Source organism: Emydura macquarii, unplaced genomic scaffold (assembly GCF_026122565.2).
Source record: "Emydura macquarii macquarii isolate MOO-44397 ecotype Brisbane River unplaced genomic scaffold, CSIRO-AGI_Emac_v2 contig_1790, whole genome shotgun sequence".
Taxonomy (NCBI): domain Eukaryota; kingdom Metazoa; phylum Chordata; order Testudines; family Chelidae; genus Emydura; species Emydura macquarii.
The window spans coordinates 2,769,779-2,839,016 of NW_027131927.1; the positions used below are offsets into that span (position 1 = coordinate 2,769,779).

A 69,238-nucleotide genomic window follows, 5' to 3' on the forward strand; every position below is an offset into this window, starting at 1 on the left:
TGGGTTCTGTTCTGGGCTCTGTCCAGCACTGGTATTCCCACGGTGTGGCATTTTGCAGATGTGGTGCCTTGGCTTCTGCCCGGCTGCGAATGACTCCACAAGGGAAAGTGCAATTCGCCTCCGGCCCGGCAGCCTCACGCCAAATAACCTTCGCTGAGGGTCTGGCCCAGGAAGTGCTGAATTCATTGGCCGAACCAAAAGCTTTAGAGCAAATACTCTTGACGATCACGGCATCTTTATTTCCTGAACTATTTTCTTCCTCCTTTCTAAGCCCCATGGCCGCCCTCAGCACGGTTCCCACCCGTTCCCCTTTTTTCCAGCATCAGCCCTATTTGGACATAGCTATCCCAGGAAAGCTGACCAAGTACTCGGTGCACATGTCCCGCTGGCCAGAGCTATGGGTGCAGGATCGTCCCGGATGCCCCGGTTTTTTGTACCTCCCCAGGGGCTGCCATGAGGCCCAGCACAAGGTGGCATCGGCCCCACTTCGGCCTGAAAGCCAAGCACTTGTGTAGCACCAAAGCCCTGGGCTCAGTTTCAGGGCTACAGGGGTGGCTGGACCTGGCGCTGGCTTCTGTCCAGGATGTGAATTTCTCCCCATGGTAAACAGGGATTGAATTCAGGCATTGCATAACAGTGAGCTCACTGAATCTCTCTTTGCTCTGGTGGTGAACTCCCCTGTTAACTCTGGCCTGTTTACCGATCAAACACTCGCTGCAGACCTTCACCGAGTTCAACGGCAGAGGAATGGTGAACGTCCATGATCCAGAACCAGGCACTGCACTGCCGAGAGCTTGCCAGTGCTTGCAGGGGGAGCCGGTTTAAGAGCGGCTGAGGAAAGCCCGTCGAGAGCCGCCCGCTCCCCTGGCAGGGTTTGCCCTCTCCTCGGCCAGCGTTGGATCAGCACGCAGGACTTTGTGTACAGAGCTCAAAGCCACTCTTCTTCTGCAACACTCCCAAATTCCTCGCATCGCTGCTCTCCCAGCCCCGCACTCGAGAGGTTTCAAGAATAATCAACAGTTTCACAGGGAGATGGCAAGAGGTCGGGCACTGCCAGGACTTGGGCAGCCTTTCATAAGGGGTATCCTTGTCCCCGAAGAAACATTATCCCAACTGAGATCAGGGCCCCGTTGGGCCAGGCACTGCAGAGATCCCGCCCCAGATCAAGGCCCCTGTTGTGCCAGGTGCTGCACAGACCCGGACCAAGATCAAGGCCCCTGCTGTGCTGGGTGCTGCATAGATCCCGCCTGAGATCAAGGCCCCCGTTGTGCCGGGTGCTGCACAGACTCCAACCAAGCTCAGGGCCCTGTCGTGCCAGGCGCTGCACAGACACAGTGAGAGACAGTCCTTGCCCCCAAGAATTCACCCTCTAAACACACAAGACGGACTCATTATCCCCATTTTACAGATGGGGACCTGGGGCCTGGCAAGATTAACTAACTCTCCCAAGGTCACACAGAGAGTCTGTGGCAGAGACTGGGAATTGCTAGTCCAGCCCAGCACCTTAACTCTCCCTCTCTAAAACAGCAGGGGAAAGTGATTTGTTCAAGCCCATGCAGCGGGTCGGTGGCACAGCCTGAAAACCCAGGAGTCCGAGCTGTCACTCCACTACATCACGCTCTCCAGAGCAGCCATTGGTAACACCCCACTAAGTTGGCTGTTTGAAGATGTTTCCCACCCAGCCTTTTGGAGAGGTTGGAAAATTCCACCTGCCGGCTCCCAGCATGACTCCGCGGGTTGCACAGGTGCGTAAGACACTTCTGTTTACCTAGCACTGAGCAGGGAGTTTGTGTGTGGCCAGCCAAGCCTTGGGACCCACAATAGAAAAGTAAGAAACCAGGGAAAATATGAAAAATAAAAGCCACTGAGGATTTGGATTAGCTTTCTGTAAACAAACACTAAGCCAGGTAAATCTAAACCATTGGAGAGGATGAGGCTAATGAAAAGACAAATATTTAAGGAGATTATCCAAACATTTATTGTTTCCTGGAGAAAGGGCCAGTTTTTATAGGTACATAGGCGTTGCTGCATGCCTAAGTCCCTTTTGAAAATGAGCTTCAGAATCCTAAATCTGTTAGGTCTTGCAACACTGAGTGTGGCAATGCCTGAAATCCTTTTAAAATCTGTGTTTTGTAGCTATCTGAAAACATGACAGGCAGGGAGACACAGATAGGTAGATGGGTGTGTCTGAGGATGGATGGATAGATTGTGAAAATGAAGGAAAACTAACCAATAAATGAATGGTGTTCCACACAATTTTAGTAAGTGGTCTTCTACAAACACATCATGTTTTTATTGTCTTTAATAAGCTGGGGGCTGAAATAGCTCCAAAGAGTGGGATAGGAAAAAAACCAAACCAATTAATACAAGATAACATAGCATACAATCAAATCCCGACTTTCCTTCTCTTGGCAGACGTAGGAAGGGTGCCAGACATTATAAACCCAGCACGTCTGGGACAATGTCCAGTGACAGCAGAGGGCCTCACCACAGAAACATCTGCCTACGCAAGTGGCCAGTGGACATGGAGTTAAAATTGCAGGTCAAGGGACCCCCACCGGGGCTCTCTGTTTTCCAGCAGCTTCATTGCGAGTATAAATCATGACACACAAACCCTGGCGGGAGCAGTTTAAGTGGTTCGGTTCACATCAGCTGCTAAGAACCCGCTGCGCTATTCTGACAGTGAGGGATCACCGCAGCACCCCTGGGCCAGGAGGGGGCGGCCTAGGAGTCAATGGGCACGTGCTGTCCGCCATATGGGCATCCTCTGACTGCCCCCAACGTGCAGCACACACCAGCCTTGGTGCTTTGGCCGTCTGGGATCTTGTCCCTAGTTACTGAGAACCGATGATTTCATGCACCCAGGCAGGTGTTGCTGCGGGCTTGCCTACACTTGAAATGCTTCAGCGTAGATGCTCCAGCAACGGGACAGCTGGGGGAGGGTCTCTTGTTGACGTATTTAATCCACCTCCCGGAGACGCAGAGCTAGGTCGGGGGAAGATTCTTCCTTCCACCTAGCACTGTCTGCATCGCCCCGCGCTGCGTTGCTCGGAGGGGTGGGGTTCACACACACACACCCCACCGAGCAACGTAACTCTTGGGAGCAGCCTTGGCCTGTGTCGGAGCAAGATCTCGGCTCCTTTGGCGGAAGGAGATCCTGGCCCTGCATTCTGTTCTCGCTCATGCTGGTGTAAATAAGGATTCGCTCCAAGGAAGTCAGGGCAGTTAAATCAGTGCCAGCCAGGCTCCCTCTCGCCCGGGGGCCTTCCTGGCCAACATGGATCTGGTGTGAGGGCCCTGCACCCACACTACTCACAGCCCTGGGTGTAGAGTATATAGCTCCCTGGCCCATAGGGGTGGATGAGGGGTGCAGTCAAGACACACTGCTCTGTGGCTATTCTCTGCCCCCCAGGGCCCATAAGGGGCAGAGCATGAGTCAGAGCAGCCCCAAGGCTGCTGTAACTGAACCCAGGGAGCTTAAAGCTACTTTAACTCCAGGAGCAGGAAGGGGGTAATGGAGAATCCATCCTATTCTGTTGCTGGTGGCCCCCGTCAGCCATGGTTTCTCAGACAGACGGGGGCCCTGCGCCTTGTCTCCCTCAACGAGGGACTATGCAGAGCTGGTAGAAGGGGGGGATGTTGGCAAAGCCGGTCTCCAGCGGAGTGGTGTCAATGTCCTTGGGGGCCATCAGGGGCTTCAGAGTGAAGCTCTGCAGGATGGTGGTGAAGAAAAGGAAGAGCTCCATGCGGGCCAGCGCCTCTCCCAGGCAGATCCGCTTCCCTACGAGTGACAAGAGGGAGGGGCACCGGGGTGAGCAAATTGTCGGCCGCATGGAGGCACCGGGGTGGGCAGGGAGGGGTCGGCTCACTCTCGGAGCAGGAGTGAAAATCTGCAACAGCCGGATGCAAACGCAGAGGGGATTCTTAGCACTAGAAAGGAAAAAGTCCAGCTCTGCAGAGGGGGGAACTGAACTTTGTGATTGTTATTCAGATTCCACCGTGCTTAGGTGCAGAGAGAGAGAGTGGGTGTGTGTTATGATAGATGGAGTGTGTACAGGGATAGATAGACAGACAGATGAGTGTGTATTAGAATAGACGGAGTGTGTAGGGGATAGACAGACAGACAGACAGACAGACAGAGTGTGGATTAGGATAGATGGAGTGTGTAGGGGATGGATGAATAGATAGATAATGTATGGGGGTGGATGGATGGACAGATAGATGCAGACACAGATGAGTGCGTATGGGGCGGATAGAGAGATTACCTGAGGAAAATGGCACGAACGCGTCATTCTTCTGGAAGCGACCATTCTCCTCCAGGAAATTCCCGGGGTTGAAGCTTTCTGGGTTTTTAAACTTTTTGGGGTCGTGCAGGACGGTGCTGAGCATGGGGTAGATCTCGGTGCCCTGGGAAGCAAAGCACGACGCGGTCAGAATGCACGCTGGCATTACGCAGGAGCAGCACCACTCAGCGGGAAGGTCTCAGGTAACCGAGAACGGGGCCAGATCCCCCGCTGCTGTACATGGCCCAGCTCCCCTGAGCCCATTTACACCAGCTGAGAATTGGACCCTGAATCTCCCCGACTTTGCCGCCTGCGCCCCTGCCTGCTCTCTCCCCACCTTGGGGATGGTGTAGCCTCTGAACTGGGTGTCCCGGATCACGGTGTGTGGCACATCCATGGGAATCAGGTCGCTGACCCGCTGGATCTCGTGGATAACGGCGTCCGTGTAGGGCATCTGGCTCCGGTCCTCGATGGCCGGGACACGATTCTGGCCGATCACCCGGTCGATCTCCTCGTGCAACTTTTCTGCCAACGACACCAACAGAGTTTACACCATGGTCTGGTGGATCCCATAAGCCGCTCAGGGGTGAGGAGTGTGGTGTTGAGCGGAATTCACCCCTGCACAGAGCGGTGGGCCCAAGGCACTGTTGCCTAATGGGCAGAGCACTGGACTGGACATAGAAGACCCAGATTTTCTTTCTGGTTCTGCAGCTGGCCTTGGGCTAGTTGGTGCCCTGCCCTGTGCCTCAGTTTCCATATAACAAGACTGACCTCCATTGCAAAGCCCTTTGAGATCTACTGATGAAAGTGATGTATAAGAGACAGGTGTGGTTAGCCCCACTGCCCGGCATATCTCCCATGAGAGCCTGGGAGACTGGCTCTCAGCACTACGGGAAGGCCTTGGGGTTAAAATGTTAGGCTGGGACCCGAGCACTCTGGGTTTGATTCCTGCCTCTGGGTGACCTCAGGTAAATGTCTTACCCTCTCCTTTCCCGCTCGGTAATAACTCTTCCTTGGGCTGCTTGGTGTGTCAGCTCACCGGCCTCCGTCTAAGGCTATGTCTACACTGCACACTCCGCTCAGGCTATGACTCAGGTTTGAGACCAACCCCCCTTTGTGTCCACACGCAAATCAGCCTGACTCGGGTCAGCGAGCACTCAGGGCCTGGGTCCTAGGAACCTGCTGGGTGGGTCAGAGTCTGACTCCCTCTGTGACTCAGGTCCAGCTCTGTCATTTTGCAGTGTGGCTGCAGCCCTGGCCACAGACCCGAGTCAGGATGGTGCAGTGCAGTACAGGGAGGCTAGCTGTGAGATCCGGGTCCAGCAAACCCAGGTGGATGCTCAAGCACAGGCTTGGAAACTCCAAGTCCAGAAGCCCAACCCACACCTGGGCTTAGTGCGCAGTGGAGACATATCCTAACTGCTACCGTAATGAGGATGTAAGCGGTGGCCAGGTCATTTGCTGACTCTTTGCACAGGAGCAAATTTCACCCTGTTTTTTAACCTTGTAATTCAGTTAACAAATTATTAGCTTTCCTTAGTTACCTAGGACCTCCGGGTGTTTCATTAGGAACAGGAAGCCATATCTCAGGGTGGAGCTGACAGTCTCCGTCCCGGCGAAGAACAAGTTGAGCGTGGTCAGCTCCAAGTTCTTGATGTTAAATTCACTGGCAGGGTTTTGCTTTTCCTTGGGAAAAATAAACATACGATAAAACATCGGCATGAGAATTTCCCCAGCCACAGGAAAAGCTGGTCTTAAAAATAGAGATTTGCAAAAATATTCCTATAGGAACTTTGCAAAATCAGTGTGCTGCTATTTTGTGGGGGGGAATCCTGGTATTTGTTGTTAGTGAATACACATGACTCTGGTCCTTTGTGACAATATCTGGTGGCCCTAGCATTGGGTTTACTCAAAGATCATCCCTGCCAGTCACTCAGTTCCCGCAGTTCACAGTTCTGTACCTTTTCCATTTGGACCAGGAAACAGTCAATAAAGTCCCGGGGAGAACTGGGATCCAGTGTTGCTTGGTTCTCCTTCACTCTCCTCTCAATAAACTTTCTCATGTCTTCAAGTATGTAGTAGATTTTAGTGTGAGGGCCAGGGAAATATTTGAGGAAACTCGCATACATGTCATAGAACTGAAAAGAGAAGGGACACACACAGAATAGCTTTTGGTCCACCCCCAGATGCAGACTGTCAGTTACGTCAATGTGAATTTGGACTCCCCTCAATAGAATTACTCTGGATTTGCTCTGGTGCCCCAGCACATGGTTATCTGCCGTAACCCAAGTGCAACAAAAACACCAACCGTTTAATTGCAAGCAGGACATACCTGTGACCAACGGGAGCTTATCTCCCGAAAGCTTTCGTTCATCATCTTCAGCAAGGAGAGAAATTCTTTGTCTTCATAGTCAAAGCGGTTGCCAAAGACGATGGAACAGATGACGTTGGAGACAGCCCGGCTCAGGAAGTAGGTTGGGTCAAAAGGTTCCGCTAGCGTATGTGGGGAGAGAAGGGAAAAGGGGTCGTGTGGTCAGAAGGGTAAGAGGAGCAGCTAACATTAAGTGAGCTTAGGAGCTGACTTGGATACTTCATAACTGTTCTAACAGGAATTGTTTTGGAGAACTTCCCTGGACTGTATTATGCACGAGGTCAGACTAGATCTTCAGAGTGACCTTGGACCCTTCTGACCTTGGAATCCATGATGCAATACGGAGAAGTGCCAAGTGGTTCAAAAGTGGGAAGTTTGCTACATGACTTTTTAAGCTATATCTATCTAGCCGAGTAGTTTCAGCCCAACATTTCTATGATTCTGTGGTGCAAGGGATCTCAAGAAACCATCTAGGCCAGCTCCCCCCATGCTGAGGTAGAAACAACTAAATCTAGACCATCCCTGGACAGCTGTTTGTCCAACCTGTTCTTCAAAACCTCCAGTGATGGGAATTCCACAGCTTCCCTAAACCACCTGTTCCATGGCTTAGCGATCCTTAGAGTTAGAACATTTTTCCTAATATCAAACTTAGATCTCCCTTGTTGCAGATTAAGCCCATTGTTTCTTGTTTTATGTCTTAGAGACATGGACAACAATTGATCACCATCCTCTTTGTAACAGCCCTCCACAGATCTGAAGACTGTTCTCAGGTTTCCTCCCTCTTCAATCTTCTTTTCTCAAGTCTAAACATGCCCAGATTTTTGTTTCTTGGGGTTCTTTTAATATCCCTCTGTGTGTGGATGAAATTCAAAATGGGTGAAATTCACCCCCGGTGCAGAGAAACAGCCCAGACCACACAAGTCCTCAAACCAGGGCTTACGGGGGATTTGAAAGGTACGTAGGCTGGACCCATCCCCCCTGGGTGGGGTAAGTGCTACTAATTTGAGTCACCTTTTGTGTTTCTAAAGGTCTCCAGCAGAAACTGGGCCTCTTCCTGGATCCGCTCCTCGATGCTTTTCTTCCCCATCCCAAAATTCCGCAGGACAGTGAGGGAGAATCGGCGCAGCTGCCGCCACCGCTCCCCATTGGCAAAAACCACCCCTAGAGGAAGAAAACAGTTTTCAACTCAGGAAGCAAAACTGCAATTGAAATTAGCAAGGGGCAGCACCCAGGCTGGCTCTGCCTGAGTGGGAGGGTGGTTAAGGGACAAAACAGGGATGCAGAAGTCAGGGATTCAAGTCCCACCAATGGGCCAGTGATGCAACATTGCACTAACCCAGCCCGACTGCATGGTTTAAATTGAGCTTAGGGTTAGTTTGCCTTGGCTGGCGGATGCAAAGCTTGCAGTGAATCTGGACATGTGAGGGTGTGAGAGAAAAGGGAAACCCACATGGTTATTGGGAATACTTTAGTATTGTGGTTCTCCTGATACCCTGAGAAGTTCTTCAGCATGTCAAGTTGTGAAATCCTGTTAGCAAAAGCTGAAACTGGTTCAGATCTGGAGCTGGTGTCATTCCACGCAAATCAGTGGAAGTTACATCAGTTTAGACCAGCCGGGGATCTGGCCCTTTAAGTCTGTTGACTATCGCATGTTGACTGCTCCTCACCAAAGTCGTGAAAGTTCTTCTCTACAGTTGGCACGAGTGCTCTCCCGCTGAACTCCTCGGCTTGGTCCACCAGTGCTTCCTTCACCGCCTCGTGCCCGCACAGAACCACGATGGGTTTGGATCCGAAATAGACCGTGAACACCGGCCCGTACTTTTCACTCAGCTGTATAGGAAATCAACAGAACAGGGGACTGTTCCGCACCTTTGGCCTAGAGAGTCTGACTGCCCAGGGGAATGATCAGAGGTGGTCGGGAAATGGGAACTGTTTCCAAGGAAAAAGTCGACTTTGTTTCAAAAAAACAAAAAGCAAAACCTTTTTAGTTTTGTTTTTGACTACCGAAAATTCCATTCCCCTTCCCCCTGAAAAAAACCTGCCCAAACCAGAACCAATCACAGCTGAAAACAGAAACATTTTTGGGTTGAAATGGAATTTTTTGGGGCCCAAAACCTGGAAAAAAAGTTTGCACTGAAAACTGACAAAAACTGAAAAATTCTTGGCTGAAAACTGCCAGAAGTCACCTACTACAGGACAGACCCAACAAGGAAAACAACAGAATGCCACTGGTGAGCACCTACAGCCCCCTACAGCAAAGTGCCTATGGCGATTGTTTCATCACTAGACAGATAGAGGGGCAGGTGAATTAGTTTAGATTAGATTAGATAAAATAGATAGGTAGGTAGATAGATAGATAGATAGATGTGCATGGAGCTGGCTAGCTGGCTAGCTAGAGGGGCATGCATGGGGCTGGCTAGCTAGATGGTGTGTACGGGGCCGGACAAAGAGTTAGATGGAAGGGTGTATGGGGATGGATAGAGGGATAGCTAGACGTGTATATAAGGATAGACAGACAGATTTTCAAAGAAAATTGCCTTTCTAGAAGCTGGCTCCTGGCATGTTCTTCATTCAGAGTCACAACTGGTCAGTAGTGGTGACTCTTTCCGTGACTCACCTTCTCGAATGATTTTAGAGTTTCTCCAATCTTCATTTGCAGGAAGTTCCCAATCAGCGGGAGGGGAGTGGGACCGGGGGGGAGGTTTTTATAGCGAGACGGCTTTTTCCAGGCTGCGACGACAATGAGGCAACACACATAGATGCCCAGGAAGATGGCAATGGCTCCAGCCAGCTCCATGGTGTGTGGCGTCACTTGATCTGTCGCTGCTCTTCTGAAGTGTGGTTTGCCACTGCCAGCCCAGAATATATTTACTCCAGGTCAAGTCTGATCCTGCCTTCTGCATTACATAACAGCCCTGGGCAAACACTTCTCTAATCCACCAGTCACATGCCCAATCATTATTGTCTTGTTTGTCAACGTTGTGAAAGCCTCTGGAGCCAGGGGCGTGTGTGTTGACAGATACCCCGGGCCAATGCATGCCTACCCATAACCAGTTGGGCTGCAACGGTGCCAACGCACCAGCTATGTTTTCTTTCCAGTGGGAACAGGATGGATGCCTTGCGCTCTGCATCTTTCATGCTGCTCTGAATGAAAAGCGATGCCAGGGGGCCAAGGATGTTGGGGAGGGTACAGGGGCCGGTGCACGGAGCTGGGAGGGGTTGGAGGATGCTTAGTCATCCTGTGGGAATGGGGCCAAGTCATTCACTCAGGCCAGTGCACAGGACCAGCGGTGCCCCTTCCTCCCCTCTCTCCAAACGCACAAAAGTCCAACTCAGCCTGGGACACAAAAATGTCGATAAAAGTCAGTGAAAGCTGAGGCCAGCTCGGCTGGTACCAAGTGGGATGTTTTAGGGTAAAAATGCAATGCTAAGGGCTCCTAGGGGAGTCACAGGTTCCCGTGGCGAGGGCCCAAGCACCTACAGAATTGGGACAAAAAGTTTGCGGCTGAAAACACTGAAACGTCTTGGAATTAGCCGAGCAGGTTGAGGCTCAGATTTGGGATCTACAGATTTCAGCTTGTTTAGTATCACGGCCAACGTCCTGTTCAAAAGCCTTTAAATCAGTGGTTCCCAACCTGTGGCCTGGGGGTCAAAAGGGCTTTCAAAGTGGCCCTTGACTCCCCTCCTGCTCGCTACAGAAGGGAGCCGCTGCCTAAGGACCCAGGCGGAGTGCGTTTCCCTGGGGCCAAAAGACCAGTGCAGGCTCCTTGCTGCAGCCAAGGGGACGGGAGATCAGCGCTTCCCTCCCCCCGGCTGTAGCAGGGAGCACGGCAAAGCGCTCCACCTGGGTCCCTAGGTGCTGGGGCTCCTGCTGTGTTAGGCAGATGTTTCATGTACCCTTCCTCGATTGTAAATAAAGAAATGACAACGTTAAACTCCATCTTGGATTTAGAAGCCATTTTGGAATTGGCCTCAGGCAGGCAGGATGCTAACACTTGGCAGGCTGCCAGCAGGTGAAGTCTGCCCGGTGACAGCAAAAGGCGGGAAAATCCCAGCAGCGGATTGGCTAAGATCAGCCCCTGGGAAGCTATTTAAGGCAGGGAGTGCCAGGGCAAGGGGCTGCCCATCTGAGTGGGAGCCTGGTGAGGTAACGGTACTGTGCACGGCTACGGACCGAGGAGGAGAAGCAGACGGGGCTAGGAGGAGAAGCAGACGAAGCCGACTTACCTGGAGAGAGCCGGTTCCAGCAAAGGAGACCGTGACCAGCACAACCTGGGTGGGAGAGAAAAGAAACAGTAAATACCAGCGCGGGCTGAGGGGACCAGAGGGGGGTTGTGTTCTAAGGTACTGGGCCTGGGGTTCACTCCCCATCCCTATTCTCGACAGCAGTGTTAATTGTGATTGTTGTGTTAAGTGGGAGCGTGGATTTCAACACGCCCCCAGTTAAAGCTGTTTGTTCGCACTTCACTGGCTGTCAGTCTCTGTCAGTTCGCCCGGTGACAGCTCCGGTCATCAGGTCAAACGAATGAGGGAACCACATTTGGACTCACAATTTGGTGACCACGAAGGGACCCTGAAGTGAATTGACTAACACTGGATTGGATTTTTGGGCGGATTGTTGTGTTACACTGGGGAGTTGAGAGCAGACACCAGCTGCGCAGGAGGGTCCCTAAGGCTAAGGAAAGCTGTCGACTCAGCAGTCGGGCTGAGGCAGACCTTTGAGGACAGCGTCCTATGGCAAGGGTTGTCCCGGGAAGGTACCGTGCTGAGGTGTCAGCCAAAGGGAACCACCCGACCCGCTGGTCGAGAAGGCTGGTCTGGGCCTTGCAGAAAGCAGACCTCGAGGAGGGGTGCCACAACCTGAGAAGGGAACCTCAGCCGCGTTTTGACTGGGGAGGCAAGCAGGTTGCTTGAAGGGAAACAGGCAACAACCATCGTTTGGGCCAGCCTAGCTGCTGGCAGAGCTGCAAGTGGAGCAGCTGCAGCAGCAAGAGGAGCAGGGACGCTCCGTGAGCGAGGAGCAGAGCGCTCAGAGCCTACGCTAGCCAGGAAGGTAGGTAGTGCAGGGAGATAGTGCGGTGAAAGCCGCCGAAGAACCGACCGGTACCATGAGTGGAACTCGCAAGTTCGGAGCGAGCGGCTGGAACCAGCCAATAAAGAAAGTCTGGACTCCTGTCTCCATGTTTTAGGGAAGGGGAAAAATCCCTGGGAGGCGGGGTTGTTCAGAGGGGCCACAGCATAGGAGGATCTGTGCAGCCATTGGGAGGACTTTATGGCGGGAAGGCCGCGTCCTTCAAAAAAAAGAAAAGAAAAGGGCTCTGTGGTACGGGTTGGATGTGGTTGCTCACAAGCTAGCCACCGTAGTGAACGAGCTGACGTGCCGAGTGGCCCAGCTCTTGGGGGAGGTTGGTTTACATGAAGCTCGTATTACCAAGCTGCTGAAAGAGCAGGAATTACAAGCAGCCGAGCTGGCAAGACGAGAAGAATGGTCCAGGGTAAAGGACCTGACACAGGCTACCCAGCTGAACAAGCTGGAGGTGCAGGTCACGGGTTTGACAGACTCTCAGCAAGAGAGAAAGAAGTCAGGAGACTGACTGCAAACTTGGAAGAGTCAGGGGCGGCAGTAAAGTGGCTCCTGAGAGATCAAGGAGGGGCACAGGGCAGGGGCAGGTCACTCCTTGTGTGAAAGGAGAATCGCAGCCCTGTCACTTGAATTGAAGAAAACTAAGGGGATAATTAGGAGCAAACGGAGGCATCCTAAGTCGACCACCAGCCCCAGGTCAAGCAGTGAGCTTAGCTCCAGCTTATTAGAGGAAGTTCCTGTGAGAAGGAACAGTGATTTAGTGGTGCCATCAGCCCCAAGGGAGAGCCCCCGAGAGGAGGCAGATGTGGAGAGGGTGCGGCCCAGTAGCCTGAAAGTGATCCCCATGAATCCAGATGAAGGGAGCCACTGCCTAAGGACCCAGGTGGAGCATGTTTCCCTGGGGCTAAAAGACCGGTACAGGCTCCTTGCTGCAGCCAAGGGGACAGGAGATCAGCCCTTCCCTCCCCCTGGCTGTAGCAGGGAGCACAGCAAAGTGCTCCGCCTGGGTCCCTAAGTGCTGGGGCTCCTGCTGGAGCCAGAGGGAGGGGAACACTGATCTCCTGTCCCTGGCTGCAGAAGGGAGCCACTGCCTAGGGAGCCAGGTGGAGCGTACAGGGCTACAGGACACATGTGGTTTCCCTGCTGCAGCCAGGGAGACAGGAGATCAGCGAGGGGGCAGCCTCCTCACTGAATTCCTTCCATCTGACTGCAGTGGGGTGGGAGGGGGGCTGCATGCAGAGACTGGTGGCCCTTCAGGGTTGTAAACATGACATCTGTGGCCCTTGAGCTGAAAAGGTTGGGAACCACTGCTTTAAATATACATGGCAGAGGTGCGGGGGGGGGGGGAAGGGGGGGGAGGGTTCAAACACTGGAAATGTAATGTAGCAAGTAAGGCTTGTGTTTTAACAACATCTCTTGTTCCCTTTCCCTTTAGCTGGACAGAACCCATTCGCTGGCAGGCCTTTAGACAAGGTGGGGCAGGTGATATCTGTTATTGGACCGGCATTTGCTGCTGGAGGATGGGACACGTTTCCAGCTGCACAGAGCTCTTCCTTGGCTCTGGTGAAGGTAGCCTGTGCCCCGCCTTGTATTGAGTTCAGATGTTCGGGTTACCTTTCTCCGTGCCCCAGAAAAGCTCTGTGTAGCTCAAAACGTGTCTCATCTGCTGGCAGACGCTGGTGCAATAACAAATGTCACATGACCTGCCTTAGCTGTCAGTCAGTCATATTTTAGTGCATCTATCTATCTATCCATTAACCGTTGTTCACTATCTATCCCCGTATACTCTTCTTTATCTATCTATTCATCCATCTTCCCTATAAACACTCGTCTGTTTGTCCAGCCTCATATACACCCCTCTATCTATCCATCCGTCCTTTCATCTTTTCCCATATACACCCCTTTCTCTCTGTCCATCCATCCATCCCCATATATATGCCTCTATCCATCCTGTAGAAAGGCAATGTGGCCTTCCTCAGAGCCTGGGCCCGATGAAGGGTCGTGACACCGCTACTGGACAGAACCAGGCCCTTCAGGCCAAGTCACCAGGAAGCAGAGGGGCAGAGCCAGGACCGGGGAGGGAAATATAAAAGGCCGGCCGAGCAGCTCAGTCAGGGGGAAGCTGCTGCTGTAGGCAGACAGGTCTTTCCAGAGGCTGCAGTCTGGGCCTGACCGAGGCCCTGTGGTGGTTTGGAACAACCACCCACCGACCGGAGCCTGCCCAGGCTGCCAGGCCCTAGTAGCTGGGAGCCTGTAAGGCCGGGGGCCTTAGACTATTTTGCCTGCCCTGCCCGCTTGAGGACCAAGGGCTATTGACTCCTTCACCAGTCCTGCACGGCTTAAGGGCCGGGGGCTGTACACTGCTTTGCTCGCACCGCCTGTGGGAAGGCCGAGGGGCTATCGACTGTTTTGTCTGCTCTGCCCCTCAGACTGTTTACCAGCCCCGCCCGATTTGAGGGCCGGGGGCTATAGAACACTGGTACTTGCCTGCCCCGCTTGAGTGCTGGAGGCCACACTTTGCCTGCCCGCCCTGCCTGAGGGCCAGGGCAATAGACTGCTCTCCCGCCCCACCTTCTGGAAGGCGGGGTCAGGGACTCATTGTCAGCCCTGCCGTACGTGAGGGCCAGGGGGCTACTGACTACAAAGTAAGTCCACCTCGCCAGAGGCCGGGGCTACAGACTCATAATCTGCTGGACTTATTCCCCTAGACCAAGGCGCTGGGGTCTTCCTTGGAGCCTGGGCCCAAGGAAGGGTCACGACGCCCAGCTGGACCATGCCACCAACCTACACATCCCCATATATATGCCTCTATCTATGCACCCATCCTTCCTTTCCCATATACACCCCTCTTTCTCTCTGTCTGTCCGTCCTTCTGTCCCCACATGCCCCTATCTGTCAGAAGCAGTTATACCACCACTCAGGGTGTAGATGAAATTCAAAATGGGTGAGCTTCACCCTCTCTGTTGGCAAATACCACCCCCAGAGGACGAAAATGGGTTTTTAACTCAGGATGAAAAATGACAACAGACATTTGCAAAGAACAGCAGCCTGGCCAGCTCTGCTGGGGAGGGCAGGTGGGCTAGAAAGGGGTTAAAATCCCAGCTCTGTCCAGTGACGCAAAGTGATCGGATGATTGAATTGGGTGTAGGGCTGGTTTTGCATTGGTCCCTGGTGTACTGCAGGTTGAATTCTCCTCACCAAAGCCCTTAACAGTCCGCAGCTGTCCTCAACTGCTGAACATCTTGGCATGGGCCATCAGGGCTTCCTTCATTGCCTCGTGCCCGCATAGAATCACAATGGCTTGGGATCTGAAATAGACCATGATCACTGGACCATACTTTTCACTCCACTCTTCAGGAAACTTTTCACTCAGCTCTGTTGCATCCTTGGATGGGGCGTGAGCAAAGGTGGTCAGAAAATGGGAACTTTTCCCATGGAAAATGTCGAGTTTTTGTCAAAACACTGGGATACCAACCTTTTTTGTTTGTTTGTCTGTTTTCGGCAACTGGCTGAAAAATGAAAGATTTGGCTGAAAACAGAATTTTTTTTGGCCGAGACCTGACATTTTTTTTTTGTACCCAAACCTGCAGAAAACAGGGGTGATGCCAGATTGTCTTTATGAACTCGCTAGACAGACCCATAATGAATAATGGCTCTAAAAAGTCACAGCTAACTCTCCAGCAACTAACATCATCTCTGCCTTGCCTAGCGCATGCTTGAGATTGTTACTGTTACTTTAACTGCTTGGAGATGCCCAGACTTTATTGCTGAGGGTCATATGAAACTCATTAGCCCAGTGAGAGAACTGCACATCTGGACTGAGAAATACAGATCTGTGTGGCGATTTGACAAATACACAGATATGTATGGCAATTGATATAAACATAGGCTGCCAGTCGGGTGTGCTTGGGTACAGCCAGTCAGACACCAGGCAGATGGGTGTGCCTGATGTCAGACATTCCAAAAACAGTCTCCTCCGCAGAAGCCGGTGCTTGCCCCATTCTTTATCAGTCACAGCCGGACGGTCGTAGCAACCCTCTTCAGCAGACCTCAGCTCATCTTCTTCAGTAACTGGAGGGTTTCTCCCTATTTCATCTGCAGGAAGTTCCTGATCAGCCAGGGGGGGGGGAGGGGGGGGGGGGAGTGGACCCTGAGGGCAGGTTTCCCTGGTGAGACCTCTTTTTCCCCCGGCAGAGGTGACAACGAGGCAAGACACATAGATGGCCAGGCCGAGAGCGATGGTGGATGCGGTGACTCGTTCAGCTGCTGTTCTCTTGGAGGGTTGTTTGCCAGCCCCGAATGCCCAGATATCAATTTGTACCAGGTAGGCACTGCCCTCCACATTGCTTAACCCACCCGTCGCACCCGCACAATCTCCTCTTTGGTCATCAACCTTGGGAAAACCTCCTGGTGCAGGGGACACGGGTGTTTGCAGATCTCCGCGACCAAAGCACCCCTCATCAGCCAGCCACATTGCAATGGGGTCACAAGACCACCTTTTTCTTTCCCGTTTTGAACATGGCGGTTGCTTTGCTCTTTGTTCTGCTCCCAATTCAAATTGATGCCGTGGGGCAGACGGTGTCTAGCTCCCTCCCACCCCTCCTGCAGATTCAGCAGGACACCCAAGGCAGTGGTAACGTGGATGGGGAATGCTGGCCCAAAAGGAGAGAGACGGGCTGGGAAATGGCCTTGTCCTGTCCTAAACCAGCTGGTGGAATTGCCCAAGGCCTGTGGCACGTTCATCCATGTTGGGAAAGGTCAGAGCTGCAGCATGATGCAAGCCCATGTCCCCTCTGCTTTGGCTGGATCCCTGCCCAGTGCTAAAGAGTGCATCCTGCTCCTTCCAAAGGAGTGTTCAGATCCGTGCCTTCTTGCTGCCCCGGGGCTATGCTACAATGCTTGGGCAGCCACCTCTGCAACCCTCCCCAGCACTGCACTGACCCGTCCAACACGAAAGGTGTTTCAGAGGCGCAGCATGGTCGTAGCAACCATGGACGGATGTCCCTGGGGGTTGTGTGCACGCGGCACTTATGAAATTCAGTCAGGCTTTCGTTTTCAGGGTGTCGGTCTAATGGCTACGGCGCTGCCCCCAGAGTTGAAGGATCTGGGTTTTCTTCCTGGGTTTGCCACTGACCTGGGGTGAGTCATTTATCACCTCTTTCCCTGCCCCCCTTTTGTCCATATGGACAGCAAGCTCTCCGCGGTGGGGAGTGTCTCTTCCATGTGCATACGCTGTGCCCAGCAGCCCAGAGCCAAGGTTTTGTGAGCTCTTCTAGATGCAAGGAACAAATGTAGCACAAAAGAAAGATTAGAATCGTCACCGTTTAGCTCAAGGGGCCACAAGTTGGGGATCCGGCCATTAAATTCTGCCTAGTCACCCTTGTAACTTCAGGATTACAGCAACCTGCTTTTCCCTTTTCTTGTTAATCGGTTCACCTTTAATCTCCTTCTTATCAACGATCTGATTGCACGTTAAATTCATCGGTTAATAAATGACTGAAGGACGAGAGTGAACTTTAGCAAGTACTGAACTGCGTTGACACCTATGGAGCTTGGAACACCATCGCCAGGTCATGCTCAATTCAATCTTCAACAAGCTACTTCTGCTTCAATCTGGCAGGAGCCCATTGGATGCAGCAGTGGGATTCTGTCTAGGGAGGCCAGCACATTGGGCTAGGTACTCTGTTGGTGTAAAGTGCAGTTACACCGAGTCACACCAGCTGGGGAATCAGGCCCTGAGAGTTGTTATCAGTTTAGCTACTTGGCTGGTTATGAAATCAACTGGGAACTGTCACCAGGTTTGCTGCTAAGCTGTTTGTAGCTTGTAAACATCCAGTCAGTGTTCTGATAGGACAACGGGTCCTCTCGTGAAAGGGAGGCCAGCCAATCACAAAAAGGAACAAGTTTACAGAATGCAGCGGCCCTCGTGCTAAAATTCATGGGGCTTGCAAACATTTTCACTAGTAGCCAGCGACGGTCCGCTGGCAACTAGGGCAACCCATAGCATTCAATCTAAGCATGGTTGCATCTAACCCGTGGATAGTTATGAATTGTTATCAGTATTGTAGTGTCTATAGCAGTGTTTCTCAATTAAATTTGACCACGGAACCCTTTTGAACTCAATAAATAATTGCAGAACCCCCCAAACTCTTAACAGTATTTTTACATATGGGGCCAAAAAAAATGTCGAAATAAGCAAATTATATACAAACAACTAGGTCAGCGTTTCTCTATTAAATATAAATTAAATTACACTTACACTCGATATCCTCCGCCGAAAAATCCGGGACATCTTCCCTTTCTCGGCAGCGCGGAGAACAGCTGCTTGCGGCGGCGCAGAGAACAGCTGCTCGCGGAACCCCAACAGTGTTCCCGCAGAACCCCAGGGTTCCACGGAACACCAATTGAGAAACACTGGTCTATAGGCTTCAACTGAGACTGGGCACAGTACAGTCAGGGAATGAGAAACTGCCCGTGTCCAGAAGAGCCTACAGCCTAAATGTAGGGTGTGAGAGGAAACTGAGGCACAGAGCAGGGAACTGACACAAATTGCACCTCCAACTGCCTCTTCCCCCTGGCTTTTTCTGCACCAGCTCAGTAATAAGATCCAGTCAGGGAGGCGGAATTGACTGAAAACATACTGCATCGCCAACAAAACCAACGGGGGGGAGGGAGTGGGAGAGTTACATATCTGTATTGCTATGATGATCAATACCCCTCGCCCGGCAACATACAATTCAAGAGGCATGGGTCCTACACATGCCTATCACAATGTGGAAAGTACCTCATCCACCACACTACATGGCCCAACTCCACCCCTGCAGGTGAAACCAGACACTCATTGCACTCCGGAATGAAATCCCACAGAAAAACGAGAAAAGACAGAAACACCCCAGCACCTGTGGGCGTGCATTTGTACCGAAGCACTCACTTCAGATCTGACCTCTCAGGCCTTGTCCTCCAAGGGAACCTGCATGACACCCTCAAAAGACGAGTCTAGGAGCTTCATTTCAGAATTGTGCTAGCCACCATATCTGAATAGACACACTGGATTTACGGGTCTTTACCACAATCTGTAACCCACCAACTCTGCTTCCTCCAGTTACCTGCACTTTACCCTGAGTGGTCTCTTGCAACATGTTAACTCCGTATCTATCCCACCCTTGCGAAGGACTTGCTGAAGCCCTGGGCATAACTAGCCATGGGAACCAAAGGCTGTGAATCAGAGCAGAATTGGCTTTGGCAGAATAGCAAGCTCCTGGCCAGAGAAGAGGATGCAAAACCACAAGTTACTATGTAAACACATTATTAAGAGATGGTGCAAGAGCAACCTGACCCCTTGTAAGATAAGCAGGGGATGACAGGATAATGGATGAGGATGTTTTGTTTGAACTAGCAGGTCCCAGGAGAAGGGTGGTAACCAACAACACCTGGATTGTGTTACATATCTTATTTGTTCCAGTGCATAAAAGGAGAAGTCCTAGAAAGGGCATCTTTGTACCGGCCAGTGGGACAGGACACTGGTGTCGTGACTGAACCTTTACCTCTATCACAGGCATACCTGGGCAGTGTCCCTGTGACCGAGAGCAAACCAGGGCCATCAGATGCCTCAAGAATTGGCCCTACCCCATGCATTTGTCACACCAGACTGGTGACCATACCAGGGGGTTCTAGGCCAGTGTAACAGCACATCAGAGCACACCCACTTTGCACTCTCACAGCCCACCCGGTGCAAACAGACAGGGTAGCTGGTTGCATGGCTGCCACTACACAAAGAGCCTTGCGGTGACCTGGGCTGGGACGATGTTAGCCCCTGGAGCGGGGGGATCGGGTTCTGTCACTTTGCTGCTTCTCGTCTGTCTCAGGGACTTGGTGGATTCTTCTCTGCCCTTGGCTGAGGAAACCTCACCTAGTCCTTCCCCAACCGCTGCTCGTTAGTGCCCATCGACATGAGCAAGGGCAGAATCTATCCTGGGTCCCGACCTCAGCAGCTGGCTCCAGAAAGTGGGGGAATGACGCCAGCTGGCCTCATCCATCGTGCACAACTAGCAACAGAACCCAGGAGTCCTGGCCCACCCTGCTCTAACCACTAGCCCCCACTCCATTCCCAGGGCCAGGGATAGAATCCACAAGCCCTGGATCCCAGCCCCCTCCACCCCGCACTAAGGACTAGGTCCCACTCTCCTCCAGAGCCTGGGATAGAACCCAGATTCCTGGCTCTCAGCCCATCCCTGCTCTAACCACTAGCCCCCACTCCATTTCCAGAGCCAGGGATAAAACCCAGGAGTCTTGGCTCCCAACCTCCCCTGCTCTAACCACTAGACACCACTCCCCTCCCAGAGCTGGGGATGGAACCCAGGCATCCTAAAGCCAGATGGCCATCATTCAGAGACAATGAAGAGGGCCCAGTGACACTTCATCTCTCAGTTCCCTGGCTTGAGGCTGTCACTTTTTAACTGGCACCCATGCGTAGGATATAGCATAACAACAACAAGTTGCCGGTGTTTGCCCAGAGCCCCCTGCCCCGGAGGGTTCTGACTAGTTCGACGTCATTAAAAAACAAAAAACGGGCCCACTCCCCAGCTGGCGGCAATCCCCATTGTTCCATTGGCATCGAGGCATCTAGGCTGGGGGTCTGGCTGGGGCTGTCAGGAGCATCACAATCCATGAAGCACAGGTGTAATACGCCACTTGGACACAGTGCTTGGCTACCAAGCTCTGCGCTGACCTGTTTTAGCACAGATTTCAGCCGCGGTGCAGAGAGCCTGGCAGAGACCTGGGGGTCAGAAGCTCAGATGACAGTGGCCCATTGTGCACGTAAACAGGGTCTGAACGAGCTCTCCCTAGCCATCTAGTGAGGGAAAACGGTTCAGGAGCAGGCCGCGTTTGCATAGACACACCTTCTCTGCCCAAGCTGCCCAAAATGATCAGTTCTGGCTGGTTTGGGATGACAAATCATCGAGGGTTTGAATGCACAGGGTGACGACACTATCATACGAGGAAAGGGCAACAGAACGGAATGCGGCAGGCCCTGCTTGCGGGGGTCACCCTAAACTGCACCTCACTTGCTAAGCAGGAAGAAGGGATGCCAGAGGGTGAGTGTTTCTACCTGGAGGTGCAAACTCTGCGTAAATTTCCTAGGCACCATTGGACCTGCCCCTTGCCAGCATTTAAGGACAGAGCTGATCAATGGAGAGTCCTTGTTTCTGGTTGGTCTCCCCTAGAGCTGCCTTCAGCACTGAGCAAGTCTAGGGGCAAAGTCTTAGGCCTTGTGTTGGGACATTGATTAAGACAACCCAGATTGCACTGACTGTGCAGCTCCCCCCTAGGTGCTGAATCACCCAGGGCTGGGTTAAGCGCATCTGAACGTGATGTCCTGGGAGCAGCAAGTAGCAGTGGCTAGCGGCGACAGAGAGACAGTGACCAGCCCAGTTGCATTGCTCGATGCCCCCCCAGGGGTGGGAGGGGAACCCTCATGAACACACCTTTGAACTCTGGGTCTTCGCTAACCGACTGTGACCTGGGCGCAGGGGAGGGAGAGGTGAGTAGCGCATTAAAGGGACTGTCGTTTGTTGGACTGCTCCCCCCTCCCCTCCGCAAGGTGAGAAACAGAAGCAAAAGACACCTGCCCAACGCACTGTGGGGTCGGATTTCTCAGGATCACATGCTTTCGAATCATGGTTGTGGCGTTTTCCCGAATGAACGCTGGGTTCCTTTCCCCTTTTTATTAAAAGTTTTCTTTGCTGCGCAGACTCAGTGTGTGCGAGAGAGGAAGTATCCCCAGATGTAAAAACTCAGCCCTTGTTGCCAACTCCACCTGGCGGAAGGGTTACACATGTAAGAATGAAACAGACGCAGACCCCTGAGAAAAGCAGCCCTGGACGCAGCTGGTACTTGAACTTGAGTTCACCCCTCCACCGCTCCCACACTGCTCCTCCTTGGGAGAAGATGAGAGAAAGAAAGAACCATATCGGACAGGTGTCAGTCATGTTGCTTAATGCACAGTTTGTGACGAGGCTGCTATAAGAACAACCTGGCTTCGTATGGCTATTATTACAGGTATTAGGGTCGCATCCTGAGACCCCGACTGAGATCAGGGGCCCCCGATTTGCCAAATGCTGCCCAGGCCCTGAACGAAATCAGGGCCCCCAACCAGCCACCATCGCTTTGGTCTTATCCAAACCAGCGCTCAGCTGCTCCCATGTTTAAACAATGCCAGAGGCCCCAGATAAGAACCGTATCCACCCCATACACGTTACAATCCTTGCTGGGTAAATACAGCCCAGCCGTCCTGAAATGAGCGAGTATAAAGCAGGGTACTGCCGGGCAGAGCGACTCAGGTGTTGAGACAGGTCTCGAGACAGGTCTCATAGATCCGAAGGCTAGAACAGGACTATTTTGATCATCTAGTCTGAGTTCCTGCAGAACGCAGGCCAGAGACCCTTTCCGAGCCGAGGTCCGAGAGATACAACCGCAGTGCACGATGGAGTGTGGGGATGCAACAGCTCTTTTGCTGGTGGTCTGTATTTCAGGACTGATCTTCATCTTAATGTGGAGACCAGCGTCCCGAAGAAGCCACCTTCCCCCTGGACCCGCTCCCTTGCCTTTCTTGGGCAACTTGCTGCAGCTGAAAAGCGAGGAGATGCTGAATTCGCTCAAGGAGGTACGTCACGCCATTTGCTCTTCCCAGTGAGAGGTTAAGAGCCTGCTACTGTTCCGGGCAGATGTGAAAAATATCCTGGCATCCTTCACTGCCAACAGGAATCTTGCCTGCATGAGGATGAGTGTTTTCTGGGGTATCCTTGGCTAAAAAAATCTCTCCCCTCCACTGCTGGGCATTATGGTATCTTGATTTATTGTCCCCCTTATTAAGTAGGACCTGGAGCCCCAAACAAAGATTAGGACCCTGGTGTATTAGGCACTGCATGTCCATATAGTGCGACGTATCAGGCGACTGATACACTCCGCCCCAGAGGTAGCCACATCTCACCGGTGCGTTCAGGCACTGGCTGGAAGGTGCGACAGGCACATGACTGCTCAGCACGCCTGAAAATCAACCCATTAATGATTAATAATAAATCTAATGGTGCAGTCAAGCACGGTGCACAGTGATCGTCTAGTGAGGCCTCCTCAAAAACACAGGCCGTAGGAGCGCCCGACAGTAATTCCTGTTAACTCTAGAAGAGCTAGAGATGATGATGATGATGATTGCATAATGGAATAGAGCTATAAAGGATAAAAAAAAAAATCAGAATTCTCTGCTGCAACCAACCTTTCATTCCTTAGGCAGCAGGGCGTGTGCATGGGTGGGGCTGGATATTTGGGGCCGAAAAGAGATTAGGGTTTGGGTGGGGAGAGCAGGCGCGGAGGAGGACACGAGGCGTTTGCTTTTCTAGATCCTAAAAGAAAAAGAAAAAGAAAAACAAGATTGGATTTTTGCACGGTTCACTGGCCTAGCTGGGCGGTGGCTGTACAATCCAGAAAGCCAATTGACACGCTGAGCTGTTGCAAACGGGGGGTGTCATTTCAGAAAAATCCAGGGGTGGGAGGCCAATTAGTGTTGGTGTGTAGAACATTACCTGTGGTTATATTATATCCAGCAAAGTCAGGTGGGGGAAGAGGGAAAAAGGTGGAGCAAACAGAACTATGAAAAGCCGGGCATGGGGGCAAAGCAAGATCTGGGAGTGGGGGGCAACTGCCCTTCATGCCCCAGAGCAAATCACGCCCCTGCTGCAGACTAGCACACAGGGATGCAATCTGTTCTCCATTTCTCCCCGACCCCCATTTCTACTGCAGCTCAGGGAAAAGTACGGCCCAGTCTTCACAATCCATCTGGGGCCCCGGCGGGTCGTGGTCCTGTGGGGGTACGAGGCGGTGAAGGAGGCTCTGGAGGATCGAGCCAACGAGTTCAGCGGGAGAGGGAAGCTGGCAGCCTTCGAGGAGGTTGTCCAGGGGTTTGGTGAGTCCTGAAGGCCATGCACTCTGGTGTGTTTAGTTTAAATGTTAGGGGTGTATATAAGGCACATGGTCTAATGGCTGGGAGCCAGGTCGCCTGGGTTCCTTTCCCAGGAGGGGAGTGGGATCTAGTGCTTAAAGTGAAGGGGGTTGGGATCAAGACTCCTGGGTTCCATTCCCAGGAGGGGAGTGGGGTCTAGTGGTTAGACCCGGGGAGGACTGGGAGTCGGGACTCCTGGGCTCCTTCCCAGCTCAGAGAAGGGAGTGGGGTCTAGTGGTTAAAGCGAGGGGGGGTTGGGAGCCAAAACTCCTGGGTTCTGTTCTGGTTCTGCCACTGGCTCAGTGAGTCATCTTGGGCAAGTCCATCTCTGTCTCCTATTACCCAGCTACAAAACCACCAGAGGTTGTTGTGAGGTTACCGTATTCATGTTTCTAATATGCACAGAGAATCTTGGCACGACAGAAATGCCAGACATCAGCAGCAGCACTTTCCAAACCAGCAGCAATGCCTATTTATTGCCGCACCTGCCACTCCAGTCTAGTGGACTGGCCAGTCACTGCGCTACCCGGGCACTGTATTTTGCTTCCCAGTTGCCTTTCGTGTGCACTTTAAAGGGCAGCTTGCACAATAATCCAATCCCTAGGGCTGATCTTTTCCAATGGGGAGCGGTGGCAGCAGCTGCGGCAGTTCTCCCTCGCCACACTGCAGAACTTCGACCTGGGGAAGCAGAGCATGGAGAAGCGAGTCCAGGAGGAGGCCCGGTGCCTGGTGGAAGAATTCAGGAAAACCAAAGGTTGGTGTATTTCTGGGTTTTTCTGTATGGCGGGGCCAAGGTCTGGGGAGCAGCTGCAGGCATTGCCCTTCCTGCACTGCTCTGTGACCCTCCCTGCTAGAAGCCGGCTCCTATCACCGGCAGACATTATGGTACCAAAGTCACTGGACGGGGTGAATGTCCCATCCCCTTTTCTCCTTCCAGGATCACCCTTCGACCCCACGTTCTTCCTGAGCCGCTCGGTCTCCAACGTCATCTGCTCCATCGTCTTTGGCAGGCGCTTCGATTACGCGGACGAGAGGTTCCTCAACTTGCTGGCCAAGATCAACCAGGTCTTGGTGCGGCTGAGCTCCACCTGGAGCTGGGTGAGCAGTCCAGGGAGCTGAGATGTGGATAGGACTCAGAACTCCCATACACCCCCCTCCTCAGGGGGCCACCCCTGCCCCCTTTATCCTGCTGGAGTGGAACAGGGAAGCTTGAGTGTCAGCCCCATAGACCATAAGGCTAGAAGGGAAGATCATAGAAATGTCAGGCTGGAAGGGACCTCAGATGTCAACTAGTCCATCCCCCTCTGCTAGGCAGGACCAAGTAAACCTAGCTCAACCCTGATGGGTGTTTGTCCAATTGACAAGGATTCCACAACCTCCTCAGGTCACTTGTTCCACGGCTTAACTATGCTTAGAGTTAGAAAGTTTTTCCTAATATCGAACCTAAATCTTTTTTGCTGCAGATGACTTCTTCACCTCATGAGCATCTAAACAAGATTAAGAAAGGGACTATTACACTGATAACAAGAATATCCAGAGTTGTCATAATTAGAACTGGTTGGAAATTTTCCAGCAGAAGGTTTTCCTGTCGGAAAATGCTGAATCAACTGAAAGCTAAATGTTTCACGGAGAAGTGTCAATTTGGGTGAAATTTCATTTCGAGGGGAAAAAATTATTTTGCTAAGATCAGATCATTTTGCTTCTACATTTTCTGGGATAGAATGTTTTGATTTCTCATTTTGAAATGACATTTCATTTCAAAACGTACTGTAGATTATGCAAAGCTTTTGAAAAAAATGTTGAAATCAAAACAAACATTTTCACTGAGCCAAAACTGATTTTTTAATTTTTTTTCCAGAATTTTGTGTCCCAGAAAATTTCTAATTCTTTTATTTTCATTCAGTTTTGAAAATCTGAAAGTAAAATGTTCGGAAAAAATTCCTACCACATAGTGAAGCTGACCAAGAAACATCACACATGCGTCCTCCTGGGTTTTCTCTGCCCTATATATTATGTTTATGGCACACAAACAAAGAAGTTAAATAAAAGCATCAAATACTTTTGCTGGAAGGTAGCAATGTAACACTGTTTCTGAGAATTCGGAATGATAACACACAAGAACCCAGAAACAGAGACACAAAGCAGGCTGCTCTTGAAGCACAGAAGCTAGGCTATCTGTCTGCAGATCGACCGTGATCATATGCTTCCCTGTTGAGCCCCCTGCCGGTAAGCAGGAATAGGAAACCTCTGAGCATTTAAAATGATTGCTCTACAATTTTAACACTGTTTTCCATACACCACTCTACAGCTCTATGAGATGTTTTCGTGGGTCATGCGCTTCTTTCCGGGAGCCCACAAACAAGTCTTCCAAGACATGGAGGACATCACCAACTTCATCCTGGAGAGGATTAAAGCAAACCAGGCGTCTCTGGACCGTGATAGCCCACGGGATTTCATCGACTGTTTCCTTATCCAAATGGAAAAGGTATGAAAAGAAAGAAGCTGAGAAGGATGGACAAGGCCTCAGTGGCTTTTATTTCACACATAGGGTTCAGGTATCGCCACTTACTTCATGGAATCAACCAAGTCTTTAAACTCCCCTTTGTCATGATGTCCATAAAAAACTTGACAACTGTTCAGCCACTTGTGTGCTGAAACCACGGCCTACCACACTGACTAGCATTGCTTTGTTGTCTCCTTGTGTTCCCTGGAGTGTCTCTTGCCTTATACATAGAACCAAAGCTCTTTGGGGGACCATCTTTTTGTTCTGTGTTTGTACAGCACCTAGCACAATGGAGGCCTGGGCCATGACCGGGGCTTATTGGCACTACAGTAATACAAATAAAAAATTAGAATAATAATTAATAAATATCTGAGTCCAGCCAAGCACCGCCATGATCTCTGAGTGCCTCCATGATAACCTAGAAACTCCATGGAAACCTGGTCCTGCTTGGAGCAGAGGGTTGGACTAGATGATCTCCTGAGGTCCCTTCCAACCCTCATCTTCTGTGACTATGATTCTAGCATCTCCCTGGAAACCTAGAATCTCCATGGTCTCTGAGAGCTGTTGTGTGTACTGTAACCCACATGGGCTCAGACACTCAGATTTATAAATGCAAACTTTTATTTGAACCAAAAGCATTTCATGCAGTTAACAGCTACTATTAAAGCAGTAGTTAGGCAAAGAAAGATAATGATCAGCTACCTTCTCCTGGGGCGTAGCTGGGTTGTGATGGATTGTTCATATGGGTGTATTGGAGCATTGTAGATTTTAGCCTGTATACCCACATCCATGTTACGTATTCATTATCCTTCTCCCAATCGACATGAAGCATTATGTATCTTTCAATTAACATCAAACATGGCTATCACTATGCTGTATGCATCCAATACATATACAATATTAGCCATTTCATTGGTTAATCATCAAACGTACATAACCCATACATGGTGACCACTTCATGGGTTGGCTGCTTAGCTCAGGATTATTTTTCATAGAACCATCAGGTCAGAAGAGACCGCCAGGGTCATCTAGTCCAGCCCCCTGCCAAGATGCAGGATTTGTTCTGTCTAAACCATCCAAGACAGATGGTTACCCAGCCTCCTTTTGGAAACCTCCCATGATGGAGCTTCCCCGACCTCCCTAAGTCGTCTGTGTCATTATCCTACCGTTCTTACAGTTAGGAAGTTTTTCCTGAGATTTAATCTAAAGCTGCTGTCCTGTAGTTTGAACCCATCACCTCGTCCTGCCCCCTGTGGCAAGAGAGAACACCTATTCTCCATCTTTTTTATGGCTGCCTTTCCAGTATTTGAAGACCGCTATCATGTCCCCCCTTGATCTCCTCTTTTCCAAACTAAACACACCCGGTTTCTTCAGCCTTTGCCCATCTGACTTGCATTCCAGCCCTTTGATCGTCTTTGTCACTTGCCTCTGCATCCTTTCCAGTTTCTCTACGTCCTTTCTATACATTGGTGACCAAAACTGGACACAGTACTCCAGCTGAGACCTAACCAGCGCTGAGCAGAGCGGTACTGTCACCTCCCATAACATGCTATGCCTCTATTAATGCAACCCAAAATTGCATTTGCTTTTTTTTTTTTCTTCCCCCAACAGCATCGCATGGCTGACTCATGTGGAGGTTGTGATCCACCGTAACTCCCAGATCCTTCTCAGCTGTGCTGCTGCCAAGCCAGTTATCCCCTGTTCTCTATTTGTGCATTTGGCTTTTCTTCCTGAAGTGTAGCACCTTACATTTGTCTCTTCTATGCTTTCCTGTTTGTGTCCTCAATGGTACTTTCTTGTTTATCTCAACTTGTTCTTCAAGTCATCGGCGTGGGTGGGGATCCTCCCATAAACCCACTACCATCAGTTCTTTAGCAAGCAACTTACCCAGTTTTTAGCTCGGGTACATTTTGTGGGTTTAAACAGACATTTTCCATCCTTGTCTATAAACAAGTTCATGTGGAAATACTCCTCAGACCTTAAAACACACTTTGACCTCCCGCAACCATTATCGTTTCTACATAATCCTTGTATGTATCTCCAGCAGTGCCTCCATGGTAACCTAGAGTCTCCTGGGTCCTTAAAGTCTCCATGGAAACCTGGCAACTCCATGGTAACCTGGCACCTTGTGGTATGCGAGGGGCTGAGGGCATCCGCTCAGCCCGTCTGCTCCTGATGCATTTTCAAATGACTGTTCCAAAAGGGCAGCTGCCTACAGGATTGGGGTTTGATCCAAAGCCTACTGAACTCCATGAGTCTATTCTGGTTTGCACTAGCTGAGGATCTGTCCCTATCCCGGTGATAACCCAAGTATCCATCTGTGCTTTCCAAGGAAATTCTGAACCCCTCCACGGAATTCCACGTCAGAAACTTGGTCATGACCGTGTTCAACCTCTTCTTCGCTGGGACAGAGACCGTCAGCTCCACCCTGCGCTACGGACTCCTGATCCTGCTGAAATACCCAGAGGTTGAAGGTAATTTAGTGGGCAGGAAGCACAGTGAGCTGGCATTTAGGTTGCAAGCTTGGAATAAATGGGCCAGATGCCCAGCTGGTGTCCATAGGTATAGCTCACTGGACTCCAATGGAGCTGAGGATGCGGCCTGAATAGGTGGTCACTTTTTGCCCTCATCTGGAGCATTCAGACGTGGAATGAGTTTGATGGATCTCAGCCCAGTTCCTAGCATCACTAGCCCATATGTTATCATCCTCCCAATGGGTCTGGCCTTCCTTCTCAAGGGTTCCCTCCGGGGCACACCCCGACTGGGAGCTAGAGAGGCAGAGAGAACGGCAGGGTCTGTCTGCATCCAGCAGCCTCAGTAGAGAAACCTCCATGGAGTCGCCCCAGCAGAGCTCTCCCCTTCTCCACAGTGAGGGACCCAGTGGGCGTCATTGGTGACTGACACCAGGGAACCCCACGAGGGACACACAACCACCCTCCCAAGAGCTGGACTGTGTTATCCTTGGATTTTTGGTCCCAGGGGCCATGCCCCTGATCCTAGCTGGCCTTCTCTGCGGCATGTCACTGCCCTAGGAGAGCATCAGATCTGCAGATGGTGAACATCATCTCCACGGACTTCCCTGCTCTGGCCCTAACATCCTCTCTGGGCCATTGCGGTGACCCACGGGACCACCCCGCAGATCCCCAGCTCTGTTGCAAAGCAGGCTCTCAGACCAGTGAAGAACAAGGCCCTTCAATTCCCAGGCCCACGTGGGGTTTCTTCACATCTCCAGCCATGCCTTGTTTTACGTTCCACTCGCCTCGCCATAGAAAAGATGACCCAGGAGATCGGCCGGGTGATTGGGTGGAGCCGCATGCCGGCCATGGAGGACCGAAACCAAATGCCCTACACCAACGCCGTTCTCCATGAGATCCAGCGGTTCAGCGATGTTATTCCCTTGAATCTCCCACACGCACTGACCCAGGACACCCGCTTCAGGGGGTACACCATTCCCAAGGTAATAACAGCAACTGTTCAGGGCCGGGTTCCCTTCCCGCTCCCCTCAATGTGAACCAGAGTAACTCCACTTGAGCCAGCGTTTCACCAATGTAAATCCGGTGCAACTGAGCAGAATGATCTCAAATCATTTTATCCCAAGGAAGATTGGGATCATTAGACCCATTTTGCAGAGAGGGAGACTGAGGCAATGGTCGAACCAGGAATAGAACCCAGGAGTCCTGACTCCTCATCCCCCCAGTCTAGCCATTGCATCTCTTCCTCTCTGCTGTCCAGGGCACAGATGTGTTCCCAGTGCTGAGCTCTGTGATGAAGGACCCCAGCCGTTTCAGTGACCCCGAAAGCTTTGACCCCGGGCATTTCCTAGACGAGCAGGGTCACTTCCAGGCAAACAACGCCTTCATGCCGTTCTCCACAGGTACAGAACGAGGGGGGAGGGAGGGGGGAAGAGGACATCATGGCAGCCCAGCCAGCCCCCCAACGGTGGCTTCCAAGACGCAGGCAAGACGCCCCTAGTGGGCAGATATAGAATAACATGCCCGACAGAGAAATTCCGTCTAACCCATTTCAGTTAGCGGTTGGTTCAGCTCCCATAGCAGTAGGGGAGTGGGACCCCCATTCCGCCAGGCACTGCCCAGGCCCCGAATGAGATCAGGGCCCCCGTCGCGCCAGGCGCTGCATAGACACAGAGTGAGAGACACTCCCTGCCCCAATGACTTGTGTTAAAACAGCAGAGAGAGCAGACAGCAGCTCCGTTTTTAACTCGGATTAGCAGCTCTGGTCTCTCAGGCTCCCCGTAGGTTGTAAGCAGAGCTCCCAGGTCTTTACTGCTATTTTAACCTGGAGGCTTGACCATACATGAAACGCTGAGCCACTGTAGTGCTTCAGTGTAGACACTGACGGGAGGGGTTCTCCCATTGGCGTAGTAAATCCGCCTCCCCAGGCTAGAATTCTGCCATCAAGCTAGCGCTGTCTAACACAGTGACTTAGGTCAGCTTAACTATGTCACTTAGGGGGCTGGATTTTTCACACCCCTGAGAGATGAGGCTGGGTCGATCTCACTGTCTGGCACAGACCAGCCCTATGTTCTGAACACCTTTTTTTTTTTTTTTTTTGCAGCACAGTCTGACTTGTCTGAGGCCGTGCAGCAAAGCCAGGAACAGAACCCCGCTGTCCTGAATGCCACTTCAGTTTCCTGCCCATTAGACCACACTGCCTCTCGCTTAGTTTGCCCCACTAGCTCTCAGCCTACTCCATACCATGCCCCTCTCCCATTTAGCACTGAGGGAGGAAGAGATGGTAGCAATGCCCAAGATACCCTCACAGGGTAAATTCCACTTCTGCCGATTTGCTTGGTTAGAACGATATGGAGGGTGGGGTGCGGTTAATTTCATCCCTTGCTTTTATCCATAGGGAAGCGAATCTGCGTGGGCGAGAGGCTGGCTAGCATGGAGCTCTTCATCTTCCTGACCGCCATCCTGCAGAGCTTCGCCTTAAAGTCCCCCGTCCCCCTGCAGGACATCGACCTCAAGCCACGAGTCAGCGGCTTTGCAAACATACCTCCCTGCTACCAGCTCTGCGCGGTGCCATACCACGGCACAAGCGAAGTGAACGAGGAGCAGCCCAAAGATTGTCCACAGGGGATGGTGGGGACTGCAGGGGCTCCACCGAATGATAGGCCATCGAAAGGGCCAAACCCAGCAATTGAACAATAGGCTCCCTACTTTTTTGACTTGAGCAACTGGCTCACGGGTCTGGGAGGGATGTTTTCATGAGGAGGAGAAATGGAAGAGAGGAGTCAGGTATTTCTTCGATGCTCTGTTTATTTGCAAATGTATCAAGCCCTGTTTCTGTGAACACAGTAGGAATCAAACACCGGGGGGGGGGGGGGGGTGGATTCTTTGCTCACAGTTCCATGCCTCTTTTCAACCAGCACGCTGCCCAAAAACCTCTCCCTTGGCTTCTTCTCAGGGTCATGCTCCAACTGTATGCCCTGGCTGTTTCCTTGGCTTTTTGTTCCTTCTCTGTGTCAGTTTCTTACTGCCTCTTTCTCACACAGCAGACACAGACAGATAGGTGGGTGCATAGGGGGACAGACAGATACATGGTCTAGCTATTACCTTGTCCTGCCTTGAGTGCAAAGGACTGAACTAGATGCCCTCTCGAGGTCCCTTCCAGTCTGACACTGCTATGGATAGGTGTAAGTGGTGATAAATCGAATCATAAAAATGTCGGGCTGGAAGACACCTCAAAAGGTCATCTAGTCCAGTCCCCTGAGCTGAGGCAGGACCAAGTAAACCTAGACCATCCCTGGCAGGGGTTTGTCCGACCTCTTCTTAAAAACCTCCAAAGACGGGGATGTCACAACCTTCCTTGGAAGCCTATTCCAGAGCTTGACTCCCCTTAGAGTTAGAAAGGTTTTCCTAATATCTCACCTAAATCTCCCTTGCTGCAGATTAAACCCCTAAGTGCTTGTCCTACCTTTAGTGGACCTGGAGAACAACTGATCACCGTCCTCTTTATAACAGCCCTCCACATATGAGAAGATCCCTCCCTCAGTCTTCTTTTCTCAAGAGTAAACAGGCCCTGACTTTTTAAACCTTTCCTCCTGGGTCAGGATTTCTACACCTTTTCTCATTTTTATGCTCTCCTCTGGACTATCTCCAGTTTGTCCACATCTTTCCTGAAATGTGCTGCCCAGAACTGGACACAGGATTGCAGCTACGGCCTCACTAGTGCTGAGCAAAGCAGGACAGTTACCACCCATGTCTCACATACGACCCTCCTTTTAACACACCCCAGAATGATATTAGTCTTTTTCGCAACTGCATCCCACTCCCCATTCTGTAGCTGTGCATTTGATTTTTCCTCCCTACATGAAGTGCTTTGCACTTATCTTTATTGAATTTCATCTGGTTGATTTCAGACTCATTCTCTTATTTGTCCAGGTCATTTGGAATTCTAACCCTGTCCTCCAAAGTGCTTGCAACCCCTCCCACTTGGGTGTCACCCGCAAATTTTATAGCCATGCTCCTCACTGCATTACCCAAGTCATGAATGAAATGTCAAATAGTCGAACCCGGGGTTGACTTCTGGAGGGCTCCCCTAGGTACGCCTTCCCAGTTTGACAGCACACCATTGAGAACTACTCTTGGAGTATGGACATTGAAGCCGTTGTGCACCCACCTTATCATAACATCATCTAGACTGCATCTCCCTAGTTTGCTTATGAGAATGTCATACAGGACTATGACAAAAGCCGAGCTACATCATGTCTGCTGCTTCCCCCATCCATTAGGCCAGCAACCCTCTCAAAGAAAGAAATTAGATAGACTTTAATGGAGTTACATTAGCTCAGTTTAGCTCAGTTTATTTAATATCCAACAGGACTCTTTCCATTTAAGCTTGAAACACAAATCTGTGTAAAATATTCCCTCTCTCTTCACTACACCCAGCCAGCCCCAAGACTCAGCGGCAGCGATAACTTGCTCACCTAGTGACAGTGCACTACTCAGGCGTGATCAAGGCCCACATGCTCTGCTACTTTAGCTGCTGATGGCTGACTGCTCTAGGGTGGGACCTGTGCACAAGGAAGATTGGCAGCCATTGTTGGTGGGAAGGTTTGCTCTTCTTTGTGAGCAGTGTCACGAAGGGCCTAGCAGGCTGGGATTTGGGAGACCTGGATTTCCCACTGGCCTCCTGGGTGACCTCAAGCAAATGATGGCCCTGCTCCGTGCCTCAGTTTCCCCAGCTGTAAAATGAGGCTAATGATTCCAACCTGCTTTGAAATGTACAGCTGGAAAGTGCTGGGTAAGAGCTCGGTGTTATTGTTGCCTCAGCTGCTGTGAAATCAATTTTAAAAATTCTTAAATGGTCTCTTTTCAAATAAATTATTTATGGAGGGCTGTCAGCCTGCCAGGCGTTCCTGAGAGATGACAGACCAGGACTAAGGCATGGCCTGGCACTGGAGCAGTAGCTAGCCATTTGTATCTCTAGATTCATCGATTCCAAGGCCAGGAGAGACCCCTGTGATCATCTAGCACAGCCACAGAACTGTCCCAAGGTAAATCCCACAGCAAATCACCCTCCATTTCTGTCTTGCATCCTCCCTTAAATCTGTGGTCAGCATACAGCCACAGGGCAGCAGCATGAACCCACAAAGGAAAGGTCTTCTAGCCACACACACACACACACACACACCCCCGACCCAGGGATTGATCCTCTTGCTAGTCATTAAGTAGAGCTGGGTGGGATTATTTTCAATGAACTGCCCCCACCACCACCACCACTCCCCCACCCCACGTCAGAAAATGCTGATTTGTCAGAACGAAACGGTTTCACGGAAATGTATCGTTTCTATAGCACTTTGGTTAGGTCTGGGAGGGAATTTCTGGTCCAAACAAGAGACAGAAGGCATGTTCCTAAAGTAGCTAATAGCTCAGTAGTTAAGGGACTCACCTAGCAGGTAAAAGATGCAGGTTCAAGACTCAATCTGATAGAGAAGTGATTTATGCCTGGGTCTCCTATGTCCCAGCTGAGAGCCCTAAACCGCTGGGGTAGCAATAAGGCGGTTTTTTCCATGAACAATTTCAAAAGGCCTGGTTTTCATCCCGAGGCGGAGTGAAGACAAATGTTGAAACCTCTACATTTTTCCTGCAGTGGAATTCTTGCTTCTCTCTTCGAGTGATTGCTCATATGCATTCCAACAGAGGTGAGGGCGCGCCCCGTGCACGAGTCTCCGGAAGCTTTTTTGCCCTAGCAACCCCCGCAGGGTCGGCTCCGGCGCCCCCTGGAGTGCCGCGCTCATGTCGCGGTATATATGGCGCCGCCGACCCCGCGGGTCCCCAGTTCCTTCTTTCCGCCCGTGACGGTAGCTGGAACGCTAGTGCCCTTGCTATACGTGCAAGTAGCAACCCTTGTTTTTATGTAAATAGTTAAATAATAGTTAGATAGTTGTTAATAGTAAGATAGATTGAAAATAGAGTTATAGTTAAGGACTTTCGCCCTTCGGGGCAGGCACAGCCATGCCGGGATCCACTGGATTCAAAGCCTGCGTGGCGTGCATGAAGGCCTTCCCAGTCAGCGACCCCCATGACAGGTGCCTTCGCTGCCTGGGAGAACTGCATCGCAAAGAGCGCTGCAAAATATGCAAAGCCTTCAAGCCACGGACACAAAAAGAACGCAATGCCCGCTTGAAGGCTATGTTAATGGAGTCAGCGCTTCGCCCCGACTCCGAGCCCTCCAGATCGCCGGCGGCACCGAGTGTCTCGTCGGTGCAGAGTGCCCCGCCGGCACCGACCACATCGGCACTGACCACATCGGCACCGACCACATCGGCACCGACCAAGACGGCACCGACGAAAAAGAAACGGCCCAAGGCCGTACTCATGGACTCCCCCCAGCGACCGGAACGGCTGGGGGCGATTCAGGAGATGCCCCAGCCCCGTGCCATGGACTTGTCGGCACTGGCATCTCCTCGCAGGGAGCCTCCCCCGACCCTGGGGGGTGGGGTAGTGCCCCTGCAGGGACCGTCGACGCCGGAGGCGTTTGCGGCTTCTCGTGCCCTCATGGGCATGCCCACGCCTCCGTCTCCCCCTCGGCCGAGGGTTCCGGGAATTGCGTCTCGGGGTAAACCCGCGCTGGGTTACCCCGGTGGGTGGCAGAGACGGCAGGAGAGGTCTCCCCCCAGACGGTCAAGGAGGGACAGCGACAGCTCCCCTCCTAGCTCCGACCATGGGTCGTTGAGCCCCTCGGCACCGCGCCGGCTAGGGTGGTCCCGAGACGCCGGCAGGAGGCATCACAGTTCAGCCTCCGAGGGTTCCCGATCCTTAGAATCCCGGCGCCGATCACCAGCTCATGCCCCGGCACCGGCATCTACGGCACCGAAAGAGCATTCTGGGGGCCGCAGTCCGGTGCGCTCACCCACCAGCGGCCGGCACCGGTCCCGTTCCCGGCACCGGTCTGATTCCCCGAGGCACACCCGGCACCGGTCTCGCTCACCAGCTTCCCGGCACCGGTCCCGTTCCCCAAAGCGAAGCCGACGCCGCTCTCCATCTCCGCTCTCGGTACGGAGCAGAGGGCGACGCTCCCGATCCCCAACAAGGAGCCCGGCGCGGGTCCCGGTGGCCGAACGCAAGTCCCGGCACCGGTCTAGATCCCCGGGGCAAACTCCGCAGCGGAGCAGGGAGACGCGTCGGGAGACCCCTAGCCCTGTCGGCACCGTGGCTCAGAGCGCTTCGGTACCGGCAGAGGCCCCAGACTCCGGTCGCCGGACAAGCACTAGCCGGGATCGAAGGGCTCCAGATCACTGTCACATAGCCCGGGACGGGCTCCGGCACCGCAGCACACGGCACCGACCGTTACGGCACCGCACCACAAAGAGCTCACGCCAAGGCGCCGCTCCAGGTCTCCACCTTATAGAAAACGCCAGGCCAAATCGAGGGCGTATAGAAGGCATTCTTCCTCTTCCTCCAGCCGCTCCCCACCATACCGGCGTCGTCAACATCGCCGGGACCACTCCAGGTCATCTAGGAGTACTTCACGGGAGCGGGAAGATAGGAGCCGCGGATCCAGGAGACACGCGCACGACCCCATCACCCAAGGGGTCTCCTCGGGCGCGGCACCGGTACCGGTACCGCAGGGATCCTACCCGGCACCGGGAGCGGTGCCGTCATGGCCACAGGGGCCTTGGCAATGGCCATATTGGCAATGGGCACCACAGCCCACACAGGGCACGGGCTCAGTACCCTCCATGGGACCTCAACCCGCACCCCCCTCGAAGCCAAGGGGACGAGGGGAACTCTTCAGAAGAAGAGTCTGATCCCTTGGAAGGCCCATCCACGGGGCCAATTCCTCAGTCTTCCTCTTCCTCCCCGCCAGAGACAACGGCGAGAGATCGGGGGACCCCGCTGCCGGACTTCAAAACCCACCAAGAGCTCCTCAAGCGTCTGGCAGAGAACTTAAAGCTGGACATCAAGGAGCTAGTAGAGGAGGAGGACCCCCTCTTTGGAGCTGTTGGCCCAGCAGGTCCGGCTAGGATCGCACTCCCGGTTCATGAGAGTGTGCTCAAACTGGTTAAGCCCCTCTGGGAGAACCCAGCCTCAGTGGCACCTACCTCTAAGACAGCAGAGAGGAAATATTACGTGCCACTGCAAGGGTTTGAGTACTTGTTTAATCACCCATCCCCAGGGAGCCTGGTTGTGGACGCTGTAAATCAGCGGGACAGGCAGGGGACACATGCAAATACTCCCAAAAATAAAGAGAGTAAGAAACTTGATCTCTTTGGGAGAAAGGTATATTCTACAGCAGCACTGCAGCTCCGTATGGCCAATTATCAAGCGCTGCTAGGCGTTACACACTGAACCTGTGGTCCTCACTCCAGAGGTTTCTCCAAGGTCTGCCCCAGGACATGTTGGCAGACTTTACTACACTGGTCCAGGAGGGCTCCTTGGTTGCCAATGCTGCCCTTCAATCGGCTAGCGATGCCACGGACGCAGCGGGGAGGGCTATGGCCTCGGGCATAGTTATGCGCAGGGCATCCTGGTTACAGTCCTCCGGACTCTCGCCTGAAGTGCAGCAGGCCATTCAGGACTTGCCCTTTACGGGAACTGGCCTCTTCTCTGAAAGAACGGATGAGAAGCTGCACGCGTTAAAGGATTCGAGAGCCACCTTGAAATCCCTGGGTCTCTATGTGCCACAAGCAGCTAGGAGGCAGGGTCGACCACGCCCCCTAGGCAGCAGCAGCAGCAACCTCCACCGAGACCACCCCCAAGACCCCCTCAGTCGAGACGGGGCAGGGATCGGTTCCGTCAAGGCAATCGTCGGGACCGCCAAGGCCCAGCTGGGGGCTCCCAGCAAGGGCCGCAAAAGGGTGCCAAGCGGCACTTTTGATGGGACGCCCGAGGGTGGCACCCCCCATCTCCTGGTCTACTCGGACTTTCATGAACAGACTGTGTCCGTTCCTTCCCGAGTGGCAGAGCATAACCTCGGATCGCTGGGTACTGAGTATAATTCAAAGAGGTTATGCCCTGCAACTCTCTGCCTTCCCACCGGACCTTCCCCCTACCCCGTCCCTCTTCAGGGACCCCTCTCACGAGCAGCTCCTTATTCAGGAGGTGAATGCCCTCCTCCTCCTGGGGGCGGTGGAAGAGGTTCCTCTTCAGGAAAGAGGCAGGGGGTTCTATTCCCGGTATTTCCTTATCCCCAAGGCAAAGGGAGGCCTCAGGCCTATTCTGGACCTTCGACGTCTAAACAGGTTCATCAGACGCCTCAAGTTCCGCATGGTCTCCCTAGCCTCCATCATTCCCACACTAGATCCAGGAGATTGGTTTGCTGCCCTCGACCTACAGGATGCCTACTTTCATATTTCCATCCTCCCAGGCCACAGGCGTTTTCTACGATTTCAGGTAGCTGGTGGCCACTACCAGTTCTCGGCCCTACCCTTTGGCCTTTCTTCAGCTCCCAGGGTATTTACAAAATGTATGGCGGTGGTGATTGCCCACCTCCGCCGCAAGGGAGTTCAGATCTTCCCTTACCTAGACGACTGGCTAATCCGGGGCCGGTCCAGAGTCCATGTCCAGAACAGCCTGACACTAACTCGCACAATATGCGGCAGGCTGGGTCTGCTCATAAACGAGCAGAAGTCCACCCTCATACCAGTACAACGAATAGACTTTATAGGGGCCACTCTGGATGCAGTCCAAGCCAGGGCCTTCCTCCCCCAGCCCCGCTTCGAGGCAATGACTACCATCATAGACAATCTCCACAGGTCCCCCACGACCACGGCCAGGCACTGCCTTCAACTGTTGGGTCACATGGCGGCTTGCACCTATGTCGTGAGACTCGCTCGCCTCAAACTCAGACCCCTACAGGGGTGGTTGGCCTCTGTATACGCTCCGGCCAGGCACTCTCTCGGACGGGTAGTCACTGTCCCAATTTCGGTTCTGAGGTCATTAATTTGGTGGACGAACCCCATGGAAGTATTGAGAGGGGTCCCCTTTGCAGAGTTGACACCCTCCATAACTCTGATTACGGACGCTTCGGATGTGGGTTGGGGGGCCCACATAAGCAGAGACCTCAGCACGCAGGGCCTCTGGTCGACGCAGGAACAAAAGCTCCACATCAATGTACGGGAGCTCCGAGCAGTCCACCTGGCCTGCAAGGTCTTCCTCAAATTCCTGAAGGGTCAGGTAGTTCAAGTCATGACAGACAACACTGCTGCCATGTTTTATATAAACAGGCAAGGGGGGCTCGCTCATCAGCCCTCTGCCAGGAAGCGACGCAGTTGTGGGACCTTGCGGTGAGGCACAACTTTCATTTGTCTGCCTCTCACCTCCCTGGGGTCAGGAACGACGAGGCGGACCGCCTCAGCAGGTTGTTCTCACCCCGCCACGATTGGTCACTACACTGGGAGGTGACAACTTTTCTCTTCCGCAAGTGGGGTATTCCCCAACTAGATCTATTTGCGTCGGCATCGAACAAGAAGTGTCTGAGGTTTTGCTCCCTCCGGGGGCGAGACCCGAACTCCATCTCAGACGCCTTCCTCATTCAGTGGACGGGGGCTCTCATGTATGCCTTTCCCCCGTCCCACTGCTTCCCAAAGTACTCTTGAAAATAAAGAGAGACAGAGCCAATGTTATCCTTATCGCCCCGGCGTGGCCGAGGCAATACTGGTACAGCCTCCTGTTGGACCTTTCTATAGCCACGCCGATACCACTTCCGAAACGCTACGACCTGCTCTCCCAGGACCGGGGTCGCCTGCTGCACCCAGACCTGGACTCCCTACACCTGACAGCATGGAGGCTTTGTGGTTGACGGAGGGAGAGAGGGCCTGTTCGGCGCAGGTCCAATTAGTCCTACTGGGTAGCAGGAAACAATCTACCCAGGTGGTGTACAAGGCGAAATGGAAGCGTTTCACGGTTTGGGCGGCCTCCAGGGGTGTCCCGCCCGATTGTTCACCCATTCAGGTGATTCTTGAGTATCTCCTCCACTTAAAGTCGTTGGGTTTGGCATTGGCCTCCCTCAGGGTACACCTAGCGGCCATTTCGGCCTTCCACGAACCACTGGAAGGAAGGTCGATCTTCTCACACCCTATGTCCATTAGGTTCCTCAAGGGGATAGAGAGGCTATATCCGCAGGTCCGTGACCCGGTGCCTCTGTGGGATCTAAACCTGGTCCTCTCCAGGTTGACAGGCCCCCCTTCGAGCCTATGGCTACATGCCCTTTGCTCATCCTCTCCTGGAAGGTAGCCTTCCTCGTGGCCATCACATCGGCCAGGCGGGTATCCGAAATCAGAGCACTAACCTCGGAACCCCCATACACAGTTTTCTATAGTGACAAAGTGCGACTGAGACCCCACCCAGCCTTTTTACCTAAGGTGGTGTCTCAGTTCCACTATAACCAGGATATCTTCCTCCCCGTGTTCTTTCCCAAACCGCACGGTTCGGAGGAGGATCGGAGATGGCACTCGCTGGACGTCAGAAGAGCCCTGGCCTTCTACATTGAGAGAACCAAGCCGTTCCGGAAGTCTACGCAGCTGTTTGTGGCAGTGGCGGACCGGATGAAGGGCTCACCTGTCTCCACCCAGCGCATCTCCACCTGGATCACCGCGTGTATCAAAACCTGCTACGAGCTGGCGAAGGTGCGACTCCCAGGTCCAATCACCGCACATTCTACCAGAGCCCAGGCCTCATCCGCGGCCTTTCTGGAACGAGTGCCCCTGCAGGACATCTGCAGAGCAGCGACCTGGTCTTCGGTACACACCTTTACGTCCCACTACGCCATCGTGCAGCAGGCAAGAGAGGACGCAAGCGTGGGCAGAGCCGTGTTGAGAAGGGCTGCTCGCCAATGACTCCTACCCACCTCCAAAGGTATGGCTAATTAATCACCTCTGTTGGAATGCATATGAGCAATCACTCGAAGAGAGAAAACAGGGTTACTTACCAGTAACTGTTGTTCTTCGAGATGTGTTGCTCATATCCATTCCAAACCCACCCTCCGTCCCCGCTGTCGGAGTCGGCAGAAAGAAGGGACTGGGGACCCGCGGGGTCGGCGGCGCCATATATACCGCGACATGAGCGCGGCACTCCAGGAGGCGCCAGAGCCGACCCTGCGGGGGTTGCTAGGGCAAAAAAGCTTCCGGAGACTCGTGCACGGGGCGCGCACTCACCTCTGTTGGAATGGATATGAGCAACACATCTCGAAGAACAACAGTTACTGGTAAGTAACCCTGTTTTTCTGGCCAGCCCTATTATTAAACAACTGTAACTAGTTAGTTAGTAATAGCTTGTGCCAGACGGACAGATTAAATGTAGCGATTCTATGACAAGTCATGTCTGAGATCCACCAGGCCTGTTTTCCATCAGTGCCGCTATTTTCAACTCTTTCCATTATCAGGGACCCAGAATTTCTATCCACGACTTAACTGGGACGGTTGGTTCCTTTACACTGCTAGTACAGCTGTCCGAATTCCCCCCCCCCCCCCCCACTTGGAAAATTACAATGAAAATGCAATCTTTTTGTTGTCGAAATTTTCCATGGGAAAATCCAACTTTTCCTCAACAAAATATTTTTTTCTCCAATATGTCACCGATTTTTTCTTGGGAGGGGGGGGGGGGAGATGGAACGGACGACAACGACGGTTGGAAAAAAAACCCATTGTGGGAGGGACACAGCTGCTTTGTGCAGTAATGTTTGTCCAGTCGAAAAGCCAGTGTTCCCATTCGGGAAAGAAGTTGTCAGAAATTTTTCAACAAGCCCTACGTGCGAGGCCTGTGTGTGACTCCAGGCCCACTGCACTGGGACTCTGCCTCCCTATCCATTGCTTTTCAGTTCCTGCTCTTGAGTTGATTGCTACATTGCACACATTTTATTGGACAGGCAGGCACAGGGGGTGTGTGTAAATTTCACTTCCTCGTCCTCATGCACTTCCACTTTCCCCATCACCAGGGAGTCACCATCTCTCTGACCATGGATCTCTGGCAGGATTTTACCTTCCCACTGATCCTTCTCATAACCTTCTTGCTTTTTCTGCTGTTGAGGGGGTACAAGGCTGAGCTGGGGAACCTTCCCCCAGGCCCACACCCCCTGCCCCTCCTGGGCAATCTTCTGCAGCTACGGGGACCTTCGTTGCTACGATCTCTGCTGGTGGTGAGTTCAATTTCTAAGCTGATTTCTTCCTCCCCCCATCCCAAGGAGAATCAGCTGCTGGGCAGGAGAGTTGCACAGCTCCTTGCTGGTTCTCATTATTTTGCTCTTGGAAGCAGAGTGAGACAGCCCTGACTAAAATGACTCATTCTCAGAATTTCTGCCTGGTGCATCACGGTGTCCCCAGAGGGAAGGCTACTCCCAGCTCTTCCTAAAAGGAACAACATGGAGCTGTGAGGAAGCAGCTTCTTCAAAATCCGGTCCAACGGGCAAAGGACCAAGCCCTCCTGTTGGGCTGCGTCCCTGCACCAGAGGGGGCGGAGAGACAGGAGGAGATTTCTACAGGCCAAAGTCTTGATCAGACTCTGTCAGAGATCTAAAGGCTCTGGGCGGTTTATACACATCTTTAACTGGCATAAATCAAGCTGTGCTGATTTACACCAGCTGATGCTTTGGCCCCAGATGTGTCCTTTTTAAGCCTGCAATGGGACAGAAGCCTGAATTATTTTGGCTACAGTGCAGCCTTTACGTCTAATAGATCAGCCACTTGACCATATTTAATATGCAGCCATGTTAATGGGCTGCTTCCCTCGCTGGGCATTATTTTGAGCTGGCTTGGGATATTTTCCACAGACACCGTATTCCCTTGAAGGCTCTGCCCACCAAGGAAATAACGGCACCTGCTGAATTACTTCTGCAGCGGAGCACAATGGTAGATCAGTCACCGCAGGCCAGCGTGCGTCTGAGGGGTGAGCGCCCGGCTGGCAAGCACACGTTCTGGCACTGGCTCTTCCCCAGAGCTGATCAGAAAAACATTTTCCTGGTTGGTTGGTTTTTTTCCACCTCGTAACACGGTTCGACTTTTTGTCAGAAAGTGAAAAGTTTGGGGACGTTGGCAACTGAAAGCCAAACATTTCCAGCCCCAAATTTCCACGTTTCAAAAATTTGCAGGAAAGCACATTTTTGTGGTGTTGAAAACAACCAGGGGGGAGGGAGGTGTAGACGGAACATTTTTGGCCAGCCCGGTTTGCAGCTCGCTCAGTGCATAGCCGGGGATGAGCCAGTTTGCTTTCGTGACTCAGTTCCCCTGTCGCTAGAACAGGATCGATGATGATGCTTACCCGCCCGCCGCAAGCCAGGGTTAATTAGTAAACGTCGGTGCAGGGCTTTGCATGGATACGAGTGCCGAGTACTCGAAAGTAACGTCTGCTTCCCTGCTGCAGCTGCGGGAGACGTACGGCCCAGTGTTCACCATCTACTTGGCGACACAGCGGGTCGTGGTGCTGTGTGGCTATGAGGTGGTGAAGGAAGCCCTGGTGGACCAAGCAGAGGAATTCAGTGCCCGAGAAGGGTTAGCGATTGCGGAGAGGACCAGCAAGGGCAATGGTGAGCAGCTTCCTGGTTCATGGTACCAGCCTGCAGCATCATTGGATGCTGCCAACCTTGATTCCTCCTGTCCCCCACCCAGAAAACCCTGCCCCACCCAAGCACACCCAACCCTGGGCCAAACCGACCCCAGGATGAAATTCACATCTTTGAAAAATCAAAATGAAAAGCCCTCCCCTGCAGCAGAGGTTTAACCCTGAAAAGGAGCCTGGGCAGAGGGGCGGCCGTTCACGGGGCACTTTGTTCTTGCTATCGATTTTCCCACGCAAGCGCTCAGATGCTATCCCCACAGGTGATGGTGACAGACAGAAGGGTGTGTACGGAGTCAGAGAGGAAAACCTGGGATTCTCTCTGATTGAGTCTTTGCCGGCCCCAAGCGTTCAAAAATTCATGAGCCAGCTGCCGAAAAATCCTGAGATTGGCTTAAAAAAAAGGACACAAATCTCAAGTTATTTTTAAAATAATGAATTTTGGATCCTTTTCTTTCACCTTCTGTTTTTTTGAGTCTCTAGGGGTCACGTTTTCACGCTTTGCCCTCCCACCCCCTCCCATTGGGGTGGAAACTTCTTGAAATAAAAGCTGAGACTTAGTTAGTTACGTAACTCCAGGAGCTGGGGCTTTAAGGAAAAACTGCAAAAGTTGTGCAAACTGGCAGCATGGCATTTTACCCATGATCACTTGCTGAAGAGCTTTTCCCTGCACCGATCGATGGGGAAGCTCATTTCTGGCAACAGTCCGAGATTCGAGCCCCGTTCACTGGGAGGCGCGTGCCCACACAGTGAGTTTCTGTGCCCAGGGCTTTTCTTCAGCAACGGGGAGACGTGGCGGCAGCTGCGCCGATTTGCCATCAGCACCCTGAGGAATTTCGGGATGGGGAAGAGAAGCATTGAAGAGCGGATCCAGGAGGAAATCCAGTACCTGCTGGAGGAGTTCAGGAAGAAGAAAGGTTCCTGGCTTTGGTATTTTCAAAAACTGGGGTTGGTCCACAGTGGGTCGTGAACTAGGTCCTGATGTCCCTCTCCCACCATCCCCCCATTGCTAGTCCCATGACTCCAGACCCCCAGGAATCCCCACCTCCTTTTCCCTGTGCTATTAATGGAGCTGGAGAGTTTTCCAGGGAAAGTTTTGACCATGAAATATCCATCCAAAATGGTGCTGCGGGGCCTTGTGGGAATTGTAGTGCAAGTACCTCACACTCCCATTCTCCTCCATAGACTGGGCCAGGGGTGGCCAACCAGTGAGAGACAAAGAGCCGCAGTTACCTTGCCCTCAGGCAGTGCATCAATTTCATTCCCTCTCTTCTCCCGAGCGCTGCATTTGTCTGAGCAAAGAGCCGCATGCGGCTTGCGAGCCGCGGGTTGGCCACCTCTGGACTGGGCAATCTGGCCAGACTACATCTCCCATGATGCATAACTTTCTCCTCTCTTGGTGTGTGTGCGCACGTGAGAAAGCTGTGGTGCATCATGGGAGATGTAGTTCAGCCAGAGGCAGGCCAGGAAAAGAGAATGGAAGCATGTGACACCTGGACTACACATCCCAGGAGGCACCACCGCACCAATATTTCTCTCTCTCTTTTTTTTTTTTGGGGGGGGGGGGCAAAGTATCAAAATCAGATGCTTTGTGCAACAAATTTCACTTTGTTGGAAACCAAATTTTCCATCCAAAAATGGCTTGAGGAATTATTTGACCAACCCTCATCAGTAAATCTTGTCTCCAAGGCATCTCGTGAGGCCCCCGTCATGGACCACACCCCGCACTGGGTGAGCGCTGCACAAACAGAACAAAAAGACGCTGCCTGCCTGCAGTCTAAGGCATGTGAGTCCTTTACTCACACGAGGAGGCCAACAGACTTTGGTGGGTTAGCTCCTCCATGCCCTTCCCCCCGCCTGCTACTCTGCTATCCTGGTGCCAGGCTTGGTGATGAAGAACTAGCTGTGCTACAGCCCTGGGGGATCTGGGCAGCCCATCCCCAGCCCTGCAACCCTCTGTACTCCGCCCCAGCCCGGTGCACAGGCGTAGAGGAGGCACAGAGCCGACCGCATGCCGGGACTCTCTGAGCTGGGTGGGCTTCCTCTGCTCCTCCAGCCCCATTGCACCGGAGGGACTGAACCCCACAGCTTACTCACTCTCAGCCTTTGCCACCAGGGACTCCCTTGGATCCCAACTTTGTGCTGCGGCGCTCCGTCTCCAACGTCATCTGCTCCGTGGTCTTCGGGTCCAGGTTCAGCTATGAGGATGAGGAGTTCCAGACACTGCTCAGCCTGATCCAGGAGAACTTCCGGCGCGTGGACACTTTGTGGGTGCAGGTAGGAGAAGAGCCACTGTAGGGTGGGTTAGTGACAGCCGGCCAGGCTGACTCTTTGAGTCCACCTGTGACATCCCCTCCAGTGGGTCATCACCAGGACTGGATCTGAGACCTCCAGCCCCAAAGCACAGAGCGCTCTACCAGGAGCAGCTCCCTCAGCTGGTAGTGGTAGTAGTTTGTATCCGTTCTGTGGACCAGCCAACAGAGGGGGAAAGGACACACCGGGTCAGTACACACATCATCGTTGTTTGTGTTATGGTAGCACAGAGCAGCTGCAGCTGAGATCGGGGCCCCATCTCGCCAAACACTGCACAGACCCTGACTGAGACACAGTCCCTTCCCCAAAGAGCTTCCAGTCGGGACAGACCAAGGTCTGGGGGGAAGGGTTACAATGTACAAGCAGCAGGTTAGGAATGGAATGGGGAGAGGTTCCAGTCCAAGCAGAGGAGATGGCTGGAGGAAGGATCATCACCCCCATTTTGCAGAAAGGGGGAAACTGAGGCACAGATTGATGATGTGACTTAAAATCCTAGAATCATAGAAATGTTGGGCTGGAGGACACCTCGAGAAGGCATCAAGTCCAGCCCTCTGTGCTGAGGCTAGACAAAGTAAACCTAGACCAGCCCTGACAGGGTTTTGTCCGTCCTGTTCTTAAAAACCTCCAGTGTCAGGGATCCCACAACTTCCCGTGGATGCCGCACTACCCTGAGAGTTCGAGAGTATCTCCTATTTAACCTAAATCTCCTTTGCTGCAGATTAAACCCATTCCCTCTCACCCTCCCAGTGGTGGGCATGGAGAACAATTCTTTCCTGTGTTCTTTGTAACAGCCCTTCACCGACTGGAAACCTCATATGAGTCAGCCATGTGACAGGTCCAGTCTTCTAAACCTCTTCTGATTTTCGTTGCTGTCCTCTGGACTTTCTCCAATTTGTCCTCATCTTCCCTAAAGTGCGGTACCCAGAAGTGGGCAGAGGACTGCAGCTGGGGCCTTACCAATAACGACCAGAGCAGGCCAATGGCCTCCCGTGTCTCACATCCAACACTCCTGTTACTGCACCCTGGAACGTCACTGGCCTTTTTCGCCACTGCATCGCATTGCTGCCTCATGTGCAGGCTGGGATCCCCTCTAACCCCGGGCCCTTCCCAGTGGCGCGACCCCCTCGCCAGCTATTCCCCATTCGGCAGTTGTGCCTTGGATTTTGCCTTCCCGCGGCAAATTCTTTGCACTCTTCTTTGCTGAATTTCACCGTGTTGCATTAAGACCGATTCTCTCAAGGTCATTTGGAATGCTGACCCTGTCCTCAGACGTGCTGGCGACCCCTCCTGGCTGGGTGTCGGGTGCAGGTTTTACAAGTGCGCCCTCCGCTGCATTGGCCACATCGTTAATGACTCGCCCAGCATCAAGCAGGGAGTCAGGAACCGAAGTCCACTTGCCTGCACCAGCCCTTGGCCTGCCCCAGACCCATCCTCCTGCCCCGGAGCCATGGGCAGACACCAGATACACAGGCCCTGGCCTGAATCATCACAACTCTCGCCACTTGCTTTGTAAAATTGTTCTCCGGGGATGAATTCATCCCCTGGAGCTTAGGGGTCCAAAGCCAAGAGGCTGCTTAACACGTCCCCCCCACCCACATACACACACGACCTAGGTGCTACTTAATTGCTTCCCCTCAGACCACACTTAAGACCCACCCCCTCACCCCCCAAAAAGGCTAGGCAGGCACTTAATGCTCCCCACCCCCAGGCCTAGGAGTGACTGACACAGGACCTCAGTCATGCCCTAGGCCTCGTACTGAACCCTCTGCTGTGGAGGGGTGGGGAGAAATCTCACCCCACGCACAAGGGAACCACTTTTCACTCACCACGTCCCCTTCATCACACCCTGCAGCTGTACAACCTCTTCCCCGCTGTCATGAGGCACCTGCCCGGCCCTCACAATCGGCTCTTCGAGAACTTCGAAGAGCAGAAGCGCTACGTGGCCGGGGTCGTCCAGAAGCACAAAGAGACCCTGGACCCGTCCTCCCCGCGGGACTACACAGACGCCTTCCTCATCCGGATGCAGCAGGTAAGGGCTGTTAGCATCGGGGACAGCAGGGCTGTCTACTCGCCAGTTTGCACTCCTAGTTCATAGACTCCAAGGCCAGAAGGTAGGATCATCTAGCCTAACCTCCTGTGAAACCTGGGCCTGGTTTGGTGAAACCGGATTCGCTGAACTGGTGCAAATCCATCGTGTAGACACACTGATTCTGGTTTCGCTTCCACCTGTTCCTATCTAGAGCTGGTTTGGAATTTAGTGACCAAACATTTTATCACTGAAAACTGCTAATTCAGCAAAACCAAAGCTTTCCACAGGAAAGGGTCAAATTTCTCAACGCAGAAAAATTATGAAGGTTCAAAATTGTCCATGTGTCCTGTTTCCAAATGAAAATTTGCAGTTTTCCTGTTGAAAGTGACTTTTCGTTTTGAAATTTGAGCTATGTACAAAATAATGTTTTTAAATTTAAAAAAAAAAAAAAAAAAAGGGTCAAAACTGAAACAAAATGACCCATTTTATTCAGAGTTTCAATTCATGAACCTTTTCAAAATGTTGACATTCAGGACAGGAAAAAAGGTCCAAAATCTCAAAAATTTTCACAAGACAGGAAAACTGCTGCCCACCAAGATCTAGACCCAATCGATTGAAGCTAACCTGAAAAAAGCCTGGTTGAAACCAAAATCAGAACAGCCACCTCTGAATTTATCTACCTTCAGCTTCAAGCCACTGGATCTTGTCCTGCCCATTTCTGGTAGATTAGAGAAACGTCTAGAACTGGAAATGTCTCCTGGTGGAGGTGTGTGGTGGCTGTAGTCTTGACCTACACACCAGAAATTGAACCTGAGACCTCCACAGAGAAAAGCATGAGCTGCTCTGGCTTGAGCTAAAGAACAAGCTTCTGTAGCTAGCAGCTGAAACAACTTATATTCTGTGTGGATCTACACAGAGGGGAAGGGTCTTATAAATTCACTCACCAATGGGTTACAGGTACTTATCCACCAGGATCAAGTCACTGCTCAACCTTCTCTTGCATAAACTAATAGAATCAGCATAAGACCCCCTCCATAAAGCAGGTTTTCCAGCCCTCAAACCCAGCTGGTAGCTTTTTACCAAACCCTTTCCAATTTCTCCACATCCTCTTTGGAGAGTGGGCCCCAGAACCGGACCCCGTTTCCCACTTACAGGCCAGCAAACACCACATACAGTGGAAACGCCACCTTGATATTCCACTCCATTCTCTCTCAGTGCTTTAAATCAGACCACTAGATAAACCAGTGCAATTCTGCAAGGACCTCACAGCCTTCCCCTCTGTAACCCTTGTCTCTAGGAGGAAAGCAATCCAGATACCAAATTCCACCATGAAAATTTGCTCCTCTCGGCTCTGGACTTATTTTTTGCTGGAACAGAAACTACCAGCACCACCCTGAGATATGGGCTGTTGGTCCTGCTGAAGTACCCTGATGTCACAGGTCATTACTAGAAGTATTACACAAGACCCTTCACCCTGGTGATGTCAGCAGCAAAAAGGGACGAAGTCAGAGCTGTCAGGGCTCTGTCTAAACACTTAAACTATGCAAGCTGAAGCTCCCACCCAGAAACCTGTGAAAACTAAATTGCCTCCCCTGGCATCCTGTCTAGGCAGAACTTTCCCCAACCAAGGGCTGAATCTGGGGGTTTAAAACAAAGAAAACTTTATTCCTAGAGTACAAGACCAGAAGGGACCCCTACAATGATCTAGTCTGACCTCCTAGATAACACCGGCCATGGGACATCCCTGAGAGAATTCCTGTTTGAGCTGGAGCCTATCTTGATTTGAAAATTGCTGGTGATTGAGGACTCCCCAGCCCTTGCATAGATGTTCCACCAGTTAATTACTCTGCCTTAAAATGTTGAATCTGATTTCCTGTCTGAATTTGTTGAGCTTCACCTGGTGGAGAGAGCGAGGGCGAGGGGGAAGGGCAGACAGACTAAAACTTGGGGAAGTCAGCAATTAGTAAATCAACAGTATCTAGGAGGTAAGATTCCCACCCCACCTCCTACAAGGTAACCGCTGTCTTCCCCTGACAGCTGTGAGAGGCTAATGAGGCAATGCACTTTGGAGCTAGCCACGTCCCTCCTCCGCGATGCCCCACTCACCATTTGTTGTCCAAGGCTGGCCAAGTGCAAAATTCAAGGAGTCCAAACACCAAGCAGATCCACCTCTAGCCCCTACAGGGAGAGCTTCTTGAGTGGGGTGTGCTACCTACCCCAGCTGCAGTAGGGCTAGGGAGGGAGGCCCTTAGCAGAACCTATCAGCTAAGCTGCTTCTCTGCACAGCTATAGCCCACACTGGTTCAGGATTTTATGTACATTATTGCACCTCTTAAAGATACCTCAGCTCTATAGTGAGCATTTGAATTAAAAACCAGAAGATATAAGACCCTTAACAAAACCCACATACAGAACACCCAATATAACATCTTTCCCCCTCTCTTTCTCTGCTTTCAGCCTTGTCCACCTTCTACTTGTGCAAACATGCCAGACTAGTCTTTTGGTTACAGTGACCCCTCACCCTAGCCACGTTTAGTGTGGTTCTCTTATCCTTTCATTTCCCAGCAGGGATAATAGTGTTTGATCATCCCCAGACTTAAAATTTAAATGATTTTTAACCAAAGAGCCCCTAAACTGTCACATAGGTGAAATGCAAATGAGAGGTGGACCATTTGTCCCCATACTCACCAGCAGATGGTAGCAGAGAGCTCCCACCCTATGGAGCCTCCATCTACCTGGCATTCTCAAGCAGCTCTGTGCTGCTCTTCTCCCAGTTCACCAACAGGTGTCACTAGCGAGCGCCCTATTCTCAGCAGGCACCAAGACACCCCAGAGGAGATCAAGAACTCATAGTGCTAGGAGCTGCACAGACACAGAGACAGTCTCTGCCCCCAAAGAACTTCTATTCTAAATAGATAAAGGAAGGAAAGCAAGGCCTAGAGACTTGTCTCTGTTCAGCCAGGAATGGGACCCCTCCCAGTGCAATGTCTTAAAGACCAGGCCACTCCTCCCAGGTCTAGCTTGCCCCCTTCTCTGTGGCTGTGTCTTACACGGGACTACTGAAGAATTGAACTTAGCTCATCTGAGCAGCCACCGATTGCCTTAGGCACAGGCCCAGCCTTGAATACAATTTATGGGGTGACATTTGAGAAATACCAGCACATCAGCATACGTTCCTCCCAGATGGGAATGGCAGGAAAACCGACCTTCAGCCCAGCTCTTCTCTTAACTCTTTGCTTGTGCTGGCCCCGTAACAGAAAGAATTCAGGAGGAGATTGAGCGAGTGATCGGACAGGACCGCTCCCCATGCATGGAGGACAGGACCAAGATGCCTTACACAGATGCTGTGATCCATGAGATTCAGAGATTCATCGACATCATTCCTCTTGGTGTTCCGCACTCGGTGACCGGAGACACGCAGTTCAGGGGATACACCATTCCTAAGGTATGCAAGATACGAACCTCTTCATATAAACCTTCGTCATAAACCCGAGCTGGGAATCTTCTAGGTAGAACATGGGGATGGGATCAGAGATTTTTCATGAGGCCTTTTGAAAAGCCAGAGTAAAAAATTGTTTCGGGCCGGACTGAAACTGAACAATTTTCAAAATTTTGCAGAGAATTGAAAAGTAAAAAAAAAAACCAAAACGACTATTTCTGTCAAATGAAAGGTTTTGTTTTGACAAAAATCAAAAGGTTTTGTTTCAGTCTTGCCCATTTTTAAATATTTTAAAACAATTTTTGGGAGTAATAAAAGGAAATGTTGAAATGAAAAGTGGTCTCGCATGGAAAAAAATCAAAACATTTAGTTTCAAGAAGGCCCAAATGAAACATTTCTCAGATTTTTTTTCCCCCCAAAATGGACAATCTGGCATGATGGCCACGAATTCCTGAGATATTTCAGAGTTGCTGAAGCTGCATTTTTCACCAAACAAAGTTGCAGATGAAAAGGATTGGCCGGCTGTAGTTCTGGCCCCATTCCCCAGTGCTCTGCCCCTTGCATTGGCACCTAAACCTGGGCAGGCAAGCTGCCCCATTAGAATGATCAGTGCGGTGTGCCAACCTTGCACAGGCAGATATGACTGCATGTGGCCCTAGGGTAAATTGCTAGTGTAGTAGGTGGCTCCCCTAAAACCTTAAACTAGTAGTAGCTAGGCTGAATTGAAAGTCATGGGTTCAAGTCTTGCTAATGCCCTTTGTAGGGTGTCATTAATGTGATCCTGGTATGGTTTAAGGAGATGGGTTTTATTTATATCATGGCCAAGCCTAAAGATCTGCAACCTGGGGCTAGTGATCCTTCCTTGGTTTATTTAGATTGTGAGCTAGTTGGGGCAGGGACTGTCTCTCACCCTGGTCTGTGCAGCACCTGGCACAATGGGGGTCACAGGTGCCCCCATAATAATCATAGAAATGTAGGACTGGAAGGGCCTTTGAGAAGGCATCAAGTCCAGCACCTAGTAGGATCACATACCAGGTCATCAAGGGGCTTTTCCTCCTGGGAGGCTGACACTGTTCCGTCTCTAGTGAAGGTCCATAAGCTGCGGTGCTGTTATATCTGGAGATGTTTCCTCTCAGCTGGGTCTAAAATCTCCCCTCCAGGGCACCACCGTGTTACCCATCCTGAATTCCGTCCTGCATGACCCCACGCAGTTTGCAGACCCAGAGACCTTCAACCCCAGGCATTTCCTAGATGAGACGGGTGGATTTAAGAAGAATGCAGCATTCATGGCCTTCTCTGCAGGTTGGGTCTGGGCTCCTGGGCAGCCTCCCCATTAGCAACTGCGATCACGGGCCATACACCTGGGGGCAGAGTCAGAGCGCCGTCTCTCGGTGGTGCTGTCCCACAGGCCATACACCTGGGGGCAGACTCAGAGCGCTGTCTCTCAGTGGTGCTGTCCCACAGGCCATACATCTGGGGGCAGACTCGGAGTGCCGTCTCTCAGTGGTGCTGTTCCATGGGCCAGAGTCACCCAGCGTAGATCCTGCCCCTGTGCAGAGCCCTATTTTGAGGCTGTCAGTGGGGCGTAGGGCTTTCCGGGACCCTCTGCTCTGGGTGACTGTCAGCAGAGGAGCGAGGGTTTGGGTGCATGTGTGAGAGGCAGGAGGCCATGTGGAGTCAGCAATAAGTGGGACTCCTAAAGGACGGGGACTCCTTCGTCTCGTCCCAGCCCCCTCCAGACGCCAAGCCGGGGAGATGTTCCTTCAGGTCGGGCCCTGCCGGTTCTTCGTTCAGCAAAACCCGCCCCAGAAGTCGAGCAGGGTCCCCAGTGCTGGTGCTCCTGGAAGGCACCCCATGGTTTCCTACCAGGGCTCCTCATGCCAGCATCGGTGGGAGCGCCTCCCGGGTTCATTGGCTGGGCCGATTGTATCCACAGATTCCCCTGGGGACGTTGTTGGCCCGTGGCCTGGAAGCTGAACCCAGGTGTCCTGGTGGTCAGGACAGGGCATTAAACCCCTTTGTGCAACCCGTACTCTGGAGCTGCCTGGTCCCTGATGTCACTTACAGCAGCCTCGGGGCTGCTCTAATTCATAGTCCGCTCCCTATGGGCCTTGGAGGGCAGAGAATAACCATAGCACTGTGCACTCCAGCCACAGCCCCGATCTGTCCCCTGTGGGCCCTGGGGGGCAGAAAATAACCAACCACAGTGCAATGCGCTCCAGCCATGCCCCGATCCGCCCTCTTTTCTGCAGTCTCTGCGCAGGGTGGGTGCAAGGGCCTGACGCCAGCGCCACACTGGGCATGGAGGTCCCTGCCTGGGGGGGATTCTTAAGGAACCTGAGCATGACTGAGATCCAGGCCCCATGAATGTGCAGCCTCAATCTTCTTTAAAGGGGGATAAAAAAAGCCACCAACAAATAACACTCACTGCTCTTTGCAGGGAAGCGGGCGTGCCCTGGAGAGGGCCTGGCCCGCATGGAGCTCTTCCTCTTCTTCACCGCCATCCTGCAGAGCTTCACCATCAGCTCTCCAGCCTGCCCGGAGGACATTGACATCACGCCAGAGTACCAGGGCTTTGGCAAGGTGCCACGTGGGTATCGGCTGTGTCTCATCCCCCGCTGAGCGCGAACAGCCGCGCCACGGCTGGTAGGCGACCCAGGGCCTGGCTCCCTGTCGTCCTGCACCTTGCACAGACCTTACATTGCTCTGTGTCTGTGTGTATGTGCCCGTATCCTCACTGCCCCCGGCAGAGCCCTGCTCTCTTTGTGTGTGTATATGTGTGTGCGCGAGGTGAACTAGATACAGTTCTGTTGTCCGCAATCTGTTTGAAGCCGATTATCCCTTATAAAAGAGAAGCAGTGGAAACACAATCCAGTGTCGTTGGCGGTCAAATGTCACTTTACGTCTTGCCCCTCGCGGCGTGAAGGAGGCTAGGCGATGGAAGCGAAAACGAGCAGAGAGCTGAGGAGAGGAGCGAAGACTTCTGGGATGTTGCCCCGTGTCCATCGCTAGGGGCCGACCAAGGGAGAGATCTGCCCCCTGAGCATCCAGCCCAGGTTTTGCAAACAACTCTCTGCAGATTGGGGCAGGACTTTGCCTCTGGGCACCGCTGAGTTGGTCAATGGCCAGGGCGGAGCCAGCCCTGGACTGGAACTCAGGAGAGCTGGATTCTGATCCAGTCTTGGGCAGGTTACTGCCTCTCTCTGTGCCTCAGTTTCCCCCCCCCACACACACACCTTTTGTGTGGTTAGGTTGTGAGCTCTACGGGAGTGCAGAACCTCAAGCAAAGTGGGGGTCCTGATCTCAGCCAGGGTGCCCCAGGCACTTCTGGTATAAAAATATTAATTACGCACCCACCAGGTAGGAAGCCATCAGCCTGACTCGGGTGGGATGAAGTCCTGCTCCTTGGGGGTGGGGATGCAGGAACCTGAAACTCTGCCGCCCGCCCCGCACTTAGCAGAAGCGTTCGCTGTTTTGCAGCTGGGATGGTGAGACAGAAAGGACACCTGCAAGAGGAAAACGATCTCATATTTTAGTTGCCTGCTAATGGGTCCTTCCAGGCAACAATCTCAAAGCACAAGATAAACCTCAATTAACCCTGTGGGAGTTAGGTGTTGTTATCCCTATTTTACAGATGGAGAAACTGAGGCACAGGAAAGAAAATCTCCCATTACAGCGAGTTTGAGTAGCACAGCAGAGACTAGAACGCAGCAATTGTGACTCTGCACATCTGTTACTCCAGCCCACTAGACTCCCCCTCCCTAAACTGGGGGTAGAACCCAGGAGTCGTAGCTCCCAACTGCCCTCCAAGCTGGGGACAGAATCCAGGAGTCCTGGCTACCAGCCTCCTCCACCCGCCCTCCACTCTAACTACTAGATCCCACTCCCCTTGGAGCGCTGGGGGTAGAAACCAGGTGTCCTGGCTCCCAGCCCCCTGCAACCAGTCCCCCTCCTCCACTGCTGGGGATAGAACCCAGGTGTCTGGGCTCCCAGCACTAACCACACACTTTTCAGCGTGGAAGCAAGCAGAGCCTGGAAAAGTGCGGCACTTTCCCAGCACTGCTCATCTGCGGCGAGATGTCCATTTCCACTGGGCCCTGGAGGGGTTTGAGGGTGAAGCTCTGCAGCCGCGCTGTGAAGAATAAAAAAAGCTCCATTCTCGCCAGGCTTTCCCCCAGGCAAATTCTCTTCCCTCCAGGGAGGCCCGGGGGAGAAGAACAGAACAGGACAGACCCTGCATTACATGGCCCCTAACTATGCCCCCTTTCGACGGTATCCCCTCTATTGTTAATTATTAGAGTACCTCTGCAGCTGCGCCTGTTTCTGGGCCAGGGCAGAGAGATCTGAAGGAGTGCAATCCCCAGCTGACTGCCCCCTGTTCAGCCCTCATTGCAACCCAGCGTCTCCAGCCCTCGAGCTAACAGCGACAGTAGCTCTTATGCCTGATGTGGACCTGCCACTAGAGGAGGACAGAGGATCACACATCATAACCTTTGCGTTACAAATGCGCCGGTTTAATGTTCATCCACCCACAGACCTCCCAGCTCAGAGGATGCACTTAGGGCCTGAACTGACGCTCAGGAGGTTTTTTTCCTTTGATTTCACCGGGCTTCGGATCAGACCTTTAACCAGCGTAACTGCGCCTTTGCCTGGCCGTCCAGCCAGCCTGGCATCAAACCCCATCCTCCATTTGGTTTTGCTCAGTGACTTAGTTTTGAAATACCCAGGGAGAGGAGAAGCCTTGAAACCGTAGTGCAAACCAAACAGTGCATCCTACTGCAACAAATCCCTGCCCACCCCGGGGACTACCCAGCCATGCTGGTGCCACCCGGAACAGCAGCTCCAGGGACAGAAAGAACTCAGACCGTCCTCTTCCGAAAAGCATCAGGCTCCTGCCACTGGTGCTAAAGGGGAATCTCCCTCAGCTCTTAGCCGTACAGGGGCTATGTCACATACTTGATGGTGCATCTAGTGGATGGAATCAGACTCAACCTCTAGCCAGTTGGTTGCACATGAAGCAAATTTGTAGGAGAGCCAAAGTCAGATAGAAAGAACTGGGCAGAGGGGGGTGTATCCCTGTCTCATCACTGATATAGATACCGCCCCCATGGGACCCTTCATTCCAGGAGAGCATGGTACTGTACGTTACACCATTTGGGCCAAATTCATCTATAGGATAACTATTGGTTTCAATGGCGTTATCAGCAGGAACCAACGTCCCCAGGTCTGAACCCTTCCTAGCAGCCCAGGCTATCGTGCAGCTAGTGGCTACTGCGCTGCGTGTGGATGATGAACGCTGGTGCAACCCCAGGGATCTGGGACTGCAGGAAAACAGGGCTGAGCTGCGCCTGGCACCCCCAGTCTGCTGCAAACCCGAACGTCCCTCACCTGCTGAGAACAGCAGGAAAGCCTCTGGTTTTCAAAGGAGCCGTTTTAGTACAGCATAGTGTATAGGGTATATAGAGCAGTATAAACAAGTCACTGTCTGTATGAAATTTTAGTTTGCACGGACTTCGCTAGTGCTTTTTCTATAGCCTGCTGTAAAACGAGGCAAATATCTAGCTGAGTTGGTATACTCCCTGGAAGACCTCTGCGTACTCCCAGGGGTACACGTATCCCTAGTTGAGAACCACTGGTCTATGGTAACGACCATCTTTCGCGACCCCTTAAACACAGACAGGTTGAAAACCACGGCTCTAAAGGATCACTTCAAATCACTGTAACTGCGTCAGTGGGTGGGGGAACTGGTGCCTTGCCAGACTGGGCTGTTGGCTTTTCCCTGGCCACTAAGCGGCGCAATTTCTCCGTGATTCCCAGCGACCGCAGGATTTATTTGCTGGGAGCAGACCCAGCTGTAAATGGTTTAACTCTCCTTGACTGGTGTGTCCCTGCCTCCCTCATCCAGTGTTTATACTCGACTGGGCTCTGCTCCCTGGGACCCAAAACACTCCCAGCGACTGGTTTGGATGAAGACTGCAGCTTTACAAAGAACGATGCTTTTGTGGCATTTTCCTTCGTTAGGACCAGCTCCCCCACCCATGAGAGCAGAAAGTCCCCGAGTAAATGAATTCCTTCCAGGCTAAGTAGAGCGAGCATCACTGGGGCTGCATTTACCATGTTATTCAATCATGTAGAGCTTTGAATTCACACCCAATTGGCCCCTAAGGCCCTCCTCTATTCCCCATACACCCAGATCCTCACCTGGGCATGGGGATACGGGAATTGCTAGAACAGCTACTCCGGGTTGCATCCACAGACCCTATGTCCAGCAAAGATTGTCTGCTTCCTCCCAGACTCTGCCGATATTTCCCTGGACTCCTTCTTACTTCTTTGCTCTGTCTTCTGCCCCCGGCCCCAGGCAGCCCAAACTCCCTCCGCGCAGGGAATTACTGCAGACAGCCTAACTCTGTGGCCCCAAACACCTTCTCCCAGGGACTGACTGCAAGCCACTTCCCCCGCAGCCTCATCCATGCTTAGCTCGCTGGCTTTATACAAGCTCAGCCTTCTCCATCCCAGCTGGGCTCCTTCCTCTATCAGCCTTTCAAGCCCTGGCTCTCCTCCAGCTGCAACCGAGCAGGTTAATTGACTTCCTTTATCCTGCTCAGGGCACCCTGCCCCAGCCCCCCAGCTCACGCATGTCATAACGGTATCTGGACGGGCTCTCAGTGGAATGCTAAGAACAGCCCGATCACTACTGCCAGTGCATGGTGGTTGTATGCAGGGCACTACCCCAAATAACAGCCGTAACAGGAATTCTGTTAGCAAAGTGTGACCGCCAGGCAGAGCTAAAGTTACCCCACTCCGGGCAAAGCTGTGTGCTTCGGCCACCTACAGGGCATTTCTTCACCAGGAACCTCCATGTCGCCTTCCTCGCTGCTCGAATGAGCTTCACTTTCGGGGGGGTCACCTGCACAAGATGCCGTTTCCAAGGTTCCCTGGACTATATCAAGAGGAGCAGGGACACCGCCCTCCAGTTATCATTCGCCTAAGAAGACAAAGGAACCGAGCGCTTTGGACTTTGTGGGAGATCCTTGACCAGAGGGATGATCAGCTGTCTTGCTGACAGGAAGTTTGGTAAGAAAACTCTCTTGAACGAAGGCTGTGGCTTGTTTTGTTACGCCTTCGCCTCCAGAACGTGTTGTTCGCTTTGATTTGCTTGTCACCATTTGTAAGTCTGTCCTTTACACCTGAACTCCCTTAAAATCCGATTTCCTTTGTTAATAAACTTGTTTTACTTCTAATCTCACCAAGCCAGGGCTGTGCTTGAGTCAAAGTGAACGTTAAACTCCAGTGAAGGAGGCAAGCTGGGGGACAGTGTGTCTTTGAAGGGACAAACGAACCTTAAATCTCCAGGAATGGTCCAGCAGAGGGCTGGACGTGGCAGAGCACTGCTCTGGATTGTATCCCAGAACATGACAGCGTGGTCTAATGGTCAGATGAGGCGATGGGGAGACAGTGTGAGGGCGGGTGCTTTGGGATCAGATCCGGGGACTAGCATTCTGGCCGGGGAGAGCAGGGGGCGCACACCTGTGAGCCTTCCTTGATCCAGGTTGGTGTGGGAGCCGTCAGATCTTCACGTGGATGGGGCTAGAGACAAGCAAATTATCCTCTGCCCACATTAACAAACGTGGGAGCAAAGGCTGGGGGAGGGAGGGTGGTCTAGTGGTTAGAGGGCAATCAGGCTGTCCAGATTCTCTTCCTGCCGCTGTCACTGTGCGTGACCCTTAGCGGATCACTTTATCTCCACGGTGCCCGGCAGGAGTGAAAAGCAAAGGGTCTTTGCAACAAGCCCCCTGGAGGAAGGCCGGGGCCTCTTTTGCTTGGCCTCTCTCTGTATTCTGTATGCGTTGGGCAGTGTCTATAAAATACAACACCACGCTCTCTTTTGGGAGCTGAGCCAGTGAGCTGCTGGGTGGATGGATTATTTCCTCCCCAGCTGGGAGTTGAATGAAGCTCACCCTTGCATTAGAAGACTTCACAGCCTGGGGTGTCAGGGACAGCCCTGAATCCTCCAGCTCCGAGCGAAAACCCTGCTTCTTATGGTCCATTACCAAGAAGAGATTCCTGCTCCTGTGCTGGGAGAGATCCTGTTCCAGCCCGGAATTCATCTCTGCTGGCCTTAATCTTTTCCTTCCCAGCAGCTGCCAGCACCAAAGCCAAGATTTTCCAAACTGGCCACTGGTTGCACATGTCTCGATGCTTGGGAGTCCCACGTGAGACACCTGGGGCCTAATCTTTTGGCCACTGGGTTTATCCCCAGACCTGGTCCTTTTACTTGTCAGCAGGGATCCTGGGGAAGGAAGAGTTCTTTTCCTCGGTCCTCTTGTATGATTGGTCTTATCTTGTCATCTGGGAAGATCAACGCCCAGGTTTCCCCTGGACCTGAGCCTCTGCCATCAGTGCCGATGTTTCTTGTTTTGAACGAGAGGACTGAGAAGGGTCTCTACCCAATATTAAATAGGATGCTCTCCCACACACATCTCCTTCCCATTTAGCACAATAGCAGGTGTCATAGTGGTCCCCTCTGGGCCACTCACCAGTGTTGGGAGAGGACCCAGTCACTGAATCCCCAAGTGTTTTAAAGTCCTGGGGTCTGGGTACTGCCACTATCTTAGGGCCGCTGGGCACACTTTTGGGGTGCAGATCCTCTATCTGGCACCCCCTCCTTACAGCTGTGACCCGCTCAGTCCCCTGCCGAGCCCCTAGAACTGGTGCTGACCCTTCAGACACCCTCCGTAGCTTAAACACGCTCTCTCCCAGAACTCCCCACCAAAGGTGTGAGACCTTCAGGTGGAGCACATCACACATGCAGACTTTGCGTGGGATTCGAGCACATGATGGCTCTTTAATGGCACAAGGCGCACACCGATCTACACAGAAATAATAAACCCTACACGCAGTTCCCCCCTCCCTTTCCCCCACTCCAGAGCATTCTTTAGGCTGGGGCTGCAGTCAGCTGGGGCCATCCAGGGTCCTTCTGTTCCTGTGCATTCTGACACATGGAGCCTTCTTCCCCCAGCTCACCCACTCTGACCTTGGCTCTCCATGCCTGCCCCACACTTCCCATGTGCTTCTCTGAGTTTTCCTGCGGAGGTCACTCCAAGGGTGCCAAAAACTTAGTAGAAGTGGGGGGCCCAAGGACAAAGTGCCCCCCTTCCTATGCGTGGGTGGTTGCTCCAGTGGTAAGCCAGCTGCCCTCTCTTCTGGTGCCACAGCATCCCCTGGTGGGCAATAGGTGTAATTGCAGAGCCTCCCCAGCAAAATCTATTAATCTGCAGGTGGCATGAATTCTGTGTTTATGTTTCTTTTGTTAAAAAGTGGTGGGTCATGGCCCTCCCACTTTTAAAAGTAGGGGGGCCTTGGCCCCTTGGCTTCCTCCCCACCCCCGGCTCTGGCACCAGTGGGTCAGTCCTTTTATAATCAGCTGTTTTGCCACCTGTCTCTTTGTCCTCCTTGGGGAATTTACACTCCCTTCACTTCCCACCTTTCCCTGCAGACAATAAGGATATATCTAATCCCAGCTTGACCCCAGGTGCATCACCCTGAATGGACTGTCATTGAGCTGTAATGACTCTCTTCAAGAGACACGTGCAAAGGCTTGTCAGCCATGGTGCACACACATAGAGGGAGGGACATGCATGATACAGGAGTTTTCCTAGCAACAACTCCATAATATTGTTACCCCTTTTTGATCAAAACAGCCAGACAAATTTTGGGCCCCCACAGGTAGTTCAAGCTGGGAGTAGCCATTGACAGCGGAGTCTGGTATTTTCTCTGATGCAGTCTTGTTTATTTACAAGGAAGGTACAAAGTCTTGCTTCTCCGCACACAGGAGTCAGCTCCCTCACTCACACACCAGATGCTTTTGGCCAGTTTGTTCAAGCCGTGTGCATCCGGCTTTCCTTCTGCTCCCGCCGTCTTACTTCTCCTTATCCTTCCTGTCAGGCTTCAGCTAGTCCTGTGTCTGTGGCATGCCTGCACGCACACACCCCCACGAAAACAGGTCCCCCAATCAAAGCCCCAGCTCCTGAAACTGAAACCCCTGGGCCCAGTGAATCAGCTTCGACTCGTATTCCTGCCGCCATTACCCCAGAGTCTCTTGGGATTTGCTTTTGCAGCATGGAGAGTCCAGTGTGTGGACGTGGGGGCCTGATTCCCCTATCTTCTGAAATCAGCCACCTGATGTGGCTTTAACAGCAGCCTGGCAACCTCCCTGTTACACCCGCAATTGCTGTATCTAAATGATTAAATACACACTGGGCCAGAGAGACAAGGAGAGACCCTATAGCCCAGTGGTTAGCGCGCTCAGCAGGGGTGTGGGAAACCCAGCCTCCTGTCCCCCTGCTCTGAGGCATATTTGCCTATATCTAGTGGAACAGCTTCAGTAGGTAACCCAGGGGTCAGGGCTTTCTCCTGGGAGAGCTCCCAACTTCACATCCCTGCCCTATGTCAGGCACAGCAGGGAGCTGAACTGCCCCCATCCTGGCTAAGTGCCGTAATTACTGGGCTAAATGTTACACAGGGAGCTCCTCCTCCTTGGTTTAGGTGGGCTCGGAGCACGCCTACCACATCCGAGCCTGCAGGCAAGCTAGGCGGGGACCAGCTCGTTTGAGGATGCCTGGGCATGTCCTCCCTGGCAGCAACTTCGTCACTTGGGGATTGCAGGTGGCAGCCGAGCAGGGGTTTGGAGGATCTCCGTGGTGCCTACACGTTGGACTTAGGAGCCCGCGTCCGTTTCTGGGTCTGTGTCCTCCACTGTGCTGGGCAACAAGCTAGAACTTGTGGGTCACCTTGTCCCAGCAGGGCCCAGCTTTCTTTCTTTTAGCACTTTCCACAACAGACTCTGGGCAGGCGGCTAAAATCCCTGAGCTGCGACCCGGAGAGATTTACCCCCAACATGAGTGCAGAGGCAACGTAGGTGAGATCAAAGTTAGGCTCAGTGCTCCACATGCAGAAATATCTGTGTAGATTCTTCGGCAGCGCCTGCCCACACCTAGCTATTTTGTGTGGGTGTTTTTTGGAAGATAATTGCTATGGTGCCTAGAGCATGAGGTCTGGCCACATGGCACAGGCTTAAACAAGCAAGCAGAACAGCCGCAAGGACCAGGATCCCAGAACGTCTTTCACACGGGATGTTTTGCAACCCTCCAGCGATACCAAAGGAGTTAAGAACGCCAGCACCCCATTGACTCATTGGCAAAATCACCCCTGAACTGTCAATTTCTGAGTTGCATCCAGCTCTGCAGAACACGTATATACCCACAATCTCCCAAGCATGAAGTGAACTAGATCATCCTTCCCAGTTGCCGAGAGATTCAGTCTTGGAGCTCACGTCTGCTTCTCTAGCTGCTCCTGGCCCACCGGTGGCCAGCCGCAATGGAGCTCAGGGGAGCAGCCACTCTTTTCCTGGCTGCTTGCATTTCGTGCCTGATTTTCCTCTGGAAGCGAAAACAGAAGCAGCAAACCAGCAAACTTCCCCCTGGACCGACTCCTCTGCCGCTTCTGGGCAATGTGCTGCAGCTGAGCAGAACTCACCTCTTCAAGTCACTGGTGACGGTAAGTGATATTTTGCCATTGCACGGCACACTAAAATCAACCCTTTGGATAGTCCCAGAAAAAAACGAGAGCCAAGCGGAGTTAAGGTTGAGAATCTATATCTGTAATTTAGGGTAAAATATATGACAGGTGTAATCAATTTCCCAAAACCTAGCATTTTAAACTCAGTTAAGGTTAGTCTTAAAAGAAATCCAAATATAGATGTGAACGCTCCACCCCAGAACCCCCATAGTCACCTCTGTGTCTTGATTATGGTATGTTTTGTACAATGCCTGCCTTGTGAGGTATCCTTCGAAAATGTCTTGATCTGTTAAACATGAATATCCTGTTGGATTGCGTGTGCTACCACGGTCTGTGAAGTTAGGAAGTATTGTTATATGTGTTACTGAAATAGGTTGGGAGACGCCCACAGCCGACCTTTTAGTTACAATAAAGGACAAGCCAGACATGTGCTAATGGCCCATTAAAAGGGAATCTGCTCTGCCAATGGCAGAAGTCCCAGAGGCTTCTCAGAGAGAGCGCATAGGCAATGGAGACTGTCTGTCCAGTGGAGAATGCCTGTCCAATGGGGGCTGCCTGACCCCCATGTCACAGAGAGGATCTTTCTAAAAGCTAGAAGGTAGAAAAAGAGAGACGGTGACATCATCACTGGCCTCCCTCCCCCTTACCACCTGGAAGAACACGTGGAAGACAAAGAACTTGAACTGGGGAAGGGTGGTCCCAGGCTGGGAGGTAGCCCCAGCCTGTGTATTGAGGAACTGTAACCTGCTCGTACCATCTGTCAGGGTGAGGCATTGTTTGATTCAACTCTTGCTTAGACGAAAAGTTTAGGATTTAGAAGGTGCGCTTGCCTTTTATTTTCTGAAGGCAACGATCTCTGACCTTTATGCCTACCACTTACAATCACATATAATCTCTCTTTCTGTAGTTAATCAACCTGGTTTATATTTTAGTTAAAACGGTGTGTTTTGGTTGAAGTGCTTAGGAAATCTCAGCTCAGTTTACAAAGGCTAGTGCGTGTCCTCTCCATATTGAGGGAGGGGCAGATTGGGTGGTCAAGCTTCTGACCAGTGCAAGATGGTACAGTTCTAGGGTGCAAGGCTGGGGCACTGGGGGGGGAAATAGCTGGAGCCTGTCTATTGACGCTTTATGAGTGGCTGGGAAATCATTCATGTAACTCATCTGGGTGTGGTCCCTGCCTGTGGATGTCTGTGTAAGTGCAGTGCCTGCCGGAGGTTGTAGTTTCACAGTGTGAGAGGCAGCCCAGGCTGGTGGGACAGAGGCTCAGCAGTCCCACAGTCCAGGTTGCACGCTGGGGACCCCATCACAATAGATAACACAGCTTTCTTAAAAGAAATCCAAAAGTGTTAAATAACCTTAACTCTGTCCTTTGAGACCACACAATACGTGCACGATTAAGTTCAGTGTTTGTGATCCCAGAAAAGATGAAGCAGATTTTTATAGGCACATTAGAAAATTTTTCCCACCTATTTTGTCGCAACAAGACATCATTAACTTTAACTCTGGATTTCCTGGGTTTATAATGCTTTGTTATGGGTATATTACCGTACCCCGTGATGTCTTTTACTGAATATTATTGAGCTGTATTCTCTACCTTAACTCCGTCTTATTGCAGTTGTTGCCTGGGAGTTTCCAGGTGTGTGGGTTAATCAATAATTCCATGCATGAAAAGTAAACAAGAACCCTAATGAGAATGTTACCATGTGATATTTCTGATGACCGGAAGATATGAATTATCAACCTTTAGTCACGTAATGAAGTTTAACGATATGCACTCACTGTCTAAGCCACTCTGGAGCAGCGCAAAGAAAGCCAGAGCTATTATTTATAGATGGTTTGTACTGTCAGAGAAATGCAAAGTAGCCAGAGTGAGTGTATATCAGTTTTCCCCTCTGCCTCCTGGCCTTCAGTTATCCCCACTTGCTCAGCCAGTTGAGAAGATCTGGTGCAATTAGTAGCTTTTTGGAGGGAAAAAATATGATTCATGGCCACTTTTTGCTGGTTTCCATAACTGAAAGTTGAGCTGTCAACAGAAGCTGATGCATAAGATCATCAGAGAAACTTGCCCAGAATTGCCCTCTCTCAAATTGGCTGCCATGTCCCATTGTTTTCAATGAGTGGGAAGCCAAGACTCGGCGCTTATTCCAAGTCTCCCAAGGCAAGCTCAGTCATTGTCTAACATGAGTCGATTTTCGAACCACCCTGAGCGAGCGCCATTCCCTACTTAAAAGCATTTTCTACGTATATTCTTCATATTTACCTGCATTGGAAAATGAAGCAACAAACGTCATTACAGTTCCTACCCTAATGCGCCATGAATAATCTGCATCTCGGTGGTGTAATATAGTCTATAAACATATATACAATATCGTATCATTTTATAATCCATACCGGCTGTCGTACCACAGCGGGGTGCCTCACACAAACGTAGGAAGCAGCACAACTAAAATGTACATTCAATTAAGAGAGAATCACACAGGGTCATTGAGTCACCCCTCTGGAAAACTGAAGGTGCCAAATCCTCAGATGTCACTTGCACTGATTCCCAAGGGCCTTCCTGTACTTGGAAGGGGAGATGTTTTCACAATGGATATTGGCAAACAACTGATGCACCCATCCCTTTCTCTAGGCCCATGTACCTCTCTCATCACAGCAGCTTCTGTTCTTTCTTTCTTTCAATTTACACTCCTTCCCATTGCAGCTGGGGGAAAAGTACGGCCCGGTGTTCACAGTGTATCTGGGCTCTCGGCGGGTCGTGGTTTTGTGTGGGCACGAGGCTGTGAAGCAAGCCCTGGTGGATCACGGTGAGGTGTTTGGTGGAAGAGGAAGAATGCCCACACTGGACAGAATCTTCCATGGTTATGGTGAGTGAGAAAGCAATATGGGCTTGCAACATGGGCAGCCGTCTCATTCTTCTTTGTGGATGGTTGTCAGCCTACGAACCATGCTGAAGCATCACCTCTCCCTCTGCCCCACTCACCAGTTGGGTACAGCTGGTCAGGAATTTTTCAGCTAAGATTCTTTTTGCTGGAAAATGTTGATTCGCTGAAACGGAAACTTTTTGCAGAAACGTCTCCCTTGTGACAACACTTTGGCTGGGGACGGCTTGTCAGCCACAGGATGGATTTTCTGGTCAAGACCTGATATTTTGGGTAGTCACCTGGGATGGAGGAGATGCGGGTTCACGACGCTGCTCCAAATCAGGCAGAGCAGGGACGAGAACCTGGCTCTGGTGCCATGCTGGGGAGTGCCCCAGCCATTGGGATGTATTCGGGGAGCGGGCACTCACTCATGTTTCTTTTTGTTTGACTGATTGTTTTTTTGTGACAAATTTCCAAAGGTCTCGTGTTTGTTCCACGTCAGAACAAAGACAAATTTCAAAAGCTCAAAATCGTTTGCACGGTGAAATTCTTGTTTTCTGGCCAGCCCTACAACTGAGTCCCGAAAATATTTGCAAACTGGTAAAGGCAGAGCCCTCAAATATGCAGTTAGGTAGAGAAAGGACCTAAGACAGAGTGGTTCCTTACTAACCTCATTCAGCTCCCTCTGGCCAAGAAACCTGGCTGCAAGCCCTGTAAGAACAGCAGGCAACAAGCAAAGAGATTTTGGACTCACTTGCGAGGCATCTCTGGTAGGGACCTCCAGATCTCTTTAAGATTTGCCCATCCTCTCTTATTGGAGAGGGCAGTCGCAGGGCTTGGTGGAAGCGATAGATGATAAATGCCAGAGGTCCCCTAGGGAACTGTCCAACTTCATCCTGATAGCCACGTGGGATCAGGGGCCTATACCATCAAAACGAGCCATTGATATTGGGTGCCTCCGTTTTGGAGTACTCGGAGGCACAGGCACGGCACCCGCAACTCCAGCAGAAGGTGGTGGAAGCTGCCGGTGCTCAGATCCCAAGTGTCTCAAGCTGGGCAACCAAAATCAGTGGCCAGCTGGGTCAACGTTGGACGAGACCTACGGAGCCCGAGCCAGTCCATCTCCTCTATTGTTTCCTAAAGTCCATTCACCTGTGCTTTGTCCACTGTTTCAACCCGGCCCCTCTCCTCAGACCCGTGTATCACGCTAGATAACTGCTCTCTGCCTCGCTTGGGGCTAACACCCTTCTGATCTCTGTAGACCATCGTTGTCTCTGGAGCGTGCCCTGAGCCACGTTCCATAGATGAGTCTGTGTAAGTTCTCTCCAGGCCCCCATCACTAGAGCAGCTGAATTTCTCACATGGTCCATCCCCAGGGTGCCCCAGGAGGTAGGTGCATAGCAGTATTCGCATTTTACACAGGAGAAATTGAGGTACTTACACGTGAGTCACTTCCTCTGTAAGCACTTCAGTGACTCATCTGTAACATGAGAATTATACAACAGACAGGGGAGCCGATGGCATAACTGGAACCTGAAGCCAGGCTGTTTGGGTCCTAGCCTAGCACCATAGCCACAAGACCAGGCTTCCTTCAGCTCACTTAACCTTTCCCTTATGTCTCTCTGCCGTACTTTGATCGCTTTTGTTGCCGTTCTCCAAACTCCTCCCGGCTCCGGACTAGCTCCTTCCACATAGTTAGCATGTCCCAGCCTGGATCTACCATGTCTAGACTAGCTGCGTCTCCTAACACCAGATGTCAAAATGCAGGAGCAGGAAGATGCAAAGACGGAGTCAAACGGCTTCATGAGAACGTGCCCAGTGGGTTAAATTAACATGTTTGATGCCAAGAAAGCAAGGGATGTGTCCGGGGGGAGGGAAGGGGGTGTTTCCTAAGCAACGTTGAGCTGGTTTCACCGGATACAGCATTTAGCAGAGTCAGGCCTGTTTTGCAATGGCAGAATTAGAGAACAATGACTTCTCCTTTGGAAATAAGTCCCGGCAAGGCAGCAAAACCAGTTCAGCTATCCCACCAATCCACTGAATTTTCAGCTCGGAAGCACGTTACTGACTACAATCTTCCTTTCTGGTTGTCAATTGTCCCTTGATTCCTTCTTTTTTTTCCCCTTTCTCCCTTCCTCAGGGGTCATCTTCGCTAATGGTGAGCGGTGGAAACAGCTCCGCCAGTTCTCCATCATGACGCTGAGGAATTTCGGGATGGGGAAAAGAAGCCTTGAAGAGAGGATCACGGAAGAAGCTCAGTGCCTAGTGGAGGAGATCAGGAAAACCAAAGGTTTGTTGCGTTGGGGTTGCAATCGCTTGGACGTTAGGGGCCTTGCTGGAGGATCTAGGTTCTCCAAACGACATCTCCCGCGGCTCTCAATGCAGAGAAGGGGCAGGGGGTCTCCGTTGCTCTCGCTGGAGACTCTTTGCATTGAGCTTTTCTGGAAAGCTGGCACGTAGAGCCAGGCCTACAGGGCCCTACTCCTCTCTCTGCCTCTCCCTCACTTCGTGCCTTGGGCAACTGACATCAGCGGCCTGGCCCTGAGCTTCCTCAGCTCCAGAACAGAGGCAAGCAGGAAATTGAGAGATTTCAGTTTCCAAGAGTTTGAAAAGTCCCTCCGGTTCCCTCACACTCACGCACACCGACCGCAGCCTCGCTCCAAGGAGAGGGTGCTGCTTTTATCGGCTAGGGTCATTCCCCCTCCTGCGGCCCCCACTGCACAGGGCTACAGCGCCTGACGCTCCTGGCAGCTGATCACACTCTGCTCCACTGCGCCAGGTTCTCCCTTTGACCCCAGCCATCCCATTGGCCACGCCATCGCCAGCGTCCTCTCTGCCATCACCTTCGGGCAACGCTTCGACTACCAGGATGAGAAGTTCGCACACATAATTGACGCCATCCAGGACCTCTTCCTGGAGCTGAGTACCCCCTGGACACAGGTGGGTGATGTTCTCTGCGGTGGCTGGGGCCTGCATGCCCCTGTGTCTGTGCCGTGGAGTGGGAGCGGGGGAAGGCATTCTTGGAAGGAGAGAACAGGGAGGCAGCTAGGGATCCAGGCCAGATTTTCCAAGATGTTTAGGTCCCTAAAGATGCAGAGAGGCCTGTGGTGGGATTTTCAAGAGCACCTAAGTACACTAGACACCTAACTCCCAGTGTGACTCGGACATCTGTCTGCATCTTTGCATCCCTGACCACGCCCTGCCCTTCTCCAGTACGATGGAGGGCATCACCCAGGAGCTTGGGCCCGCAAGGCACAAGGGACTCATCCCTCCCTCTGGCCTCCATGCACCACTCAGCTACTAGTGTCTCCTGCTGAGCTCATCCCTTGTCCCTTCTGCCATTCTGGGGCCCAGTCTGACTCCCACCGGTCAGTGGGACCCTGTGCACTGATGGCAAAGCAGGAGACGTGGTCCAGCACTCCTGCTTGCTGCAGCTCATCTAACCTATACCTTAAGGGTGCAGGGCCACCTGTCTGTAGGATCTAGCGAGCACACATCACCCCTATTCTTAACCCTGTGATTAACTCTACCCATGCATGGAAACTATCTGACAGCACAAAAATCGGGCCGGGGGAAACCTGTTTCCGCAGGTCAGAAAATCAGACTCTATGATCCCAGTCTAGCAGGTGGGCAGCCTTGGGTGGCGGGGGAGAGGAGCGGGGAGGCAGAAAAGCAGGGTGGGCAGTCCTCCCAACCCAGAACCAAAGATGAGGTGGGGATTCCAGGGTTTGCCCACGCCGGCCATTTTATCACGAGCCTCCTGGTATCT

The 69,238-nt window shown here is 52.1% G+C and overlaps 4 protein-coding genes and 1 non-coding gene across 13 annotated transcripts in view; 4 read left to right on the forward strand and 1 right to left on the reverse strand.

The window, feature by feature from the left end:
- Nucleotides 1-2,269: 2,269 nt before the first annotated feature.
- LOC137158756 (cytochrome P450 2G1-like) lies at nt 2,270-9,572 on the reverse strand. Its single transcript, XM_067556615.1, is given in 10 exon segments — nt 2,270-3,781; nt 4,266-4,407; nt 4,621-4,808; nt 5,828-5,969; nt 6,245-6,421; nt 6,616-6,776; nt 7,666-7,815; nt 8,322-8,484; nt 9,272-9,478; nt 9,480-9,572. Coding segments are annotated over 10 exon segments (1,590 nt in total). The 5' UTR covers nt 9,558-9,572; the 3' UTR covers nt 2,270-3,599.
- A 12,648-nt stretch (nt 9,573-22,220) lies between these two features.
- On the forward strand, nt 22,221-31,406 carry LOC137159063 (cytochrome P450 2G1-like). Its single transcript, XM_067557245.1, has 9 exons — nt 22,221-22,400; nt 23,534-23,696; nt 24,337-24,486; nt 24,670-24,830; nt 26,041-26,217; nt 28,568-28,709; nt 29,505-29,692; nt 29,968-30,109; nt 31,105-31,406. Exons 1-9 carry the CDS (start codon nt 22,221-22,223, stop codon nt 31,404-31,406), a joined length of 1,605 nt encoding a protein of 534 aa, XP_067413346.1.
- Nucleotides 26,213-26,326, forward strand: LOC137159227 (U6atac minor spliceosomal RNA). The gene has a single exon (XR_010921602.1). It is a non-coding gene; the product is annotated as a U6atac minor spliceosomal RNA (small nuclear RNA).
- A 10,248-nt stretch (nt 31,407-41,654) lies between the features above and the next one.
- LOC137158775 (cytochrome P450 2B4-like) lies at nt 41,655-53,881 on the forward strand. 2 transcript variants are annotated; one of them, XM_067556648.1, is made up of 9 exons: nt 41,655-41,838; nt 43,059-43,221; nt 44,018-44,167; nt 45,367-45,527; nt 47,416-47,592; nt 48,890-49,031; nt 50,850-51,037; nt 52,192-52,333; nt 53,472-53,881. In XM_067556648.1, exons 1-9 carry the CDS (start codon nt 41,659-41,661, stop codon nt 53,651-53,653), a joined length of 1,485 nt encoding a protein of 494 aa, XP_067412749.1. In that variant the 5' UTR covers nt 41,655-41,658; the 3' UTR covers nt 53,654-53,881. The 2 variants fall into 2 exon arrangements, with proteins under 2 accessions (XP_067412749.1, XP_067412750.1); XM_067556649.1 differs by lacking the exon at nt 52,192-52,333.
- Nucleotides 53,882-62,382: 8,501 nt separating this feature from the next.
- LOC137158776 (cytochrome P450 2G1-like) overlaps nt 62,383-69,238 on the forward strand; it is a 12,857-nt gene continuing 6,001 nt past the window's right edge. For 2 of the 8 annotated variants that reach the window (XM_067556652.1, XM_067556653.1), the window contains exons 1-4: nt 62,408-62,587; nt 65,310-65,472; nt 67,610-67,759; nt 68,249-68,418. In XM_067556652.1, the coding sequence (XP_067412753.1) occupies nt 62,408-62,587; nt 65,310-65,472; nt 67,610-67,759; nt 68,249-68,418 (663 nt within the window). Of the gene's footprint in view, nt 62,588-65,309; nt 65,473-67,609; nt 67,760-68,248; nt 68,419-68,662; nt 68,682-69,238 lie in introns of all 8 variants that reach the window. The other 6 variants (XM_067556656.1, XM_067556658.1, XM_067556657.1 and 3 more) reach the window with 6 other exon arrangements.

Excerpts from the sequence above, each read along its gene's own strand:
- LOC137159063 (XM_067557245.1), top strand. The coding sequence starts at position 22,221 with ATGGAGTGTGGGGATGCAACAGCTCTTTTGCTGGTGGTCTGTATTTCA. Across the intron at positions 23,697-24,336 it reads GGAGGTTGTCCAGGGGTTTG|GGCTGATCTTTTCCAATGGG; the intron begins GTGAGTCCTGAA and ends TCCAATCCCTAG. Across the intron at positions 26,218-28,567 it reads TCCTTATCCAAATGGAAAAG|GAAATTCTGAACCCCTCCAC; the intron begins GTATGAAAAGAA and ends GTGCTTTCCAAG.
- LOC137158775 (XM_067556648.1), top strand. The coding sequence starts at position 41,659 with ATGGATCTCTGGCAGGATTTTACCTTCCCACTGATCCTTCTCATAACC. Across the intron at positions 47,593-48,889 it reads TCCTCATCCGGATGCAGCAG|GAGGAAAGCAATCCAGATAC; the intron begins GTAAGGGCTGTT and ends CCTTGTCTCTAG. Across the intron at positions 49,032-50,849 it reads GAAGTACCCTGATGTCACAG|AAAGAATTCAGGAGGAGATT; the intron begins GTCATTACTAGA and ends GCCCCGTAACAG.